Here is a 72,089-nt window from a genome sequence, read left to right as displayed (position 1 = left end):
AGACAGAAGTCATAATCGTTTGTAACTTAATCATGGTTAGAACACCCCATCACCTTGGCCATGTTGTATTGATTAGAACCAAGTTACTTGTCCAGAGTACACTCAGGGAAAGGTATTATACAGAGCTTGAATAGCAGGATGCTAGGATCAACCGTACCTATATAGATGCTTCCTGTCCCAACTAGAAAACAACTTTGCCAGTAAGACCTTTCAATATAACTATTATTCTGTGAGAACGGTAGACTTGTAACAACCACCTAATATTCACAACCTAAAAAGCTGCTTACTGGGAAATTTCCATGTAGAAACAATGATGTAACAGAAAGTAAACGAAGATTTTAAAGATAATTTTACTGTATTTAAAACATATGATAAACTTACTTTGGCAATAAAAATTACCAGAAATTATTTATAACCCACAATATTTTATTTCTCCAACCAAAAAGATAATCGGAGACACCCAAGTGGTTCAGTAACATAAGCATCTGACTTCCGTTCAGGTCACGATCTCAGGGTCCTGTGATTGAACCCCACTCAGCAGTGGGCCTGCTTGTCCCTCTCCTTCTACCCTTCCCCCTGCTCGCACTCATGTGTACTCTCTCTCTCTGTCTTTCAAATAAATAAGTGAAATCTTAAAAAAAAAAAAAAAGGTAATCAAACATACTTATAAATGGGACTTGAATTGATTTATTTTTAAGACTATTTTTTTAGGAGTAGTATTAGGGTCACAGCAAAATTTCCTATATCCTCTATGTTCTGTCCATTGATACTAACTCCCCACAACCATGGGGCACTTACTGTCTCCATAGTTTTGCTTTTCTCAAATATCATATAGTTGAAATCATACAGTATATAACCTTTCCAGATTAGTTTCTTTCACTTAGTAATATGTTCATTGAAAGCACAGAGAAGTAAACTTATAAGTGGATCTTACTTTTAATAAAATGCTAATTGGAAAGGCTATGAAAAGAGAAAAGTAATTTTTGGTGGGGATTTTTACTATGTTATGCGATATTTTAGAGTATGTTACTCTGATAAAATATTAAGAAAGCTTGTTATATAGAATATTTATTCTTAATATGTTTCCATTAGTCTTGATAAAAACATCAGTTAAAATTTTTATTGACCTCATTTGGGTATTCATTAATTCAACAAACTTTAATTAAGCATCTTCTATATCCCACCACTATGCTATATATTATGAAAGAAATATAAATGCAAATCAGCTCTCACATGTCTTGCCAAAATAAAATACAAGCTTTGATGTTAAATTATGGCAACTCTGAAATATGTGCGAGGCAGATTTTCAACTTATAGCAGTAATTGTCATGATACATTTAGACTAAATTCTGTGTTTTCCCATAAATGGTTCTACTAGGTATACCTGTCAATCTGTTGGGTTTCACAGTCATACCCTTGAGTTTAATCACCTGATTCCATGCTATGAACGTGGCATTCTGGGTTTTATCTTTTCTCTGAAACCATGTCTTATTTTAAATACCTTTCATGAGAAAGAAAGTTGGCAAATAATTTTATTTTCAAATTAAACAAATCCTAGTTCTCATATTTTTTCTAAATTCTGTTCAGAACCTTAGAAATGCCTACTTTCAGTTCAAAGTGAAAAGAAATAGATCCCACTTCTTAATGAGAGAAGTGTCAAAGAATTTACAGCTATCTTTAATGTGCCTCAAATTGCAAAGTTTTCAGTTGAGAGATGTATCATGGTTTCTTTAAGCTAGTCCCTTAATATTAGACATTCAGGCCAGTATAAGATTTTACTTTATGTGTATCCCTGATTACATCCTTAGGATAAATTCCTTCAATTGCAATTGATAAATCAGGAGAATATACAAGTTTTATAATGTGTTTCAATGCCTACCTACCTGCTAAGGATCTTTAAATACAACATATACTATGTGAGAGTATGTGAGAGTCTCTATGTGAGAGTCCTGGTTGCCTTCATCTTTACTAAAATTAGATGTTTTCACTGAATTTAATCTATGTTAATTTGATAGGTCAAAATCATATCTAATTTTAATTTTAAATTATTAATCATTTTTATTCATTTCTTTGCTGTTCTTTCCTCTTTCATTTTAATTTCTCTGTCCTTTTATTCTGAATTAGAATATAATATCTTAAATGTGTTCTCTATGGCCCTGATTAAATTTTCTACACTATGGTTTATATTTTGTCATTTCCACTGAAGATTTAAATTATTAGCTTCCTTACTGATTTCCTAAATAATACAAGTCTCTTTTGGTGTCAAATTCCTGCTCTTATGTTTTGTTCTCATTCTTTGTCTTCTCATTTCATCTGCTCTGTGACTTTGAAGCCATGGGTGCTTATTGTGAGGAAAATTTATGTTAAAAAAAACCCATTGCATTACTCTATTTAGTGGGCATTAATAAACCACAATATGTTGCAGGCCTACAAAAGAGAAGGGATGAAAATGGACATCACTGGCAACCTCTCCAAGTCGTGGGCTCCCACTCTTTCCTCAGGAACTCATTAACACTGCAGATAAGACCTGGAAAACAGGAAGGCTACAGTAAAAATTTGTACACTCAATGCTGGCAAATCTTCATTTTTTTCTTCTTATTAGATATTGGTTTCTGTACTCCATTGGTCATAGTGACCACCTTCCACCATTTAGTGGAAGTTTTGTAGGACTTGAAAAGCTCTATCCCCCTAATATACATTGTCACTAAATAACTTATGTCTTTGACCACACCAACAGCAGCATAAAGGGGAGACAACAGTTTCCAAGATGCATCAAACCATAATTAGGAAGAACTTCCACACCCCCATCACACTGTGGCAACTCCCCTTCATATTTCCCAGCTCCAGCCCTCCTTGCCAGAAGTGGTCTTCTCTAAAAACATGTCAGCATAGGGGAAGATGGCAGGTTTTCTACTGGCATTTTATTAATTTTATTGAGCTTCTATTCATTCATTTGAGAGAGAGAAAAAGAGGGAAAGTAAGAAGCAGACTTCCTGCTGAGCAAGCAGCCTGATGCAAGACTCAATCCCAGGACCCTGAGACCACAATATAACCTGAAGGCCATTGCTCAACCATGAACCACCCAGGTGCCCCTCTACAGGCACTTAATTTTTTAATTTTTTAATTTATTATTTTTATTAACATATAATGTATTATTTGCCTGTAGGGTATAGGTCTGTGAATCCTCAGGCTTATACATCTCACAACATTCACAATATCAAACACCCTCCCCAATGTCCACAACTCAATAACCCTCTCCATAACCCCCCTTCCCCCAGCAACCCTCAGTTAGTTTTGTGAGATTAAGAGTGTTTTATGGTTTGTCTCCTTCCCAATCCCATCTCGTTTCATTTTTTTTCCTTCCCTACCCCCTAAACCCCCCAGCCCAACTCTCAGATTCCTCATATCAGGGAGATAATATGATAATTGTCTTCCTCTGACTGACTTATTTCACTCAGGATAATACCCTCTAGTTCCATCCATGTTGTCACAAATGGCAAGATTTCATTTCTTTTGATGGCTGCACAGTATTTCATTGTGTGTGTGTGTGTGTGTGTGTGTGTGTGTGTGTGTGTTTATATATACAACATCTTCTTTATCCATTCATCTGTTGATGGACATCTAGGTTCTTTCCATAGTTTGCTATTGTGGAAATTGTTGCTATAAACATTCAGGTGCATGTGCCCCTTCAGATCACTATGTTTGTATCTTTAGGGTAAATACCCAGTAGTGCAATTGCTGGGTCATAAGGTAGCTCTATTTTCAACTTTTTGAGGAGCCTCCATGCTGTTTTCCAGAGTGGCTACACCAACTTGCATTGCCACCAACAGTGTCGGAGGGTTCCCCTTTCTCCACATCCTTGCTAGCATCTGTAATTTCCTGACTTGTTAATTTTAGCCATCCTGCTTGGTGTGAGGGGGTCTCTCATTGTGGTTTTGATTTGCATTTCCCTGATGCCTAGTGATGTTGAGCACTTTTTCACGTGTCTGTTGGCCATCTGGATAACTTCTTTGCAGAAGTATCTGTTCATGTTTTCTGCCCATTTCTTGATTGGATTATTTGTTCTTTGGGTATTGAGTTTGATAAGTTCTTTATAGATTTTGGATACTAGCCCTTTATCTGATATGTCATTTGAGAATATCTTCTCCCATTCTGTCAGTTGTCTTTTGGTTTTGTTAACTGTTTCCTTTGCTGTGCAGAAGCTTTTGATCTTGATGAAGTCCCAATAGTTCATTTTTTCCCTTGCTTCCCTTGCCTTTGGTGATGTTCCTGGGAAGAACTTGTTGCGGCTGAGGTTGAAGAGGTTGTTGCCTGTGTTCTCCTCAAGGATTTTGATGGATTCCTGCTCACATTGAGGTCCTTCATCCATTTTGAGTCTATTTTTGTGTGTGGTGTAAGGAAATGGTCCAGCTTCATTTTTCTGCATGTGGCTGTCCAATTTCCCCAACACAATTTGTTGAAGAGACCGTCTTTTTTCCATTGGTTATTCTTTACTGCTTTGTCAAAGATTAGTTGACTATAGAGTTGAGGGTCTATTTCTGGGCTCTGTATTCTGTTCCATTGATCTATGTGTCTGTTTTTGTGCCAGTACCTTACTGTCTTGATGATGACAGCATTGTAAGAGAGCTTGAAGTTTGGAATTTTGATATTACCAGCTTTGATTTTCTTTTTCCACGTTCCACTGGTTATTCAGGGTCTTTTCTGGTTCCATACAAATTTTAGGATTATTTGTTCCATTCCTTTGAAAAAATTGATGGTATTTTGATAGGGATTGCATTAAACATATAGATTGCTTTAGGTAGCATAGACATTTTCACAATATTTTTTCTTCTAATCCATGAGCATGGAATATTTTTCCATTTATTTATGTCTTCCTCAATGTCTTTCATGAGTACTTTATAGTTTTCTGAGTACGGATTCTTTGCCTCTTTGGTTAGGCTTATTCCTAGGTATCTTATGGTTTTGGATGCAATTGTAAATGGGATTGACTTCCTAATTTCTCTTTCTTCTGTCTTGCTGTTGGTGTATAGAAATGTAACTGATTTCTGTGTTTTGATTTTATATCCTGACACTTTACTGAATTCCTGTATGAGATTTAGCAGATTTGGAGTGGAGTCTCTTGGGTTTTCCACGTAAAGTATCATATCATCTGCAGAGAATGAGTTTGACTTCTTCTTTTCCAATTCAAATGACTTTTATTTCTTTTTGTTGTCTGATAGCTGAGGCTAGGACTTCTAGTAGTATTTTGAATAGTAGTGGTGATAGTGGACATCCCTGCCATGTTTCTGACCTTAGGGGAAAGCTCTCAGTTTTCCCCCATTGAAAATGATAATCACTGTGGGTTTTCCTAGATGGCTTTAATGATATTGAGGTATGTACCCTCTATCCCTACACTTTGAAGAGTTTTGATCAAGAAAGGATGCTGCACTTTGTCAAATGTTTTTTCTTCAACTGTTGAGAGGATCATAGGGTTCTTGCTCTTTCTGTTATTTATGTATTTTATCACACTGATTGATTTGCAGATGGTGAACTAACCTTGCAGCCAGGAACAAATCCCACTTAGTCATGGTGAATAATCCTTTTAATGTACTGTTGGATCCTACTGGCTAGTATTTTGGTGAGAATTTTTGTATCTGTGTTCATCAAGGATATTGGTCTGTAATTCTCCTTTTTGATGGGGTCTTTGTCTGGTTTTGGGATCAAGATAATGCTGGCCTCATAAAATGAGTTAGGAAGTTTTCCTTCCATTTTTATTTTTTGGAACAGTTTCAGGAGAATAGGTATTAATTCTTCATTAAATGTTTGGTAGAATTCCCCTTGGAAGCTGTCTGGCCCTGCGCTTTCGTTTTTTGGGAGATTTTTGATGACTGCTTCAATCTCCTTACTGTTTATGGGTCTGTTCAGGTTTTCTATTTCTTCCTGGTTCAGTTTTGACAGTTTATATGTCTCTAGGAATGCGCCCATTTCTTCCAGATTGTCAAATTTGCTGGCATATAAGTTGCTCATAATATGTTCTTATAATTGTATTTCTTTGGTGTAGGTTGTGATCTCTCCTCTTTCATTCATGATTTTATGTATTTGGGTACTTTCTCTTTCCTTTTTGATAAGTCTGCCCAGGGATTTATCAATCTTATTAATCCTTTCAAAGAACCAGCTCCTAGTTTCATTGATTTGCTCAACTATTCTTTTGGTTTCTATTTCATTGATTTCAGCTCTTATCTTTATTATTTTTCTTCTCCTCTGGATTTAGGCTTTCTTTGCTGTTCTTTTCCAGCTCCTTTAGGTATGGAGTTAGGTTGTGTACTTGAGACCTTTCTTGTCTCTTGAGAAAGGATTGTACCACTATATACCCTCCTCTCAGGACTGCCTTTGCTGCGTCCCACAGATTTTGAAGAGTCTTGTTTTCATTTTCATTTGTTTCCATGAATTTTTTCAATTCTTCTTTAATTTCCTGGTTGACCCATTCATTCTTTAGTAGGATGCTCTTTAGCCTCCATGTATTTGAGTTCTTTCCAACTTTCCTCTTGTGATTGAGTTCTAGCTTTAGAGCATTGTGGTTTGAAAATATGTAGGGAACGATCCCAATCTTTTGGTACCATTTGAGACGTGATTTGTGACCTAGGATGTGATCTATTCTGGAGAATATTCCATGTACACTAGAGAAGAATGTGTATTCTGTTGCTTTGGGATGGAATGCTCTGAATATATCTGTGATATCTATCTGGTCCAGTGTGTCATTTAAAGCCTTTATTTCCTTTTTGATCTTTTGCTTGGATGATCTGTCCATTTCAGTGAGGGGGTGTTAAAATCCCCTACTATTATTGTATTATTGTTGATGTGTTTCTTGATTTTGTTATTATTTGGTTTATATAGTTGGCTGCTCCCATGTTAGGGGCATAGATATTTTAAATTGTTAAATCTTCTTTTTGGACAGATCCTTTAAGTATGGTATAATGTCCTTCCATATTTCTTACTATAGTCTTTGGCTTAAAATCTAATTTATCTGATATAAGGATTTCTACCTCAGCTTTGTTTTGTCCATTAGAATGGTAAATTGTTTTCCACCCCCTCACTTTAAATCTGGAGGTGTCTTTGGGTCTAAAATGAGTTTCTTATAGACAGCATATTGATGGGTCTTGTTTTTTTAATCCATTCTGATATACTGTGACATTTTTTTAATTTTCAATTTTTTAATAACATATAATGTATTATTAGCCTCAGGGGTACAGGTCTGTGAATTGCCAGGTTTACACACTTCACAGCACACACCATAGCACATACCCTTCCCAATATCCATAACCCAACCACCCCCCACTCCCCTCCCCCAAGCAATCCTCAGTTTGTTTTATGCAATTAAGAGTCTCTTATGGTTATCTCCCTCCTGATCCCACCTTGTTTCATTTTTTTCTTCCCTAGTCCCCAAACCCCCCACATTGCCTCTCAAATTCCTCACATCACCCTGTATCTTTGATTGGGGCATTTACCCCATTTACATTCGGGGTAACTTTTGAAAGTTGTGAATTTAGTGCCATTGTATTGCCTGTAAGGTGACTGTTACTGTGTATTGTCTCTGTTCTTTTCTGGTGTACTACTTTTAGGCTCTCTCTTTTAGATGACCCCTTTCAATATTTCCTGTAGGGCTGGTTTGGTGTTTGTAAATTCGTTTAATTTTTGTTTGTCCTGGAAACTTTTTATCCCTCTCTCTATTTTCAATGATAGCCTATCTGAATATAGTATTCTTTGCTGAATATTTTTTTTATTTAGTGCTCTGAATATATCATGCCAGTTATTTCTGGCTTGCCAGATCTCTGTGGATAAGTCTGTTGCCAATTTAATTTTTCTACCATTGTATGTTTTAGACTTCTTATCCTGAGCTGCTTTCAGGATTTTCTCTTTGTCACTAAGAATTGTAAGTTTTCCTATTAGATGATGGGGTGTGGACCTATATTTATTGATTTTGAAGGGGGTTCTCTGTGCCTCCTGGATTTTTGATACTTGTTCCTTTTGCCATATTAGGGAAATTCTCTACTATAATTGGCTCCAATATACCTTCTGACCCTCTCTCTCTTTCTTCTTTTTCTGGAGTCCCAATTATTCTAATATTGTTTCATCTTATGGTATCACTTATCTCTTGAATTCTCCCCTCATGGTCCAGTAGTTGTTTGTCTCTATTTTGCTCAGCTTCTTTATTCTCAGTCATTTGGTTTTCTATATCACCAATTCTCTCTTCTGCCTCATTTATCCTAGCAGTAAGAGCCTCCATTATTTATTGCACCTCATTAATAGCTTTTTTATTTCAACTTGGTTAGATTTTAGTTCTTTTATTTCTCCAGAAAGGGATTTTGTTTCTCAAGAAAGGGATTCTCTAATATCTTCCATATCTTTTTCAAGCCCTTGAGAATCATCATTCTGAACTCTAGTTCTGACATATTACCAATGTCCATATTGATTAGGTCCCTAGTCATTGGTACTGCCTCTTGTTCTTTTTTTTTCTTTTTTTGTGGTGAGTTTTTCCATCTTGTCATTTTATCCAGATAAAAATATATGAATGAGAGAATAAAATACTAGTTGGCAAAGACCACAGAAAAAATGTATGCTAACCAAATCAGAAAAGACCCAAAACTGGGGGGAGAAAAAAGGAGTAAAAAAGATATTAAAATAAAAAATAAAAATAAAAATAAATAAATAAATAAACAAAAATATTTATTTGTTTGTGTGTGTATATATATATATATATATATATATATATATACATATACATATATATATACATACACACACTATACTGGTGAATAGAACAGAGCCACCCACTTGATTTGGGGTGTATTCTGGTCTCTTAGAAGAAACTACCTCCCAAAATTTTAAAGAAAGAAAAACTTACATATATACAAAAATAAGGGTAAACATGATGAAGGAATGGAATATGACTATAAAGATGAAACTTAAAAAAAATCTAGAAAAGGAATTGATAAAATAAGTTGGTTGGAAGAAGAAAAAAGAAGAGGAGAGAATGTGTTCAGGTTGGATACTAGAAAAAAGCCATGTGCTAGATTTAGGGTATAATTTGATCTATTAAAAGAAATTAAATCCCAAAATTTTAAAGAACAACAAAAAATCTATATGTATACAAAAAATAAGGTTAAATATAATGAAGGGATAAAATATGACTGTAACAATGAAAGTTTAAAAAAGTTTCTTTTTTTAAAGAAAGGTATTGTTAAGATAAATTGGTTTTAAAATGTTAAAAGAAGAAAGAGGAAAAGTTAAAAAAAAAGAAAAAATTAAAAAAATTTAACTTTTTAAAAAAGATTTTTAAAAAATTTTTATTTTTTTTTAAAGATTTTATTTATTTATTTGACAGATAGCTATCTTTAGAAGAAGGAGAGGGAGGGGGGGGGGGGGGAGATACAGGCTCCCTGCTGAGCAGAGAGCCTGATGTGGGGCTCAATCCCAGGACCCTGGGATCATGACCAGAGATGAAGGCAGAGGCTTAACCCACTGAGCCACCCAGGCACCCCTAACTTTGCAAGACGAAAGGATCATGGGGAGACTGCCATGAATTCTGTGTTGCTTTCCCCTAGCTCTGGAGTTCTGCAGTTTTGATTGATTAATGAACTTGGTCTTAGCAGGATGTTCTTGCTGATCATCTGGGGGAGGGGCCTGTTGTAGTGAGTATCAAATGTCTTTTCCAAAGGCAGAATTGTAGTGCCCTTGCCAGGGGCCAAGCTAAGTAATCTGCTCAGGTTTGCTCTTGGTAGCTTTTGTTTCCTGAACGCTTTCCATAGATCTCTGGAGGATGGAATGAAAATGGTGGCCTCCCAATCTCCAGCCTGGAGGAGTCAAGAGCTTGGGGCCCCACTCCTCAGTGTACCCCAGAGAAAAGCAGTCAATCACTCTTCTCTCCCTTTTCTCCAGCTGCACTCTGTGCTCACCTGGCCTGTGACCGAGCATTTCTATCTCTGGTCCACAGCCCCATTTGGAGTCTCCAAAGCCAGCAGATTCCTGCCATGTGTTCCTGCACTGCTCCTCCTAGAAGAGGAAGGAGGGGGTCTCTCCAGATCTGCCACTTGTGATGTCCCTACTTAAAGAGCAGTGGCCCCATTATGCCTTGGATCACAGTTTAAGGTAACCCTGATTTGAAACACTCCTCGGCTCTGTCTCTGAAGTTGGCTTCCCTGTTCTGATACCTGGGAGCTCTGACACACTCAGACACCCCCAGCCTTTCTGTTATCCCACAGGACCTGAGACCACATTGTCTCTGTGAGGGCTCCACCCCCACTTACCCTCTGGAGCAATGTCCTTCAGTGGAGCAGACTTCCAAAAGTTCTGATTTTGTGCCCTGTTGCTCCACTGCTTGCTGGGAGCCAGCCCCCACCGGTCTATCTTCCCATCATTTTGGATTCACTTCTCCACACATTCTATGGTTCAGAAAATGGTCAATTTTCTATTTCTAGAATTGCTGCTCTTCTTCTCTTCGATCTCCTGTTGAGTTTGTAGGTGTTCAGAATCGTTTGATAACTATCTAGCTGAAGTACTGGGACCTGAGGTCATCTCAGTCTGCTACTCCTCCGCCATCTTGGCCCCAGCCTCTATGGGCACTTTAAAAAGCTTCATACTTACAGTAACGGCACAGCTCCTTTTCCCTTTTATTTAGTTATAAAACCTAAGACTGCAAGGATCTCAGGAACCTACCTATTTCTTTTTGTATCAATGACTGTTCTTCGGTATGAAAGAAGGAATGTGATAGTCAAAAGTCATTTTTCTCACTGCAGACTCTTTAACTTTATCATAGAAATTCTGCCTAGATTCTGGCAGTAATCTGATTCCAAACATCAGTTTTTGAAATTGTGGAGTATTTCTCTTTTCCTAAACACCTGTGAGTATCCATCTGGGAATCGTGAGGCAACTTTCTAGCCTAGTGCCATTTTAAACCAGAGATCCAAAACATCTTATAAACAGAAATGAGATTGTATTCAAAATATTGATTTGTTACTCTGTACACTACACTCCTACTTCATCTTTGTGAATAAAAATATAAATTCTTCATTGTGAAAAAGATGCCTCTATGTCAAGGCAATATTTGAATAAATGTCTGTTAAGTTAAAATTTTAAGCTGTAAGTAGTGAAGTCCTAGTGCCAAAAGGTGGAGATACTGTTTTCTGAAATAAAAGTTCTATGTTAACAATTACATTTAAATATATATATATATATATAATATCCAATCACTTTTTTTCCAAACTGCTGCAACTACTTTTACCTGCTCAATATAATAAAATATTCAAATTAAACTTGGAATATATTGAAAAATCCAATGCTATAATTGCAAAGGTTTAATTATAGTAGAACATGGGAAAGATTTTGTCTTTCATTGCTGAAAGAAATATAAACAACATATGTTTACATCATTTCTGCTTGGCATCTAAGAGAGTTTAATCAAAATAATGAGTGGTATACTTATAAGAAAGTCCATTCTTAGCCTTTCCATATTTAAAATTTTTATTTTTTAAAAAATAAGAGATAAATGTTGAAGTAATGTTTTATGTCTAATCACTATGTATACATAACAGATACCCATCACCTTCTTTTGGTGAAATGGATTTGTTCATGTAGATTTATGTAATAGCAATATAGACTTCACTAAGAAATATTTATGTGGTGAGTGACTATAAATAGTGGACACAGAGTGAATGGAGACACCTGCTATTCTCCAAATTTATTTCCACCTGGAAGCATAATCATAACAGATAACATTTACTGAGAATATACTATTTGCTCTGTACTGTGTTAATTATTCCTGTTTTAAAAACCTGTTTAATCCTCCTATTTTACACACAAATTTACTTATACTTATATATTTACTTAAATTATTTATTAATTAATAATTTAGATATATTATAAAACATGGAAAAATTGGGAAAAACATGGAAAAAAATTAAATTGATGACCTAAATGTAAAATAAATAGTCCCTAAAAGGTAGGTATACATTTTCTTCTTATTCTACAGATGAGAGAACTGAGGATCCATGTGGTTACAGAACTTATGGAGCGATTTATGTAATTCTTAGGAAAGATTTCCTATAAAAATTCTGTTAGTCTACTAAATGTATATAACTTGGACTTCGGTATTACATTTTCTAAAATGATTTTATAATAGTATGGTTACTAAGGATGTATAACTCAGCTACTACTCATATCAACTTTCATAATTTCAGATGCAAATTGTTTTTGCTAATGTTATTACCAAACCAAAAACTTCATGTGTTCCATAATAGTTCTGTTAGGTTCCATTTTTTCTCAGACAAAAGTGGAAGCTAACAAGAATTAGCTAAATTGGAACTCAATGATAAATTATGACAACATTAATGAGGGAAAACCCTGTAATTCTTGCCATTGAACACATTAAGCTCCTTAAAATTCATGTATTGGAACATAATTTTATGTCCATTTTCATGTGACTATGAAATACTCAGGGCTGAGGTTCAAGACTTATAAAATGGAAGCAGCATGGTCTTTAAAGGGCAGATGGTCAGGAACAGATCTTGCACGATATTAACAAGAGAAGCATGTATATAATACTGACCAAAATGTGCTTTTTAAAAAAGTAATAGAGGGGTGCCTTCAGCTCAGGTCATGATCCCAGGGTCCTGGGATGGAGCCCCACATCGGGCTTACTGCTCATTGGGGAGCCTGCTTCCCTCTCTCTCTCTGCCTGCCTCTCTGCCTACTTGTGATATCTCTCTCTGTCAAATAAATAAATAAATAAAATCTTTAAAAAATGATAATAAAATTTAAAAAAGTAATAGAACACAGATTGTATTGTATTCTTTCTGCTGTAATAAGAGTAGCAATTTTTTCTATTTTTTAAAAAGGTTTATTTATTTGTTTGTTTGCTTATTTATTCAGAGACAGAGAGAAAGAGCACACAAGTAGGGGGAGCATCAGGCAAAGGGATAAGCAGGCTCCCCACTGAGCAGGGAGTCCCATGCAGGACTCTGTCCCATGCCTCTGTGGTCATGGCCTGAGCCAAAGGCAGCTGCTTAACCAACTGAGCCCATCAGGAGTCCCTTCAACACTATTTCTTGTGTAATGAACAACAGAGTATTGTATTGGGTAGTGTCGAGATTTTTACAAACCAGTTTGGATAAAATCAGTTATAGTTAGTAAGTTCAAAATGTCTGTGAAATATCAGATAGCCTGGAGCTGTGAAGAAAAGTGAATTCAGGAACTGTCTGTACATAGATGGTGTATAGAGCCAGGGGAATAGAGGAGGTCACCTAAGGAGAGAGTTTAGAGAGACAGAACAGAAGAAAGGGAGTGAAGGTGGGACATAGTACTCTTTGCATCAGGTGAGAATCCTTATTCATATCATCCAGTCCTTCTGATCATTCAGAACCCAGAAATAATTATTAAAGTAGTTGAACTAAAATAATCAATTGATGAAACTGTGACCTTTTATAATATTGATTTATATTGATTTAACTTTCTATATTGGAGGAGCATCGAGTGGTTAAGCCTATCTTCTTTCTTTCTATATTGGAGGAGCAGCCTTAGTTGGTTAAGCCTATCTTCACCTCAGGTCATGATCCTGTGGTCCTGGGACAGAGCCCCCACATCTGGCTCTGTGCTCTGCAGGGAGCCTGCTTCTCCCTCTCCCTCTGCCTGCTGCTCCACTTGCTTGTGTCTCCATGCTGTCTCTCTCTGTCAAATAAGTAACTAAAATCTTTTTAAAAAATAAAATAAGCTTTCTGTATTGGAGATAAATATATATAATATATATCTTCACTATGTACAAACACTATGGATATATTAGATGATTCATTAGTGGAAAAAATTTAAATGTATATTTTATTCACATACCATGTTACTTTTATAAAAGGAGCTTCAAAGAATTCTGATGTATGTATTAATGGTTTATTAATGCCCTTATCAATAGAATGAAGTCATTTGGTTTTCAATGTTTCATGGTTTATAGTTCCCTTGAGGCTTAGATTAATTTCATTTTTATATGCCATTTTCAATCCATGTATTTCTGCAGTTCATTTAATCAAGCTGGTTTTTCATGAAGGAAAATTAAGTTGAAAAGCACAAAATCACAAAATAAGTTTAAAATGTAAATGGACTAAAGTTGAACATATTATCTTTGGTAAACTTTTCAGCGCATTTGTATATCAGAAAAAAGTGCACTCTGAGTCTTTGCTTTTAGAGGAAGAAACTTAAGTCTCACACAAAGGAATCTGAAAGAAGGAGTAGAAAGGAAATTTAAATGTACTTTCCAATTTTAATTTAAATTTACGATCTAGGGGTGCCTGGGTGTTTCCTTCCTATTCAGTAGAAGTTGAATCCAATCAATATTTTTTTCCATGTATCTTTTTACCTGTTCAGTCCCGGCTCCATGGGACCTTACCCACTTAGAACAGCTTACCATCCTTTCCCAAGAATGAACTTCTTGCTTAGACAACTGCCCCAGTCTTGACCCCTCCAATTCAACCTTCCCTCAGCTGCTAAGCTCCTTCTACCAGTTCTCCCATTTCAACTGCTGTCTTCCTCTAAGCCACCTGTGTCTCGTGCCTGTGTACAGCTATGACATCCTACAAACCAATTGCTGCAAAAACTGGCCATATTGGCCCATTGCTCAAAATCCTGCAGAGGCATCTCATTTCAAGTATAATAAAATCTAGACTCCTTACCATGTCCTTTATGATGTGGCTTCTGCCTATGCCACTGATTTCCATCTCCTTCAACTTTTCCCTGATTCAAAATCACTACGGCATGATTTCTTTCTAAACCATAGCCTGCAAAATTCCTTGCCGTCTCAGAAAATTTGCTTTAAATCCTCTTTACATAGTCTTTCAAGTGGCTTCTTTCTCAAAAGTCAAGTCCCAAACCAAATGACCTTCTTTTTTCTTATAAATATTTTTTTAAAACTTTTATTTATTTGACAGACAGAGATCACAAGCAGGCAGAGAGAAAGGGGGAAGCAGGCTCCCTGCTGAGCAGAAAGCCTGATGTGGATCTCTATCCAGGACCCTGAGATGACCTGAGCCAAAGGCAGAGGCTTTAACCCAGTGAGCCACCCACACACTCCTCCAAATGACCTTCTTAAGAGATCTTCATTGAATACCTGATCTCCCTCCCCTTTGAGCTCTCCATTTAAATAGCATACGCTAACTTCTTGATAGATTTCAGTTGATTCCTGAAATTATCTGGGGTACTAATGTGGGCTCTGGACTTATCCTACCAGGTTTCAAACACTGGCTCTTCCACCTACTACTAGCTTCTACCTGGGAAAGTTTTTAAATTTCTATTTCTTTCCCTCTAAAATGGGGTAATAATACTTCATAAGGTTGTTGCAAAAGTTAAAGGATTTAAACCTAAACTTCATAGTACAATGCCTTGTTAGTCATTATCATTTGCTGTAGATATAGAAGAATCAATAGTAAAATATAGCTCTTTATAAGTTTGTCCACTTCTGTAACTATGACATCTAGAACACAATCTGGCACTCCATAATAGATCCTCAATAAAAGCATAAGCCACTGTCACCTGACTGGTGACCTGGTGAAGGACAGCTCTGATCAGAGAAATACTGATGTGTTTTAAAGTAATGTGGGAAAGTTTATGTAATTTACCATTCTTGTCTTTGGCTCTAGTTGAAAATTTCTAACAGCCAAATATATTCACCCTTCAACAGCAAATTTCAGTTAATGAAGATCTGGATACATGGGAAATCACCATCTTACAAAGTTATCTGCATGAAGCAGATCACAAAGAAAATTGACTTTCAGCTATGAGGCTGATATTAGAAACAAACCCACCAGGTCTGGATGGGACTGGGGAGTATTAGCCAGTTTCCCTGGATCAGAACTAGGGAGAAGACACCTGGAAATGACCCACAGATATAGAGGGAACGAACTTAGTGGGGCAAATAGGTCTTACGCTTCCAATGGTCAGGACTGGCTCAAAAATGGAACAGAACATGCCCTATAAATAAGCTCTATTAGATCACATTAGCATGTCCATCTTGGGCTCTTCTGGAGAAGTAAGAAAGGAAAAGAAACCAGATACAGATTATAGGTAACTTTTCTAAATGTTGTTTATGTAAGTTGGTTCACATTTGGATAAAATTGACAACACCCTATTTTCAGACTGTTGATAAAATCGTTATGTTAAGGTCGTGTATCATATATTGATTTTTACTGCGTATTATTAGGAAATCCTGTCTAGGTTGGATATATTCTTATAGGTTATGAAGCAAAAGGAATATTAAAGCCTCTTGCTTTCCTCAGATTGTCTCAGATGAATGATCTTAGTTTAATGGGACACACACACAGGAAAACTGAAATCTGCCGTTTCACCTTATCAAATTGTATATCTCTGGACCATTCACTGTGTTTGTAACTTTAACAGGTCCTATTAGATACTGGATATTCTGTTTGGCTTGCTTTTTTTTTTTTTTTTTTTTTTTTTTTTTTGGCTGTAGCATCTGTTCCGAGTGTCAGAGTACAAATTTAGAAACTTTTATGGAGAGCTAGCAGGTCATCATTTCACGAACCGATCTGTTATAAATTTCTCAAGTAAAGCTCCATTGCTTGGAAGATCTTTTGGCATAAAAAATACAAAGGTATGTATCTAATCCTTCTAATAAACTTGGCATTTAAACAAAACATGAAACTGAGTTATGTAAGGACTCTCTTACCCATAGTCGTGTTACATAAAGTATTGAATGTTATGAAACCTTACTGTATTATGTGACATTACTCTTCATGCTTTATAATAACATGTTTTCACGGACTGAGAAAGTTATGCTATTAAATTTTAAATTCTTTAAATTATAACTTATTAAAAGACTTAACACTCTCCAGGTCTTGATTTTAGTTTACATGATTCATCATAATTCATAGCTACTTTCACACATATTACTAATGAAAAATCCTGATTTATGAAGTCAAATAAATGAACTGCTGCATCTAATTTTAGAAAAGCTTTCTGTATTTCCACAGAACTGTAGAAATATGAAGTATTTGACAGTTGCTCAAATATTTCTGATTAATGAAGCTCTTAGAGCTAAGGCTGTTTATGCAATTTCATTTGAAACTTATTATCAGTATTCCATAAATTATTAGATTATGTGGATTGCTCCTCATCATTTTTAAATTCACTCCTTTGAAATAGAATCCTTTTTAAAAAAAATAAAGATTAACATGTTGAGTTGAATAACCATATTTCTGCACTTGAAAAGATTCTCCATTCTGTAATTTTCATCCAAAAAGCCACTATACCTTTACTTTCTTCCCCACATTTTTCTCCTCTCAAGTCCTTTTTCCTTCTTCTGGTATTTCTGGGCACTAGGTGTAAATCCAGATCACACACTCTTCTTTGCTCCCTGAGTGAGTACAAACTAGGTAGAGAGTGTGTATAGAAAGATAAGGCTCCCTTAGCAGAACTGAGCCTTCCTCCCTCTGACTCAGCCAGAAACCTAGGAGTAGCCGGCAAGGTATGAGAAAAAGGAAGATGTTCCAAATACATTTAAGGAATTGGAAAGTAAAACTAGGAAATTGATTTGTAGGATTTTTTTGTTTTGTTTTGTTTTGTTTGTTTGTTTTGTGGAGGCATGGGGGAGGCTGTTAGCACATGTTAAAGCTCTAGGAAAAATGAAACTCAAATAGAATTATCATCAACCATTTGTCTTCTGGCTTGCAACATGTGTGCACACATTTAAAGTGAGGAATTAACATTGTTTAAGCGAAAACTTTCTAGATGTATACTAATTTAAAAATCTTTTTTTCTTAAAATGCTGGGAATAAGGAATTTGGTGAAAAATATTAGTTCTTTCTTGTCAGTTAATTTAGTCAAAGTCAAAGTGCTCATGAATAAAAATTTCAGAAAAGTTTGTTGAAGAAACGCATTTTATAAATGACTTTCTAAATTCATTTCCATACCTTTTCCTAATACTTAATTGAACCCATCCAAAGAGTACCTTGTTCTCTAACAGGAATCCATCCATAATCACATTATCAGTTAATCCTTGTAAATATCTCAAGTTCTATTGACTCATTAAGTTCACAGTAAAAAACATTCTTATTTTTCAGGATGTCAAACTTGGGACAATTTGACTACGATTTTTACCAATCTAATTATACTATTGATAATCAGGAGCAGAGTTCTGAAGATTCTAATACGTATGCATATGTTTATGGATCTAGAAAGTAAGTATTTTATATTGAAAAAATATGCTTTTGTTTTAAGAAGGTGTGATATTTTAGTAAGGGATTTCCACACTGGGAGGGCTTCCTTGGGGAAAGCAAAAGTTCTCTCCAGCATATCTTGGTAAAATACCCAAGAAGAAATGCCAGGAAAGGTCAGAGAAATTAATTCAGTTCACCTCAGGCCCATTTATAGGTGGGTGGCTGGGCTCTTCTTTTCAAAATACCACTTAACAGGGAGCCTGAATATAGGCCCTGGACAGAACAGAAAACATTTTCATTTCACATGATATTTTTTGAGACACTGCTCAAAAAACAGATTTTATTTGACTAGTAAACATTTATCAAGTGCCTGCTGTCTGTTAGGAATCCCAATGATAAAAAAGAAGTCTATAATCTTTCCTTCATAAAATTTAAGAATTTATGTTGACAGTGGCAATTAAATATGTAATTATAATACAGTGTGAAAACTCTTAAATGGAATTGAAATAAACATATTTTAGAATGTGTTAGTTTTTTTTTAAATTTTTTTTAATTAACATATAATGTATAATTAGCCCTAGGGGTACAGGTCTGTGAATCACCAGGTTTACACACTTCACAGCACTCACCATAGCACATACCTTCCCCAATGTCCATAACACAACCACCATCTCCCTCCCCCCTCCCCCCAGCAACCCTCAGTGTGTTCTGTGAGATTAAGAGTCTCTTATGGTTTCTCTCCCTCCCAATCCCATCTCGTTTCATTTATTCTTTTCCTACCTCCCAAAACCCCATGTTGCCTCTCAACTTCTTCATATCAGGGTATATCATATGATAATTGTCTTTCTGATTGACTTATTTCGCTAAGCATAATACCCTCTAGTTCCATCCACATCATTGCAAATGACAAGATTTCATTTCTTTTGATGGCTGCATAGTATTCTGTTGTATATATATATACACCACATCTTCCTTATCTGTTCATGTTGATGGACATCTAGGTTCTTTCCATAGTTTGGCTATTGTGGACATTGCTGCTATAAACATTCGGGGACACGTGCCCCTTCGGATCACTACATTTGTATCTTTAGGGTAAATACTCAGTAGTGCAATTGCTGAGTCATAGGGTAGCTCTATTTTCAACTTTTTGAGGAACCTCCATGCTGTTTTCCAGAGTGGCTGCACCAGCTTGCATTCCCACCAACAGTATAGGAGGGTTCCCCTTTCTCCGCATCTTTGCCAGCACCTGTCATTTCCTGACTTGTTAATTTTTGCCATTCTGACTGGTGTGATGTGGTATCTCATTGTGGTTTTGATTTGTATCTTCTTGATACCGAGTGATGTGGAGCACTGTGTTAGTTATTTTGAGTTGACAATTCAACTTGAGTTGAAAATAAAAATGATGAAGATTTTAGTAATTTAGCCTTTACTAGGGTAAATAGGGCATTTATGGTAGGAAGAATCGGTTCAAGTTCTGGCTCTAGCCTTTGTAATATTGGGAAAGATTTTTAACTTCACTTCCTGAGTACATTACACTGAGAAATAAGGACATTAATAGTACCTACTTCCTGAAATTATCATGAAAAACAGTTGTGCTAACGTGTAGGATTAGCGCACTTAAGACTAGTGAACCGTGAGAAGAGTCTTCCTATGAATTAGGTACTATTGTGAACTGCATGTAAGTTAACTCATTGGATCCTCAGACAATCCTGAGATGAGAGCTAGTATTTTTCCCCGTTTTACTTATGAGAAAACAGGAACCAAGAGAAATTAAGGAACTTTTTCAAGGACACACAACTAAAAAGAAATGGGGTTTGGATTTTAGTTCGAGGTTGTTTGATTAGACCCAATACTAGGGTAGGCATATAATTTATTATAAAATCAAGACATCTGAAAGAGTAAAATGTATGCTAGGAATAATGATGTTGGTAAAACAGGACTACAACTAAGTCATCTTAGGTAAAGATGGGATGTGTAGTCACTGCTTCATTTCAACAAGTTTAAGCCAAATAACCGCATAATAAATATTTCAAATTTATTAATTCTTGAAGTTTCATTTTCTAAACACAGATAAGTGCCTTGAAAGCTCCAGATAAAGGAGGAAAAGATAAAATAAATACATCAAGCAATGGGAACTCTTCAGTTCCAACTATGAACAGGACAGTTCGGAAATTGTTTCCACTAGCTGATCACTCCTGAAGACACAAGAGATAGGTGCTGTTTTCTAGCTACTCCTGCTGAACTATTACTCTACGGTGATAGGGAAAGGATTGGTATAGAATGTTTTTAAAACTATCAAAGTTAAACCTCTGGAGTTTTATCCCATCAATGAACCTAGTCTATGTTGTCCAGTTTCAGTCAGGTACCATAAAAATTTCCTAAAATGAAAAACAATTTATACTGCCTCCTTCCTCCTTCACTCTCTTTCTATGAATATTATCATTATTTTTATCATTAGATTTTTTAAAAATTTATTTTTTAAATTAAAAAATATATTAAAAATATATTTATAAGAAAAATAGGATAGAAGAGTAAGGCTGTAGAGATTTGACTCAATCATTGCAGAATCTAACTACAGAAAAAGAACTTGATTGTATTTCATTTATTATTTATACTTTGAAGATCAAGAAAAAGTGGTGCCAGAAAAGTGTTAATCAGCTTGGACAATAAAGTGTTACAGGATGGTAACTCAAAATATATAATCCAAAATCTAATAGGATTTTTCTGCTCTCTTCTCCTATTTTAGTGAAAGAAACTAGTCACCTTCTGTTTCTTTTCTTCAGATGGAGAAACACATGGGTAGCATCTATGATCTACATTTTCAAACTAAACGAAACTAAAAAATCTAATAAGAGAGAAACAAAGCTTTCTCTTTATGCAGGGACTCATGGACCACAGCTTTCTTCCCCCACGCCCCAGCACCAAACCACCACCCAATTTTATTTCTCTATTTGATTATACATATCAACATTGCCCAGAAACCAAGATGAAAATGAGATGGAAATGAACATAACCAAACGGGGAAAACTCAAGATTATATTATTTTACATTGATGGCCTAACCTGCTTCAGTTCCTTAGCATTTAAATCCAAGTTGTGATTTGAAGACAGTAACATTTAAATTCCAATCCACACTGCAAGTCTCAGGAATTAGAAAAGGGCATATTAGCTGTGGTAGTTTTATGAGGTACATAAAATATGGAGTCAAGCCAGTGACTTACTAGGGTACATCAAACTCCAGAGATTCGATCTTTTATTCATACAGTGAATAGTCCAATTAAAATACACCCCCAAACAGAAAAAGATGCTAACCATCCTGGCAAAAGACACAGGAATCCAGAGGATAGTTTTAATCAGTCTGTCCATCCCCACTCTCATATATGGGAGTGAGCTTTAAAGATTTTATGCACGTATGTATATGTAAGTACATATTTATTTGAGTGAACTAGTGAGCACGCATGCGTACACATACCCACACTTGCCTGAAGGACCAGGGGAGGGGGGAGGGGAAGAGAGACAGAGGAAGAGAATCTTAAGCAGTCTCCCCTAGGTGTCCCTGTTGGAGATTGCTTAAAAAACTTGCTCAGTGGCATACTGATCTGAAAGCTGGTTGACTGTAATTACTAAGACCATAAAAATATTTATATTAAAAACCAAGTTTTCTTATTTTAGGGTAAACAAGAAGGAGTTTCCTTATTTTAAGCAACTATTCAGTCATTCAGATAGACACTATTTCCAACACCTGTAACCTGTCACCTGGGCTATATTTTCCCATACTTTAAAATGGGAAATCTATTCCAATTATTTAGAGAAAGAATAAGATATTTCCACAGAAAAGGAGACAACAACTGGAAAACTCTCTTTGAATGTCTTCATAGGACTTTAACAGACTGATACTGAATCCCCAGCTTTTCTGAATCCCCTGAGCTGATCTTCCTCTAGTGTGTCAAGCATAGTTTTGACTCTGCCAATGGTATGTTGTCACCGTGCACCTGCTGGCTCGGCCAGAATCTGGGAATGATGTAAATGTCAGGTCGCCTGCTACCATTCCCTAAAACACACCACCCTTCAACTGATCCTGTACGTTTTGTTCCTACTGGGGATATTTAAAATACCAGATTTTACTGGCTCACCTGGATGGAGACTGACATAGACAAACTGTTTCTGGGAGTACCGACTGTATTTTTTTAATCAACAGGGTATTTTGAGGGGTACCTGGGTGGCTCAGTGGGTTGAGCCTCTGCCTTTGGCTCACGTCATGATCTCTGGGTCCTGGGATGGAGTCCCGCATCGGGCTCTCTGCTCAGCAGGGAACCTGCCTCCCCTTCTCTCTGCTTGCCTGTCTGTCTGCTTGTGATCTTTCTCTCTGTCAAATAAATAAAACCTTAAAAAAAAAAAAAGACCAAACCAGGGTATTTTTGTTGTTGATCAGTCATATTGTTGTCTCAGGCTGTTTCAGGGGATGATGCTTCAAATTCTGAAACCCTTCCTAGTCTCAGGTTCCAGGAGGCATGCTATGTCATCTGACTATATGAAATACACCCATACTTTAATATTAGTTAAAATGTGCAGCTAGACTTTCCATGACTTGTACTTATCTGCTGGTGCATTTTTTACAACCTGATTTACACTCTAGCCCTCCATGTGACACTGGGACAGCTCATCACCCCATGCCTTCTGGATCAGCTTGACAAAGGAAAGCAGCATCAGGTGACCATCATGAAGGAAGTCCAAACAGATAGTTTTAGAACAACAAAACTTCCAATAAAATACATACCTAGTGACTGTGTGATAAGACACAGAAAGCACATTTCTGTAATCATAAAAATTGCTACTGAGTCTGTTAACAATGATCTTTTCTTTAATTATTATTTTTTACTATGTCATGTTAGTTGCCTTACAATACATCCTTAGTTTTCGATGTACTGTTCTGAGATTAATTACAATGATCTCCTATATTTGCTTTGGGCAATGAATGTTAAGTCCTACTGCCTCAGAGCAAGGGAAAATCTTTTCCCCAGCTGGAGACTATGTCTTATCTTAACACAACATCATCCATCTGAAGACTTGTTGGAACTTTATAAACCCAGGTATGGATAGTGAAAAGGGAAATACTGAAGAATTGGGTGAATGTGCAGAGAGTTTTTATATAGAGCAGGTGTGTGGCCATTGTTTTATTGCTTAGAGACAGAAGTCCTGGCATGTGTATAGGGAAGATTCTCCCGGTAGGAAAACACAAGACTGGTGGGATGTTGTCAAAGTCAGTTTGGGTGTTCCAAGGAGACCAAAATGATGAAAAGTGAAAGATGACCAGCACAGAAGGCGTATAAACTCCTGGCCTCCTATTTATGTTGTTTTCTTTGAGGAAAAGACAACTATTTACAAATACAGAAGATGCTGTTCAGACTTTGCAGAAGATGTCTAGAATGCTTTGTGTAAGTCTCAGGGAGAAAAAAGCATACTAAGACATAGCTCATGCTTATTGATCATTTTTTGCATGCCCAACGCTGCTCTGAGCGCTTTACTTATTTCAGCTAATTTAATTTACAAAAACCTTATGAGATCATCATCATCATCATCATCATCATTATTGTTATTATATAGCAGACTTTTTAGGGGCTTGGGTACATTGGTAGAAGAACTGCAAGACCTGTTCAAATTTAATATCAACAAATACTTTTTTTTTTTTATTTGACAGAGAGAAATCACAAGTAGATGGAGAGGCAGGCAGAGAGAGAGAGAGAGAGAAGCAGGCTCCCTGCCGAGCAGAGAGCCCGATGCGGGACTCGATTCCAGGACCCTGAGATCATGACCTGAGCCGAAGGCAGCGGCTTAACCCACCTTAACCCACTGAGCCACCCAGGCGCCCCAACAAATACTTTTTTTTATTTGGTTCTTACTCATTCATATTTTTTTAATGACTTTATTTATTTATTTGACACACAGAGATCACAAGCAGGCAGAGAGGCAGGCAGAGAGAGAGAGAGAGGAAGAAGCAGGCTCCCCGCGGAGCAGAGGCTTGATGTGGTTGGGACTGGATCCCAGGACCCTGAGACCATGACCTAAGCCAAAGGCAGAGGCTTTAACCCACTGAGCCACCCAGGTCCCCCTCATTCATATTTTTTGCGGTATAGTTGATACACAATATTATATTAGTTTCAGGTGTACAACATATTGATTAGACAGTTCTATGCATTAATTAATGTTTATCACGATAAACGTAGTTTCCATCTATCAGCATGCATTATTACAGGGTTATTGACTATATTTCCTATGCTGTACTTGTCGTCCTCATGACTTTCATATTTTATAACCAGAAGTTTGTACTTTTTAACGTCTTTCACCTATTTTGCCCATCCCCCAAACTTCCTTGCCTCTAGTAACCACTAGTTTCCTTTGTGAGTTCTTTTTTTAAATTTTTTCAATTTATTTATTTTCAGAAAAACAGTATTCATTATTTTTTCACCACACCCAGTGCTCCATGCAATCCGTGCCCTCTATAATGTGAGTTCTATTATTATCCTCATTTTACAGATGAGAAAATCAATGCACCGATGTAAGATAATTTGCCTGAGAGTATAAAAGTGGGATTTGAACACAGACAGTATAATTCCAGAAGCAGCACGTTTGCTAACCACGGCACTCGACTTAGGATACATTTTCTCATTAAACTGGTTTTTTTTTTTTTTTTTTTAGATTTTATTTATTTATTTGACAGACAGAGATCACAAGTAGGCAGAGAGGCAGGCAGAGAGAGAGGAAGAAGCAGGCTCCCTGCTGCTGAGCAGAGAGCCTGATGCGGGGCTTGATTCCAGGACCCTGAGATCATGACCTGAGCCGAAGGCAGAGGCTTTAACCCACTGAGCCACCCAGGCACCCCTCATTGAACTGTTTTTATAAGCAGAAGTGTAACCCCCACAGAATCAGGAAGCGAAAGAAGAGTAGTATGACCAAGAATGTTGCCAGTTGTCCTAAAGGAATCTTTTGCAGTCATCACATAGTTGTTTTAAATAATATTTATAGGAAGAGGAGATGCCCACTAACAAGGTTAATGTTTAAACTCTACCAGCCAGAGTTCCGTGTTTATTTTGGTCAAATTCAGTTGACATTTGTTTTATCTGGAATAATGTGTTAAGTTAAATATCATCAAAATTTCAATATGCCTCTTCTCATAAAGTTAAGATGTTGCATAAACTAGAAGAAGAGGAATATTTTGTTGATATACTCTGCAAAACTCCCATTACTATATGAAATATAGATATGATATAACCTTACCATCTTAAGTATTGGGTACACTAATCTAACTCATGCAATTGCCTTTAGTAAGTTAATAATTCAGGGCTATGTGGTTAACAAAGCAATTAGTAAAGTGTCCAAGATATATGGCTAAGAGCACATATCATACTGAGGACTGAGTAATGCACAGGATTAGTGCATCACTATATGGTACACCTGAAATTAATATAATCCTGTATGTTAACTATAATGGAATTAAAATTAAACACCTAATAAAAAAAGAAATACATGGTTAAATAAAATTATGGTTATTCATTGCAATTTCCAGAAAAAAGCCTAAAACTTGAGAATTGGGTTATTTACAGAGTTTGTTGAGTGGACATGTGGACTAATCATATGACTATATTGGTATTGCTTTGATTTCATTTATTGAGATGTAATGTCAATTGTTAAGGTCAACACGTACAAAGTTAAAAGATAAAAGGAAAGAATTTTAATTCAGACAGTGGTAGTGGGTGACCATGGTAATTTATGGGGTGCCTGGGTGGCTCAGTGGGTTAAAGCCTCTGCCTTCGGCTCAAGGCATGATCTTAGGGTTCTGGGATCGAGCCCCGCAGCTGGCTCTTTGCTCAGCAGGGAGCCTGCTGAGCAACCACCCCGCCTGCTTCTTTGCCTGCTTGTAATCTCTGTCTGCCAAATAAACAAATAAAATCGTTTTTTTTTTTTTTTTTAAGATTTTATTTATTTATTTGACAGAGAGGGATCACAAACAGGCAGAGAGGCAAGCAGAGAGCCCAATGCGGGGCTCCATCCCAGGACCCTGAGATCATGACCTGAGCCAAAGGCAACAGCTTAACCCACTGAGCCACCCAGGCGCCCCAACAATTAAAATCTTAAAAAGAAAAAAAAAAAAAGCTTTTGAGGTTTCCTTTGTTGGATGGAGTGTGAAATTATACTTTCTTAAATAAATGGTGGGAGAATTTTAATATTATGCCTCTATTATAATAGGACAACAGAGACCAAGCTCCTGATAAAGAAGTTTTGCTGGATGAAGGAGCAGAGAGGAAGGAAAGAAAGAGAAAGGGGTGGGATCTAGCTGGTAATGGACACTTTTTTTTTTTTTTTAATGTGTTTTTCTCTTTGCTGGGGTTGGGTCAGTCACCTCTGCTAAATTCCCTCCTTCACGGAAATTGCTTTTCAGGGAATAATTGTAAAAGTTACCTTTCCTCAAGCCTGGTTAGTCACACCTAGGCCTGAGTTATGGTGATGCTAGGACAGTTTGTCAGTGAAATAGTCCTGGTTAGATGCTGGCCCATTGAGTCAAATTTATTTCCCCCTTCTATTCTTCTAGAAATGCTTCCATTAAAAAAAAGTATAGATCAAGGGGGGCTTTTCATCAACCAACAAACCATTCAGGTTCTTATTTATAATTCATTTCTACCAATACTTTTGATAGTGGCTCTATTTTGCTGACAAAAAGAAAAAAAAAAGGTTAGGAATATGCCTCATGGCTAAGGGAACAATAACAGTAATCAACATATGCTGTGGGGGATTCAAGAAGTATTACACCAGGTCCTTGCCCTTAATGAGCTTACCGTTGAGTTGGTGAATGATTAAACGCATATATCTCTAGTTTGGTAGCTCTGTTTTCCAGAGAAGTTTATTTTCTGTCAGGCTTACTCATATAACGGAAGTTGAACATGTTATTCTTAGACTTCATATTAAGCGTAATGTGGGAAGGAAAGTATGAAAAGCCATTTCGTAAATATTTTAATGCAGAGAGATCACAGGGAGCTGCAAAGTTCAGAATCCTGAGCTGTATTTTTAGCTTAGCCCTTAGTGGCTCTGATGAAAGAAACTTAAACACGTTCATAAGGACAACTCCTTATGTGTCTCCCCCTTCCTTCAGGTAAAAACAATTTAAAACGATCAAATAACCTCATATACTTCTTTTTTCCCCTTCCTTCTTTTCTCTAGCTCTAAAAAATTATGTACTGAGTGTTGTTTTCCAACTTTCTAACACAAATGGTGAAATAAAATCCAATAATAACGTGGTTAAGGAAGTATCAAAATATCATGCTTCCCATGATATTCCCAACAAAACTAAATTGCGTATTTCAAAAGAGGGTCTTTAAGCCAGCCATAGAATCCTTTTAGGTACTCAAAGATGATTCAGTTTTCAGTAATTATCTGGGAATGGCCCGAGCTAGAAGGTCAGTTTATGTATTTGTTTTTTTTCTTATGAGTTGACTCCTATTAAAACTGTGATTTTTTACTTACTTTTGTTTCCACAGATTTATAGGGAATGTCTTTGGTGATTGCCCCTCAAAAAAATCAGTAAAAAAGCAACATTGTATCATCTGAGCAGTGATCAGGCAGCTTCATTTAGGAGTCCAATCCCTGAGGAATTATTTTGCTACATTGGCCAAGTCTTTCAGTCTCCATGAAACTCTGCTTCTTTACCTGTAAAATGGGATTAAAACTACAGTTTTTACCTTACAGAGTATTCATTATGTGAGAAAATGTGAGGCAAAGTGGCCAGCACATTGTCCATAATAGGTATTAGTTAGTATAGATCTTTCTTCTAGAAACTTCTCATGACCAGTGCCTCATTTTTTAAATTAAAGGTAAATTTTAAGCAAGTTATTTCTTTCATGGGTAAATACTCACAAAAACTAGGAGAACTCATAGAAGGAACATTGTACTTTCCTTCCACCATTTGTCATGATATCCCATTCTGAGATGTATAAAATTCAATATTTTCCTTTCTCTAGACCACCAGCCAGCGAGCAGCCTCCGCCTGCCTTTGTCCCAGCAGAGATGCTCACGTCATCAGGTTACGAGGGACAATATTTTCAGCCAGCATCCAACCCGGATTATTATTCACAATCATCTTACACTGACAGTTTTGAGGAAGAGCCTCCTTTGCTAGAAGATAAGTTAAGGAAGTGCTATTAACGTGTGTACAGCTGGAAGAATCAGAGCAATAATCAGCACGTCATGTGCGGTCAGCATGCTGTGTGTTTTATGTGTGATTGTCCCACGTATAAACAAGTCTGCCAGACGGAGGTGCAGAAACCTTTGGACATTTGATTCATGCTTGCGTGGGGAAAACTCAAAGCAGATGTGTTGCCATTGCTGTGCTATTAACTGCAGTTATTAAGTGTTTCTTCGATTTGTTGAAGTGTGGACTCCCTGATGGAGGCTACACAAAAGTGAACACATCTTTGAGCAGAGCGGTTGCATCAAAGTAATGGCCCTTCCCACCCCAGTGAATGAAGCTGCTTCATAATAGCACATTGTATCTTCTGCTAGGATGCCTGGGGCCAGGGGGGTAGTTTCTCAATATTTCTTAATTGTCATAGAGACAAGCCAGTCTTTTTTTTTTTTCTTCCCTGGCTCAGAGGAGCCCCCTCATCCCAGCTGGGTATGGCTAAGTGGGGAGGAATATACGATTCCAGGGAATAGCACTCCTGGTGGTGAGGAAACCAGTGGACTTTTAGGATTGTCCTTTAGGAATTTCAGGGGGGGTTCCATGCACTGATTTTTGTCTTCTTTTTAAAATCTGACCATGCTACACCTGCTGCTTTTGCCCTTATAGCAAATCAACATTGATGCCAGAAGTATAGGGGCTGGAAAACCCAAACTCAAGTAGATTTAAATTTAAGAGCCAAGGTTGGGGCACCTGGGTGGCTCAGTGGGTTAAAGCCTCTGCCTTCGGCTCAGATCGTGATCCCAGGGTCCTGGGATTGAGCCCCGCATCGGGCTCTCTGCTCAGCAGGGAGCCTGCTTCCTCCTCTCTCTCTGCCTCCTCCCTGCCTACCTTGTGATCTCTCTGTCAAATAAACAAACAAAATCTTTGAAAAAAAATTAAGAGCCAAGGAGAAGTATGAATATATGAATAGTCAACAATTATGCTCTCACCCCTTTATATGTGATCAGTGAAAAGGGCGAGATTAAAATTCCCAATATTTTACATCAAAAGGTCAGTGATTGCCTCATATGAACAGAGGTAACCACCTGGCATTAAGACATTCTTTCTTTGAGATCAAAATTTAAAAAAAGGTGAACGATTTTAACTACTCAGAAAAGCACAGGAAATGATATCATAGGTTTGTTGGCTGTCCAAAAGCCAGTTAGATTTGGGGGATCAGTTATGTTTAACCAATTCATTCCAGTTTGCCTCTGCAATAATAATCAGAACCTGAAAATTGTAAGTTATCCTTATTAAATATTCTCTTTGATTCCACCAACATCTCTACTTAAAAAAAATCAGTTGTTATAAAATAACCTATGTTCAATATAGAAATTTGGCAAATAGAGAAACATATGAGTAAAAATATCAAGACCACCTAAAATTTTGTCTCTGTGACATGACTTCCATTAATGACTGATGTATTTTCTTCCAACTTTATGCTATTTTTATGAGTGTGTATGTGTGAAATACATATATGTAAATATTTTTCATAAGAATATATGAATTTAAGTATATATGCTTAAAAGTGAAATGCCATATTTTTGAATCCATGTGTATTTATGAATACTTAAAAATGAAAGTTGGATCATACAATGGCTATGAAGTTCTATAGCTTTTAAAGTTACCTAATATCAAAATTATTTCTATGCATGCATTCTTTAAAGTCATTAAATATTATTAGAAAGTATGCAGAATGGCTTCATAATATTTTTCATATAAAAGTACCATAATTTAAACTCACCTTAAAGGTTAATCCTTATAATAAGTAATGCTTTGGTGAAGTAAGTAACTTTCATCTCTACAGAGTCTGTCTTTAGGTTGGATCCATAACACTGGGATTACTGGGTCAAAAGATACTTACACTGTCGAACTGATCTAGAAAAGGATGACCCCTACACCATCATAGTAGAATATGAGATATTTTTGTTAATTGATGGGTAAAAAGCAATACTTTGTAGTTCTTGATTACTAGAAAAGTTACATATTTTTTTCACATTTATTGACTATTCTTTTGTTTTCATATCCTTTGTCAGATTTCTTATTTGAACCTCAAAATTTTTCCTTTTCTTTTTTGATTTTTGAAGATATTTATTTGGTAAGGATATTTAACGATTACCTGGAATATGTATTGCAAACATTTTTTTCCCCAGGTGGTGTTTGCCATCTAATTCGTTAATAGGATGCTAAATCATATAGAAATTTTAATATTTATTTTTTTAACTCCACAATATTTTTCTTGGTAAATTTTATTCAGAATATATTTCTCCAGCTCTAGGTACTGTTTATATCCTCTTGTATATTCTTTTTTTTTTTTTTTAAAGATTTTATTTATTTATTTGACAGAGAGAGATCACAAGTAGGCAGAGAGAGAGAGGAGGAAGCAGGCTCCCTGCTGAGCAGAGAGCCCCATGTGGGACTCGATCCCAGGACCCCGAGATCATGACCTGAGCCGAAGGCAGCGGCTTAACCCACTGAGCCACCCAGGTGCCCTCCTCTTATATATTCTTAAATTTTTAAATTATCTTTTTGTTTTGCACTTAAATTTTTGATTCATTAAAAATTACTTTAAGTTAGTATGTAAAGTAGGATTTAACATTTTTTTCTTTATGAGTATCAAAGTTTTCCTGTAACATTTATTGAAAATAATATTTTATTTTCTGCTTGTATAAATGTCTCTATTGTGATATTCTAAACTTGAAGGCATCCTCCCTAATATCTTATTAATTTCAAATAGAAAATATACTTGATTTCTTCTCCTACTTTATGTAACTTAGAGAAAATTCTTGGATTTTATTTTCTCTTTGTGATTGTCCCTACCAAAGTGCTAATGCATTAGAGATGAAAGCAATTGCACCTAATATAATTTTGCATCTTGAATCTATGACATTTCTAGATGCTGATTCAATACATTCCTGAGGCTGGGTGACTTTGTGAAAGTCTGGAGCCTCATCTGTTTCAAAGATATGAAAAAGCCACAGGCAGGATTTCTAGGATAAGGTGATAAATGTCATTTGCTAGTTTTTATTGAGTATACACCAAACAGGGTATCACATTATGAAGCTATAATAATTAACATCCCTTATACAAAAATATGTTATTTGAAAGTGTGCTTCTTTATTCCTTAAATACTTTGTTGTCTAAAAGACTTGTTTGGTGATTTTATGTAAGAATGATAACTTTTACTATTTGATTATGTACAATCAATATGTTAACAAATGTATCTTGAAGAATAATAGCCAATTCAAGTCTGTCAAACCAGAAAAATTACTGTGCTATTCAGTACTTATATTTGTAGCACAGCCCGATGTTTATATTTAAAAGGCCAGTGCCACTATTTGCATAGAAAACAAAGATATTAATTCATTTTTATAGCATATATATCATATACTTTACTACCACTAGATGACAGCAAAACAATAAATTTTACATTCAAATTTCACAGCAGTTTCATCTTTTATCTTGTATAATAAGGTATTATATTAGGATATCTACAATTAATAAATACTTATAATCTCATTTGCATACCCTGTAATAAATTTGAAAGCAAAATATTATGGAGATATATTTTGGTAGACAGAAATTCTTTTTTGGTGTGACAATATTTAGTAAGTCTTATGTTCACTCACCGTTTCATGACTTGATGTTGAAACATGTGCAGAAGTTAATGATGCCATTAAATAAACGTCTGAAATCAGTAATAATGCCTCACAAGGCATTTTACATCTGAGTTTCTTCAGGAATAATTATTATGCATTTTGAGGAAAAAAGGTATTTTGAACTTAAGGCCACTGTGTTGTGGCAAATGCTGAAAACATATTACTAACATAAATATCTTAATCGCAAAAAAAGTTTGAAACAACATAAGGCTTAGGTGAAATTAATTTAAATTTAAATCTGCTTTTTAAAAATCACATGAGACATTCTTTTTTTTTTTTTTTTTCAAAGATTTCATTTATTTACCCGACAGAGAGAAATCACAAGTAGACGGAGAGGCAGGCAGAAAGAGAAAGGAAGGGAAGCAGGCTCCCTGCTGAGCAGAGAGCCCAATGCGGGACTCGATCCCAGGACCCTGAGACCATAACCCGAGCCGAAGGCAGCGGCCCAACCCAATGAGCCACCCAGGCGGCCCACATGAGACATTCTAACTTCATTTTAAGCTCGGTGAATTTCTCATCTCCTCCAAAGTGTATGTTTGTTAAGAAATATATAACTATATGGGGCGCCTGGGTGGCTCAGTGGGTTAAAGCCTCTGCGTTCGGCTCAGGTCCTGATCCCAGGGTCCTGGGATCAAGCCCCGCATCATACCGGGCTCTCTGCTCAGCAGGGAGCCGGCTTCCTCCTCTCTCTCTGTCTACTTGTGATCTCTGTATGTCAAATAAATAAATAAAATGTTAAAAAAAAAAAGAAATATATAACTACATGGTGATAATAGAAAGGATGCAGCACAAAAGTTGAAATGGACATGATTTATTCACTATTAACCAGTCAAATTCTTTCTTTTTAAGCTAAGGATAGCAATGGTCAGCCTGGATATGAAATAAGTGAAAAAAAAAAAAAAAAAAAAGATCCTTACTACTGCAGTGTAGACCAATGTCTATCCAACCTTTTGAAAATGTCTAGGTCCCTGTGAGAGTAAGACCCCTCTTTGTCATGGCAGGCATTAAAGTCCATCTGGTATTTTGTGTATAGAAAGTCAGATATGCAAATGTCAGGTGATATGTGCAGGTATAAAAGCAGTTGAACTATATACTCTGTATCTGACCAAAGACTGTCACTATTCTGGGAAGGGAAGTTGAATGCCTTGTACAAATGATTTAGGGAAAAAAATCCTTCATATTAGAAAACTGAGCTTAATTAAAAAAAAAAAAAAAACGTGAGATTAGATACACATTGACATCCATAGCTATATGACTAAAAGCAAGATTTTTGGTTTTTGCTATTTTGTTTTGTGTGTGGGGGATGTGTGTGTACCTTTATACTCACCCGTTCCTGTGTCTCCCACCCTCAGCTAACCAATTTTCTACTCCGTTTCTATGAAGTTGACTCTTTTTTCTCCTTGATTTTAGATTCCACAAATGACACTACACAGTATTTGTCTTTCTCTATTTTTTTAAATTAACATAATGTCCTCAAGGTCCATCCATGTCGTTGCAAACGGCAGGATTTCCTTCTTTCTCACGAATGAATATTCCATCGTATGTATATCCCACATCTTTTTTATCTGTTCACCCACTGACAGACATTTAGGTTGTTCCCATGTCTTGACTATTGTGAAAAATGCTACCTTGAACATGGGAGACCATATATCTTTTTGATGTCCTGTTTCCATTGCCTTTGGATATATATCCAGAAGTGGGATTGCTGGATTATATAGAAGTTCTTTATTTTTTTTTTTCCCCTTTTTTCTTTTTTTAAATTGGCCAGGTTCAGTGCTCAGGTCAAATGGTTGGCTGCCAACCATTGCTGCCCTGGAGACTGACCCGCAGTGTTCTCTGCTAGAGCCACCATCTCTAAATGCCCATGTCCTCTAGCCGTAAGTGGACATGTTGTCAGCCTGGCCTGGGCAGAGGCCACAGTGGGGTAATGGGAACGCTTATTATTATTATTTTTTTAATTTTTGAGGAATGTCTGTACTATTTTCCACAGTGACTGCATGAATTTACATTCCCACCTATAGTGCACAAGCGTTCCCCTTTCTCCACATCCTAACCAGTACTTCTCATCTTTTTGATAATAGCATTCTAACGAGGTGTGTGAGACCATACCTCATTGTGGTTTTGACTGCCTTGCCCTGAGAATTAGTGATCTGGAGAACTTTTTCACGTACCTGTTGGACATTTGCATGTCCTCTTTGGGAAAATGTCTATTCAGGTACTCTGCCGCTTTTGTAATTGTATTGTTTGTCTTGGGGAGGAAAGACATTGTTTGTCTTGGGGAGCATGGGTTCTTGAATGAGATTCTCCAGCATTGAAACTTGTATTTTCTGTTACTAGTTCAGTGACTTTGGACAAATTATTCATATCTCAAAACCTCAGCCATCTGATGCACAAAATAGGAATAAAACAACAGTTCTAGCTTCATTACATGTCTGTAAAACCAATGCATCCAAATCTTGTAGAGCTCATAGCAGAATTCAGTGAAAACAGTAATAACAATAACAACAACAAACAAACAAAAAAACCATTCAGTTCTTTTTAGCTGAAATGCATTGTTCTTTACAGTAGTTTATCTCTGATTATTCTGGGTCTCTGGCTTACTCTTATTCAAATTTTAAATGATAGCAGTAGTCAGCATGATTATTGGGTCCTAAATAGTAAAGTCCTTTTCTTCTCCTTTTTGAATGTTCTTTTTTCCTACTCAAGATACATTTTAACGTTTATCTTTATAGAACTCATGAAAAAAGAAACCGATGTGGTGTTACTATTTATTTCTGTATTCAGTGGATGTCAGGTAGCTGGGTTTTTTAAAAAAAAAAAATTAAATAAAAATGTAAGAGGGGCAGGATCTAGCAGAAGGGTCTGTGATGTGGCAGTCAGAATTACTTAAAAACAAGGTATTGGGGAAAAAAGATATTTCTAAATGAATTTGGACTCATGGACAATAAGCTCCATTGATTTTGAATATTTTATTCTACCACCACCACTCACAAAAGGAAAAGCTTAACTTGTCTCAAAAATTTCACTTTGGGTACATAGATTGAACCACACTAGCACAGACCTTTTTAAAATATGGGTATAAGAAAGAGACATCCTCTTTTCTCCTCTGTGGAGATTAAGGCAATTAGCATACAACTACTTTTCTCATCAGGCAAGGTGGAAATAAAATCCCAGATCTGGACTAAATATCTTTACTTTAGGTAACACTTCTAATTGAGCAATTATACCATGTTTGATATAAGTATGATATGATTTCAGAAGATTGCTCCAAGATTTTCTGCCTTTTGGGCCCACAGTTCTTGGTCACGGTGGTTTGAAGAATGAAGAGGTAGGCCAGGTGAAGAGTGGAGGGCAGACAAAGCAGAGTTTATTGAGTGGTAGTATAAAGCTCCTAGAGAGGGTGGGGGCCCAAGAGGGCTTGCCCTTGGAGTTTCTAAGAGGGGTTTTTATGAGCTCTTTTGCGAAACTATCTTAAGCAATCAGAGTGTGCTGAGTCATGCCAATCAGGGCTTTGGTCACTTATCTGTCTTCCTATTAGGTGCATGTCAGCGTACTGATGGTCTTTTTTGCTGACAACTGGTACTTATGTCTTAACTGCCCATTGCCAATGATAGTGACATATGCTTTGTGGTTAATTGTCTTATTTTAGGATGTGTTGCTGAAGTCATCTCTGCAAAGGCTGCAAGCAGAATGCTAGTGTAGTCTTGTCTAAGCTGCAAAACAGGTTGTCAGTGCTGTTTTATTGTAGCTATCCTGATTCCATATATTGTTGTTGGGGACACTGGCCCTGACTCCCTAACTATCTAACTCCTAACAGTGTTATCAAGGGAAAATGGGGGGACGGGGAGGAAATATCTATTATCTAATATTTATTAAGCAATAGGATGGGACTTTGGGTCTTTTAGTTACCATTTTATTTTTTATTGTAGAACATCTATTTCCTAATTTTCAGCTAGATTTTAAGCTTATATTTGCTGCATAAGGCATGGAAATTTTCCCTTGATGTAATTATTTCTCTAAAATTTTTTTAGTTCCTTGTTTGGGAACAACAAATCTTTTGTTGTTGTTGTTGCTGTTAAATCACTGTTTATTGCATAGAACTTTAGATTTTGGAGGTGTAGCAATATGATGAAAGTGCTAAGTAAATTAATGAGATATGTTAAATTTAAGTAAACATTATCCATGATTATTTTTTATATTTATATTATTCCTTTTTGTTTGTTTGTTTTTGCAGAACTTGGAATTAATTTTGATCACATATGGCAAAAAACCTTGACCGTGTTAAACCCGCTGAAGCCAGCAGATGGCAGCATTATGAACGAAACGGACCTCACTGGGCCTATCCTGTTTTGTATCGCTCTGGGAGCCACCTTGCTTCTGGTAACAGAATGCAGCAAGCACCAGATTTTAATGTGTGTCAAGTGTTATGTTTGAAGAAGTCTTTGTTAATACAGAAGAATATATGTTACTTGATAAAGTGTAGATTATTTAATTTATAACTACCTTTTTTTTTTTTTTTTTTTTGTGAGGCATAGTTAATTGAACCACAGTGATAAAGAGAAACAACCCTCAAGTATTAGGACAGAAAAAATATAAATTTAAACAGAATATCAAAAATCAAATCACCAAGCAAGTTTTTAACAAAGTGGGCAATCCCTTATGTCTTTCTTATTATTCAGAAAAGATTGTCAATTTGAAAAAGTTGAAGGAACACATGGATTTGGGAAATACTGGCCCAAATTTTCTTTCTTGTTTTCTGTGACACTTCAGTTGTGACACCAGAGAAATCCTTTCTCTTTGCTCGTCATTTTCTCTGCTGGGGTGTGCCTATAGAATATTTCAAATACTATGTGAGGTATGAGTATGAGATGAGTCTCCTTGTTTCCGGCTAGGTTATTATGAGTACATTAATTTGCAATGTGTAATCAGTGATTTGTATATTTAACCTATATATTTCTCTATTATTTGAGTTTTCTGCTTTTTATATAGACATTTTCCCCCTTGACTTTGCCATTCGTCTTGTGTGTGGGCCTCTTTCATTCTTTAAATCTGGACTAATGTGGTGAGTCTCCAAAGAAGTAAAGAAAAACACATTTCCACCCACGTTAAGTTTAGAAGACATTTAGCTCATACTTTAGAAAAATGTTTCATTTAAAGGAAAAGGGAGAAAAAGAGAAAATGTCTATGATTTTAAACCAAGGAAGTAATGACCATATGTGAAAAACAGAGGATGAAAAAGATGGTCAGGCCAGTCTGAGAAGTATAGTTTCATTAAGGGACAAAGAGATAAGCTTGACAGGAGAAAGAATACAGGAAATTAAAAATTCTAGGAAAAGCCCTTAAAATCACTCTTGAGTCCACCTCTCTGTCTCTTGGCTATCCACTTTCCATAAATTTTTTTTTTCTCCACTATAGTTACAGTTTTCAAAAGTAGATGTAAAATGTATTTGCAACTAAATAAATTTTCACTTTTTATTTATTAATTTATTTTATACCAGTCAAAATATTTAGAGCAATCAAGTTTCTGCATGGTGATATGATTAATAATCACATCATATTTATCTAATACAATAGTATTTAGTGATAGCATCTTATCTTTTCCTTTGAACTACTGTAATGAAAATACTCTGTAAATCAAACACTGTCTCAACTAGAGTTTTAGTCTTTAACTTCCCTTCTTTCTTTGTCACAGTAATATGATAATCTTAGCTACACTAAGACCATGTCATTTAATCAAATAGAAATAATCAATTTAATATATTAAACCATATTTCTTTTTCAAGTGATTTCTAATATAACAGCTGTTTGTTTTATTATAGAAAATGTTATTATCATCCCTTAAAGGAAAGCATTAATCCCATTAAGCTCTCTTTGGGGTGTATAATGTTAGTTGGAATTATTTAAATATCCTCTTTTTTGTTTGAAGTACAAAACAATATAGGCTAAGAACTCATGGAAGTGAGAAATTGAACATACCCCTAATTTTGCCTCTAGGTATGATCTTGAGATTTTTGTTTCTTATTTCTTCATTTTGAAGACAAAAAAAAAACATTTATGTAAGTGGTTCTTGAGGTTCCTTTCAGCTCTAAAATTTGGAGGAATATGTGAAAGTGCGTATTTTCTGAAATATTTTATAAGCAGACATTATCAGTTTTATTTTCCCACTAGATGTCATTACTTCAGAATTGATTCTAACACATGTAGAGCAATAAAGACCAAAAACAACAAAAAATCACCTAGGTATATACTAATGAAGTCAGATTTCACTCAGAGCCCATTTGAAACTAAACTAACCATGCCCTGGGTATCTAGAATTGAAATGTAAAAGAAAAGTTTATGGGCTGATATAAGCATTGTACTAGAGAAAGCAAAATTGAATCCAAAACAACAATCGATTTATTCATTTTCTCCAGAGGCATAAAACTCATGATCACATTCTTATCATTTTTATAATTTATGTTGACATAAGGCATGACATAGTATCTTTTAGTGACTTTCTTCATGTTGAAGGAGGCAAACCTAAGAGGACAGCTTCAAACAGTTAGCATAAATTTAGTGTTATTTTTGCTGTCAACATTATGTCATCCCCAAAACAAGGAAGATAAGTGGTTTAAAAGTATGGCTCCCTTTCGTTTTTCTGGTAGCTCTAAGAGTGTGATCTGGAAAAGAAACATGCATGACCAATGTCAAAGCATAATCAGAATAATAGTGAGTATTTCAAATTCAGATTTAGTAAGGAGAGTGGTACAAGGTGGACACGTAAGGTTTTCAGGTTAAGAAGAAATGTGTCGCCCTCGGCCCGCAAGAACGACAATCAGCCTGGTATGGTGTTAATGCTTCATCCCGTTTATTTCGTCAACTTCCTTAGCTTAGATGCAGCAGGGTGACCAATAAGGGGCCAAGCAATGGGGAGAGCCAATGAGAGTCTTGTTACTGTGCTGATTAAATTTGAAACAGCCAATGACTATGTCCTCCTTTAGGCGGGCTTCACCAGAACGCTCCTTGTTTACTTGCAGCATGTTTTGCTGGCAGTGAGCCAAGCGCCATCTTGTAATGGCGGGGACTTTCCCGGCTGGAGGCGGTCCCCGACAGAAATGGAACATTGGTTTTCCATTTTAGTTACAAGCCCTTTTTTAGAATTTGAAACAAATTAAAAATGGCGATGGCCTCTGCCAAACAAAATCACCACTTAGAATGGGTAAACCGACCAGAGAAGCGATGAGGGGGCCAGTCACTAACTGATACCCCAAAGGGACAGTTTTACGCTCAAATTCATTTTGTCCACCCTCTATATACCCCGCCCTTTTTATAAAAGCTCTTGGGATCAGAAAGTTCTAGCTCTGTGTGTTTTGCTTGTGGGGAAGTGGCCCTTCACCGTTACAGCTTTCGCTACCTCAGAATTATCCCGTCCAATTAAAACATGGAGTAGGAGGTTTCTCTAATATAAGTGATTTTAAATGGTCACTATTTTCCAAGTGGAAAAAACTCACCCAATAGAGCAATAACTAAGAGGGTTCTTAAGCATGTCCATTAGCATTATTAGTATTATTTCACAGGATAGCCATGAGAATACAGAAGTTACTCAGTAAGAACTCATTATGGCTACTGCAGGAGAGAATTCTGCAAGCACAGCTCAGGGACATTTTGTGAAAGGACTTGGTAGTGACCAATGTTCCCATCTCTACAGGGGAAGAAGAACTCAAAATAGCTAGACAATTTTGAACATTAAAATGGTCATAATATTCTCCATTAATTAATTGCAAAGTAAATATCTCTTTACTCTGTAAGACATAAAGACTGAATAGATAACAGCCATGGAGAAGAGAACATGACAGCTAAAAAGCTCACTCTCTGCATTTACCAGATCCTTCCTTGTTTTGCATGATTCCCATGAAAAACAAAGTCAGCCTATTCAATATTTACCCAGAATTTCTAATCAGCTTAATGTAAATAGAAAAACTAAGTGCGTTCTTTACTGGAGCTTTGGCATCCTCAGGTAGCAAACATTAAAATATCCCCTGTTGAATCAATAGTAGTTTGTGACTTTCTCTGGGTGAGTTTAATGGGACTATTTCAGCTCCCAATCCCTAGTGCCTGTGGGAGATGGCTATTTTTATGAATCCTCAGAAAATCAGTGTTGTATCCTGAACACTACTGATTTCCCTTTAACAGTACTTCTTTTATGATTCAGTACCAGTTGGTTTATATAAACCAGATTTTCATAAAGTATGTTCAGTTAAACTGGTAATAGGAATTAGGAAAACAAAGGATTCTGTGGTCAAATAAGTTTAGGATATGCTAAAAGGTCAAGTTAAAAAAGGTTTAAAAAGGTCAAGTAAGTCCCGTTATTTTAAGACTTGGGAGAGTTCCTATAGGTATCCAACATCTAATTTTAGAACCAGACTGGCTAGGTTCCACGTCAAGTTGCACTGCTTAACATTTTATTTTCAGCAAGTTGTATATTCTCTTCACCTTAGTTTCCTCATGGGTAAAATGAGTATAATAATGGTACCTACCTCATAAAGTTGTGTGGATTAAATAATTTAATACATGTGAAATGCTTAGGATAGGATCTAACAGTAAATCCTGTAGGTATTGGTTAACATTACTCATTTGCCTTGTAAAATCTGCAAGATGAAATTAGATTATTTTTCATCCATTAATTCATTCATTTAATTATTTAACAAATAGGGAGAGTAAGTATATTCTTACTTATGTCTTGTACTTCTAATAGGTGATACATGATTTAAAAAAAAAAAAAAACTTGAAATTTTTTTCATCTTTTCAGTGGCATGCACGGGCCACCCTGAATATAACCAGGAGGATTTGTTTTCAGGACCTGAAGTCATAGGATAGTCAGTGTTTTCTCCAGAACTCCCAGTTTCCTGATGACTGTGCCCAAAAGACATGAGACAGTGTTGAGCTGATTGATTCTAAAATGCTCTCTGCTCTGTTGACATTCCAGTTTCCTCTTGATCTTTGTTGTGTGTTCACCTGTGTCCTTCCCATTGTTTCAGGCAGGAAAAGTTCAGTTCGGTTATGTGTATGGCATGAGTGCCATAGGTTGCCTGGGGATTCACACCTTACTAAACTTGATGAGCTCTTCCGGGGCGTCCTACGGCTGCGTGGCCAGCGTCCTGGGCTACTGCCTGCTCCCCATGGTCATCCTGTCCAGCTGCGCCATCTTCTTTTCACTGCAGTAAGTGCCTGCGTGCCTTAATGGACCCCACGTGCACAGTCCTCTCTCAGGCTTGCCACACCGGGGTGACAGTTAACCTCTTTTCTGATCTTTTTGGGAATGGAATCGGGGAAACTTTGGCTATTAAGACTGACACACAGATTCAGGTAAGTGGGTCAGTTTGGGCTCAGGTACTCTTCCTATTTAGATGATGTAAACAATAAATTCAACCAAGTTATCTGTGAAAGTGGCACTTTGGAGGTGGTTGCAGTCTTCAGTACAACCATTGTCTGGGGTAATAGAACAACTGCATGAATTCACTTGTTTGATTTTGGAAGAGGAGCTGCCTGGTGAACACTGACGAATTGCTTCAGCTCCCAGGCATTCTGCCTTTGAGGCGACAAGCAACTGCGATTTCTCAGCTGGGCTCCTTGCAGTGAAGAATTCCCAGGAACCCTGATGAGGATATTAATACTGGAGAACTTTATAGCGTACATGCTCAGCCAATAGATTTTTTTTTCTTTTTTACTTCCTGGGAAGTTAGGATTTGCAATTCAAAACTATTAATGAGGATCCAGTAGATATATTTCTGTTGGGCAATTTCCGAGGGGATGTGAACGAACATCACTACCACAGTTTGGGGAGAGCAAGTAATTACATAGTCTTTTGTCCCCTACGTGCTCGGAACTCAATAAACATTTGCCATCAGTGCCCGTTCTTCCACATCCAAAGAAGACACAATTTGAAATTTTTTGGATGATCCACATTTTGGGTTATTAACACTACACTGGATAGTGTATTATATAAAAAACTTACCAATGCCAAAGGTAGACATTGTAGGAGAGCCTTTACAAATTTTGTTTAGATGTCTCATTTAGTTTTTTAATAACATTGTTGAGAGTGACTTAGTTGGAAATGCTTCTCTGTTTTAACATGGTCTCACATATATAAATATATTTATTTACTTATTTAGCTCGAATGGGAGGGGCAGAAGGAGAGGGAGAGAATCCCAAGTGGGTTCTTTAGCAAGCTTTTCCATTTACTGTGTTGTTTGGGACAGACATTTGACATGTTAATACAGAGTTTAGTTCTATTTAGTTGAAAGCTTTTGCCAAAGAATGCTGTAATCATTTACGATTTAAGAATTTAAAATTTAAAACATTATATCCAGCAAAGTTAAGATGCTCTATTTGAGCATCTCAAATGACTTCAGATTATTAGGGGAAGAAAATAACAACTAAAATGAGATTTTGAGAATCATCAGAAGTTTGGACCCTGTTTCATTAGAGATTCATTCTGAAATGATAAAGGATGATTTAGAAATCTTTTAAATTGTATTAAAGGAGAGTAAATTATCCAACCCCCTAAGACTATTACACTGAAATTTCCTTTTTGGGCATAATACTATATCACTCAAATCAATCACATATAATTTTACATTTTCGTTCATAAAAACATATATTAGGTTGACCTATAAATTTTTCCTAATATATATTTATTAAACCAATGCGTATCATATTTATTAGAGGACACTCTAAATATTTTTGGTTTATTTATAATCCACAGCATCAGAAGCCATATATTGTATAGTTTTTCTCTGGTTCAGTTATTAAAAGTAAATATCTTTGTCATTCTCACAAATAATAAACATAATTCTCAACTTCAGACAGTGTACTTTGATGGTGAAAGGATCAATGTGGCATTGGGAATTAGGAGATCTTGACCTCATGCCATTCCACTGTGTAATTTTCATCATGTCACTTCATCGATCTAAAGCTGGGGACTAGCTATCTCGTGATCTTTTGTAGATCTTACAGCTTATTTTTCTAAATAACACATTCTGTTATGCACATAAAACATGAAATTCACTCTTTCCTCCCATACCTCCTCTTTTATCCCCATGATGGCTAGACTTAACTACCTTATTTACCCATTCATTCTTTTTTTTTAAAATATATTTTTAAAATTTATTTATTTGACAGAGATCACAAGCAGGAAGAGAGGCAGGCAGAGAGAGAGAGAGAGAGAGGAGGAAGCAGACTCCCTGCTGAGCAGAGAGCTTGTTGAGGGGCTCGATCCCAGAACCCTAGAATCATGACCTGAGCTGAAAGCAGAGGCTTTACCCCACGGAGCCACCCAGGCATCCCTACCCATTCATTCTTTCAGAACCTATTGCCTCCAAAGTTATTTTTGAAGATAACAATTTGAACAAATCCATCCCAATATTCTAAAAAATCCACAATACACCTACAAAAGGAATCCTCAGCAATGAGGTGGGAAGCCACACACAAAATTGTGTTCCCTACTTGAAGTGTGTCAGGCTTTGCTATTTCAGATAGAAACCTGAAAAGCAGACGTGAGAGCAGTGGGGATGAGGCCCCCTGCTGCATTACAAGTCCAGTTTTCTTTCTGTTCATACCATGCATCAATTTGGAAAGAGAGTGTGGGAAAAAGAATGTGTAATTATAAAAGAAAGCCCTAAGCATAGTTTTTTTTTTTTAACATTTTTTCAAAAAATATTTTATTTATTTATTTGAGAGAGAGAGAAAGCATGAGAGGAGAGGTTCAGAGAGAGAAGCAGAGCCCCTGCTGAGCAGGGAGCCTGATGCTGGATTCAATCTCAGGACTCTGACATCATGACCTGAGCTGAAGGCAGTTCCTTCACCAACTGCGCCACCCAGGCTCCCCTAAGCATAGTTTTTATAAAAGATTTTCAGGAATAGGGATTTGAATATTGACAGATGACGGTAACTGTAGGTGAGTTTTTGTACTCCTATGAGTTCAAGTTTTACTGAAGTATAAAATGTTTACCTCTGATGGCGAGTTTGACTCACAAATTTTCAAGCTGGCCAAGGCCTTTGACTTCATACAGTTCCTCACCCTTATTTTGCAAATGGAGAAAGTAGTTATAAATATTGTACCAAGGACGTATCAGAGGCAGCTTTGACTCAATAATCTCCTTTTCTCATGATATAGGGTAATCATCTCTTTTGTCTTTGCTATAGGGGCACCTTCGGAACTGTGTTGGCACTGGTCATTATCAGCTGGTGTAGTCTCTCGGCTTCCAAAATCTTCAGTTCAGCCTTAGGGATGGAGGGACAACAGCTTCTCATTGCCTACCCTTGTGGCTTACTTTACGGACTTTTTGCCCTCCTAACAGTTTTCTGAAGAGTATTTGAGATGGCGTTTCAAGATTCTATTTGTTTCCTGTTCATATTATTCTGGAAATGTGTTAGCATTCAAATTCGGTAATATGATTTCTGCTTTATTGCTGTTGAGAGAATAATAAGCAAAGAGACAAAACAGCACTTAAGGCTGGTACTTTAATAACTTGTTTGGTTTGAATGATGTTTTGCTTTTTGGTTTGGTGCATTAAAACATTTTAAAATGCTTTAAAATCAAAGGGGATATAGTCGTTGTACTGATGCTGTACCCTGCTTTTCTCAATGGATCTATTTTTAAGAAATTGTAAGTAAATAAAATCATATGATGACTGTGTAAAGTAAAGCAATGTAGAGCCTTTTGAGAAATCTTCATGACAATTCAAACTACGTTACTGGTTAAGGTCACCCTGTCTAGCACCTTTGAAGAATTGCAGGGGAGGGTTATATAGGGTTTAATTTACCTGAGAGCTCAAAGAACCTCCTGTTTTTCAGTTCATTTACTATAACATCTGTTCTTTTGTCCTGTTTGAACAATGCATTAACTCATCACTTTTCAAGGCTTCTTTCTAGGTTTAGATGCCATGGTTCATTATTAAAATTTCTTTCTTTCCTATGTCCTCAGTAACCTTACCGTTTGCTTTCTAAACAATCACATGTGATGAGAGGGAAGCCCACTTGTTTCATTTTAATATTACTATATCTTAAATGGCTCCACAGTTCTGCCTTTTGAATCCTACGACATTATCCTACTGAACTTGTTTTCACAACTTGCGAGATGATTATATCACACCACTCCTTCACTGCTCAAGTCTCTAATACTCTTCCCATATTTCTCACTGTTGGTTGATGATCTCTCTTTAAATTTTATTGAAAAGAAGAAAAGTACTGCATCTTCCCACCAACAGAATATATATATGCATGTATGTGTGTGCGTGCACACACACACACACTCACACACGCGTGCGCGAGTATTCTGCATTCCCTCCTGACACTGTCTCTTCTCTTCACAGCCGGACTGTCCACCTATATAAATAATATTTTCCTCTTGATCTGTGTAAATTCTGATTCCAGTTCCAAAGTGTAGGGTTTTTTCCCCCACACCACCAAGCAATGCTCCAATACCAGCTGGACACCTTCCAATTTGATTCAGTTCTGATACTGTCTACCTGGTTATAGTTCAGACCTCACCGGTTAAGGACTGAGTCCACAAGGCTGCTCCTGGCCCCCATTTCAGATGCCAGTTGCAAGTCCAGGCTGTTACCTGTACTTTTGACCAACCAGTTATAGACTGAAAGTTCCTACGACCTCTTCCTTGGCTTTAGTTAATTTGTTAGGAAAGCTCATAGAACCCAGAGAAACATTTTACCCAACTAGATTGCCAGTTTATTATAAAAGGATATAACTGAAGGACAGCCAGAAAGAAGATATACAAATTATGGGAAAAGGACACACAGTTCCCTTGCCCTTTCTAGGTACGTCTTTCTCCTGGTAACTCCCTATGCTCACCAATCCAGAAGCTTCCTGGTCCTTTTGAGTTTTTATGGAGGGTTACATAAGCATTATTGATTAAATCATTGGCCACTGCTGCCTGAATTCAACCCCCAGCCTCTCTTTCCTTCCAGGAAGTTGGGGAGTGGGACTGGAAGTTCAACTTTTGGTTCCCTTGGCATCCAGCCCCCAGCCTTAAGGGTTTTCCCAAAGTCACCTCATTAACATCATACAAAAGAAAACGTCAGGAAATGTCAAGGGTTTTAGGAGTTTTGAACCAGAAACAGGAGTGAAGACCGAATGAATGTATATTTCATCTTATAAATCAGAGTATCACACCTGTCACTCATAATCAAATCATAAACATATTTCATTATCTCTTATCTTAAAATAAAAATCCTTTGATTCATCGTCACTCTCCAGTGAGGGCCCATTTCTGTCCCAAAAATCTTTGAAATAGGTGTATCTTGTCTCTGCCTCCACTTTATCACTACTTATTCTCTTTCTGTTACTGTCCAGCCAAGATTCATTACCCTGTAATGAATTGAGGCCTCCTTTGTCAAATCAGCAATAACCCACATCTGGCTAAGTCCAACGGTCAAGTCTCAACCATGCATTTTATTTGAACATTTTGTTTGAATTATTGATCACCCTCCTCACCAACCCCTGTGCTGAAGCCCTTCACTAGACTTCTGGGACATCACCCTTTTTTTTTCTTTCCAGTTTCACTGAAAGTCTCAATTCTTTGAGTGGGCTTTCTTCCTTTTCTCAATCTTAAATCTCTTCTGTATATACCCACTTACTCGGTGAGCTCATTTAATTGCATAGCTTTAAAATCTAATGGCTCCTAAATTTCCATCCATCCAGCAATCTCCCCTAAGCTCTGAACATGAGCCACAAGCCATCCAAGTGCTCAGTCTAAAAACTAGTAGTCTGTTTTCATCACTGTTACTTCCAACGTCTAATTCATCAGAACATCCTGTTGACTCTGTAATCAAAATGTATCTGAAATTTGACTATGTCTCATGAGCTCATTCCCTGCCAAAGTTACTTCAAGCCATTATCATCTGATATCTAACTGAAGCAATCTTCTTACTGGTTTCCAGCTTCCACTTTCTCCCCAGTACGCTTTTCTACACACAGAATCTTCATGATCCTTTAAAAGTGTAAATCAGTTGTGTTATCTCGAGTCCAGGGCCCTTCAATGGCTTTTATTCATAGTTACAATAGAATTCGACTATCTCTTCATAGTTCAGAAGCTTATTATTTAAAGACTGGTCCTCAGAACAACAGCAATAAAATCCTCTGGAAGATTGTTAGAAATTCAGAATCCCAGCCCTGCCCCAGACCAACTGAGCCAGAGTCTGTGTTTTAACAAGATCCTAGATGATTTGTATGCGTAACAAATCTCGAAAAGCACTAGTGGAGAGAAGAAGGCCTTGACTCAATGATCTGACCATGATTTGCCTTCCTGACCTCATCCATCGCCTGCCACTCTCTCCCCTGTTCCCTAGTTTTATTGCTACTTCTTAGACCACCAAGTTTATCCACCTCAAGATCTTTATAACCGTTCAGTCTACCCACAATATTCTCCCTTCACATCTTTCATATAGTTCAGGTCTCTCTTCATATTTTACCTCCTTAAAGAGACCTTTACTGGTTATTCTTTCTGAAACCGTACCCAGTACCCCTCCTTGCTTTGCTCAGTCTATCGTCTTACCTTCCCAGAGGTCTTATAATTACCTGAATTTATGTTATTTGTTTCTTTGTTTTCTTTCTTTAAAGACTTCAAGGCCAGAGGCCTTGTCTATCCACAACAGTTCCTGACAAAAAATAGCAGATTAATACATATTTATTGAATGAATGCATGAATAAGACTGTGATTTGAGACTGATTATTGTAGTAAACAAGACAACCAAGGTGACAGCCTAATAGAAATGGCTGTAGCAGTGGCGGGGCAGTAGACAATAAACAAGTAAACAGTAAATAAACTAGACAATCACAAATGAATGAGAAGAACTCTAAGGTAGGAATGTTAGAAAAGAAGGCAGGACTTGAGTAAATGCTGGACTTCTGTAGTTTATAACCCATTAATGGGGCTCTTAGTGAAGCATGGAATTCTCTTAAAATCTTATTCTATTTGGACTGAGATAGTCCTACTGACTCTTTGTTTAAGAGACATGAAGCACCAATGTTGTTTGTTTAAGTGATTTATTTATAAAATCATCCTATTGCTTAGCTATGCATTTACATGATAGACTTAAAATTTTTACCTTTCGAAAGTGCTTTTACTGAAATAAATTATAGGTAAAAATTGCTCTAAATTCAGGATGTAAGTTGACATTTTCTATGCATAGAAATAGTCATAACAGAAAAGGTTTGATGTTTTTACTATGAAAAATTATAACCTCCATATAAATATCCACATAAACAAAGTACTAAATATTTCATAAGAGCAACACATAAGAATAAATTCCATTTAATAGTTCCTAATGGCAAAATCATGAAATACATAAGAATTAATGTAAAAATAAATATAGATGATCTCTATGAAAATAATTACAAAATACTAGATTCACTTTTTAGGAAGGCTAGAATATGCAGATGGGTATACTATACCCCAGGATAAGAAATTGAATTTTATAGAAGGATATACCCAACATAAATGTATAGGTTTAATATAATTCCAATTAAAATTCCAAAAGTATTTTTCTTGGAAGTTGATGAAGTGATTTTAAGGTTAATCTGAAAAGAATAAGCAAATACATAGCCATGAAAAATCAGAAGTAATCTAAAATTTTGTTACAATAGGCAGTGAGTCAATTATTTTTCATCTCTATGGTCAAATGTTCGGTAATGATAGAAAAATAATTTTGAAGAATCATGAAAAAATACATGTATTAAATTCTCATAAGTTTGATATTTAGGGAGGACTTACTATGGGTTGACCTGGATGGTTTATATTATTAACTCACTTAATTTCCACAGTAACTTTATGAGGTATTCTTATCATTACCTCCATTTTACAGATGAGGCTACTGGGTTACTAAAAGGCAAAATTACTTGCTCAAGGTTATTTAATCCACAACCAGGATTTGAATCAGGGAAGCCTGACTCCAAAGTCCATAACCACAACCATAAGCACAATATAACACTGTCTTTTACTGAGCAAAACCCCTCATTACATCTTCAGGGCCACCAACATGTCTAGTATTTATTCTACTCAGATTTATCCTTTCCCCTCAACCTTGGCCATTGTTGGATAGAACTGAAAAGCCTTACCTGAGAGAGAATAACAATATAGAAGAAGAAATCTAGAATGTCTAAAAGGACTAAAATGTTACGTTCATGACTCCTGGGCCCATTTCTTAACTCTAGTAGGAAGAAGCTATGCATATTCAGATCTAGTTAGCATTTAGATAGGAAAATCTCACAAAATATAGGCCTCTTCTCAACTCCAAGTTATAATGAGTGTATTATATGGAATTGTATGGAATGGAGATACTTTTCTTTTTTAATAAGTGGTGAAATTTATTTATGTTCAGTAAAGTATATTATAGAAGAAGTGATAAAGTGAAAGGAACCATAATCAGGGTACTCAACAAGAAATACATGTTTTTGGTTTAATAGGCTCAGACAACACTTTTCCCTTTCCTCAAATGTTTTCAGCTTTTTTTTTTTTTTTTAAATTCTGAGAATGTGACATTTTTCCACTTTTCTGTCTTTACTGGTTGGATAAAAGTTACAGATTGTGTACTAAGGGTAAATGGCACATTTGAAGTCAAGAAATGGCCTTCATTTCTGCAGGAATGATTGGGGACATGTGCTGAAAATAAAAGTCCTGAATTACTTAGATTCAAGTGCCCCAGTTCACAACAGTTTAACTAGGGCAGTGGCCTTTGCAACATTCGAGGACAGATGTTTTGCCACTCTGCTCTGGTTCCCAGTGAAGAATGCCAACTGTGAGACCACATTGATGAGCTCCTGCTCCTCTTCCTCTCAGAGCGCTGTAGGTTCCGTACCATGTCTCAATGATACAGTCAAGGATCCATAGCTTTTCAAATCCATTTTCATTTCTAAATGGAAGTTTGGAATGATTTTTTTTTTTTAAGTTTAAAAACAAATCAGTCTACGTCAGAGAATCTATGATGATGGTGACTAAGTACATATTTTCAGAAAAAAAAGTAGATTTCTTCATGAAATTTCTTCATGGGCTTTTACACTACTAATTAGCCATGCGAAGTGGTGAGGAAATAATTTTATGTATAAGGACTTTGCTGTCAAAGAAAGAAGAAGAAAGGAAGAAGGAAAGAAGGAAGGAAGGAAGGGGGTTAGGAAATCCCAGATTCGGGTCCTGGGTTCGGCATGTAGACAGTTTGGGGACTTTTTTCACACAGAAAATGAAGTCATTGATGTAGAGTTTGCAAGGTCCTTGTGAGATCTAAATAAGATACAGCTTATAAATTACATAGCCAAGAGTCAGCCAGGAACATAGTAATTACTCAGTAAATGAAAACTTGCCCCAGCTCTAATAGGTCCTCTAGGATGAGCTTTTAAGAAAGACTATTTGCTTTTCCATTAAATCATGAATAAAATTATGAGTAAAGGATAATGACTTTAACTGATATACATACTTAGCAGAAAACAATTGTTTTGACATGGTAACGCCGTTGGTGAAGGATCATAAGGCTAGCTAAACTTGTTTTTAAGTGTTACTAGAAATATTAACACAATTTTATGAATTTGAAATAAAAGTCTTCACTGAAGTTTAATTATGTGTCTACTAAACATATAAACCTCTTTCTTATTTTCAGGGTATCCCCCCCCCCACCACGTCCCCAGGCTGCCGGAGCAGAAACCAAAGCAGGCAATTCTAGCTTCTCTCTCTGACTCCTTCCTGGCAGTCAGGGGCAAGTGAACTAGGATCAGCCAGTTAGATCCTGATGGTTAGCGCCTGGAATCCTGATAAACTGGTAACAAAGAGAGAGGGACAATTAAAAGGGCGCCTGGGTGGCTCAGTGGGTTAAGCCGCTGCCTTCGGCTCAGGTCATGATCTCAGGGTCCTGGGATCGAGTCCTGCATCGGGCTCTCTGCTCAGCAGGGAGCCTGCTTCCCGCTCTCTCTCTCTCTCTCTCTCTCTCTGCCTGCCTCTCCGTCTACTTGTGATCTCGCTTTGTCAAATAAATAATAAATAAAATCTTAAAAAAAAAAAAAAAAAAGTGCTCTTGAGAACAGATAGCAGATTCAGGCCAGGGCAGAAGGAGTGCTGAAGAACAGCAGGCAAGGGCAAGAAGGCCTAGGGCCTTCCCAGGACCTAGTGAAAAGCATGCACAACCTTGGTCGCTGCCTATACCCAGCAGCAGTGAGCTTACCCCCCAAATAGGCACCGCAGTCGGTGTTGCTTTTTAAAATGTGGAAACTATGGAATTTATCCTTATTTAATAAAAAGTGTGGGCCGTGTAGATAAGCAGCCATCTGGAACTTCCCTCTGAGGGTCACTTGTTGGACAGGCAGGCGGGGATGGGAGAGAAGCCAGCACAACCACAAGCAAGACTGTGCTTGTGTCAAAAGCGTATGAGCGGAACTTTTACAGAATCTTTCCCTATTTCTTGGATTCTCTCAGAATGATTATTTGCAGCGGCCCCAAAATGCTGTTTAGTGTTTTTATGTTTGATGTTCTTCATTTTCCCAGAGAGACTGCTGGAGAGAGTCCAAAAATATATATAGAATGTGCAAAGATATTTTTATTCCTAGCATTATTTCTGGAAACACTGACCACAAAAGCATTTATTTTATAGCTATTTGGGTACGACCCTTGGTCTGTCTCTCTGCAAGGAACCATAGAGCCGGGTGGAGTATTTCGCACACCTATAACTTTAACTTGCCTTATTTTCTGCCCTGAGTCATGAGTGCTATTAAAAAACAATGCTTAATTAAAATGATAAATCAGAAATATAAATAACTCCTCCCTGATACGCATTAATGCTTCCTCATCCTATTAGAAATACCACTTCCAGGAAGATTTCCCATGTGAAATTCCCTTTATCATCAACTATTCAATAAACCCTGTATCATGTATAAGCTTTGATAATACAATAACGTCCTTAAACAGCCATTAGTATTTGCTGAAACATATTTTCATAGATTATTATTTTAGAATAATGAAAAATTCTATTTGCTGATCTTTGCTCTCAATTGTAGTTTCATCTTGAGAAGATTCTTCTTGAGCAGAATGAATTAATCCAGAATATTTTAAAATAATCACCAGAAATGTCTCAGATCATGTGCACGACTTCACAGAGCTCCAGAACCAGCAGCCACTGGTGGTGAGAGGTTTCTCTCTTAAAGGACCTAGAGCAGCCAATGCCAGGCCTACCCCCTCCCCCAGCCCCATGTGTGCAGCCTAAAGGAATAGGCTGGTGGAGTTGTTTGGGTTTGTTGTTGCTGTTGTTGTTTCTGATCCTTCCACTCTGGTTTTCTACTTTTATTTCCCTTCCCTGGGGTAGAAAAAGAAAAATAAAAAAATTATGTACGTATACAATTGGCTGGAAGGGAGTACCTAAAGAACTAATACATGGTGGGCATCTACTGTATTTCAGTGTTTTATATAGAATGTCTCAGAGAAAGCAATGAAGGGGCACCTGGGTGGCTCATTTGGTTAAGGGTTTGCCTTTGGCTCTGGTCAGGATCTCAGGGACCTGGGATTTAAGGCCTGAGTTGGGTTCCTCACTCAGCAGGGAGTCTGCTTGCCCTTCTCCCGACGCTCCTCCTCCCAACTGGTATGCTGTCTCACTCACAAACAAATAAATAAAATCTTTACAAAAAAGAAAAAGCAATGAAAATTTATGCCAGTGAAACATACAAAGAAAGAGAATACATTGCCTTTTTTATGTATTCCCCTGGCATCCTGTGTCCACTCCTGTGGTGGGTATTAGAAATGTCTCATTTATGAGTAATGGTGAAAAGCCAGAGATTGTAGTGGTTCATGGGGACCAAACAGCTACTGTGTTGTTACTAAACGAAGATTTACCACATTTATTTCCTTTAAAACATTTGTCTTTGGGTGCCTGGATGGCTCAGTGGGTTAAGCCTCTGCCTTTGGCTCAAGTCATGATCTCAGGGTCTTGGGATTGAGCCTGCCTGGGGCTCTCTGCTCAGCAAGGAGCCTGCTTCTCCCAATCTCTCTGCTGCTCTGCTTACTTGTGATCTCTCTCTGTGTCAGATAAATAAATAAAATCTTTAAAAAATATATTTAAAAAAATGCCTCTTTATTTGTCTACATCTCCACTGGAGCTAAGTGTCTTGAAGATGCTGATTGCGTTGCTCTGTTAGGATTGTTATCACAAAGTGCCACAGACTGGGTATCTTAAGTCCAAGATCACGGTGATTGCAAGTTCAGTTTCTTCTGGGACCTCTCTAATGAGTTTGCAAGTGGCTGCCTCCTCCTGTGTCCTCATGTATTTTTTCCTTAGTCAGTTTTTTAAGTCTTAATATCCACTCTTCTAAGGACACCCATCTTACTGGATTAGGGCCCACCCAAATGACCTCATTTTACCTTACTTATCCATTTAAAGGTGCTATCCACAACTACAGTCATATCCTTAAGTACTAGAGCTTAGCACTACAATATCTAAACTGGGGGGAGCAGGCGCACAATTCAGTCTACAACACTCTCCATGTCTCATCATTTTCACATCTTTTGTCATTTTATACACCATGAGATTAGTGCTTATTTCTATCATACCATCCGTTTATCCAAGTAATTTTCTAATCTCTTCCTCAACCTGCTAAGAACAACAATTTTCCATACTCATTATGGCACACCCCCTCCTCCTACATCCCTCCACACCATGTAGGCTCTAACAAGAAATATGGCCGCTGCCAAAAATTCCTTCCTTCTCTGTGCACATGTGCTACTGACCTTCTTGAATCTGGGCTGCTTGCGACTTACAGTGGAAACGGCCATCGTGGTTTTGAGCCCAAGCTTTAGGAGCGCTGGCTGCTTCTGCTTCCTGGCTCTGAAAGCCTTGCACCACCGTTCAAGAAGTTCAGGCTTCTTTGTTGTGATAAGACACTACACAGAGGAGTTCTGAAGTCCAGAAATCTTAGTGATGAAGAGGTCTTGGACATAGAGCTCCCACCTTGAGAATATGTTGATGAGAGCTCAAAGGAAAAGGACTGTCTTTCCCTGACCACTGTCCTTTGAGGCCACAACCACCTCTGGGTTCATTTGCCTTTATGAAACCCCCACCCCCATTTTACCACTTTCAGAATGGGTGGATTACCATCACAATAGAGAATTACTTTGGACCAGCTCAGTACATGGAGGAAGCAATGAAGGCACTCTTGGCTCTGTCCAGAGGGAACTCCAAAGCTCTAAACAATCTAATAAAATTAATGTATTTTTAGGACAAACTCTTGCACTTTTCACATAAAACCAATTTCACATAATTTGAAATCTATTCACTGGAGCAACCATCCACAGAATAGTTCTCAAATATTCTTGAACCTGAAATGCCTGTTAAGGTACAATTGGTACTGTCAACATTCCTTGCACAATTTTAATGAGAAAAAAAATTAAAAGCACACTCTTCTGTATGGGCAGTCATTAATCATTGTAATGATAGCTGGGAAGTAAATTAACTGATACTATAACCTCTTCCCCTTCAGAAGCTAAGTAATCACAAAGGTACCCTAGGAAAATTGGTTACATCTGAACAAATTTTTAAAAGAGGGATGATAATTAAAAATGTTAAAAATCAAAGTGTTGGGTTTTTGTATTTGTTCTGGTTTTTAAAATTTTATTTATTTTTTATTTTTTTAGTTAAAAATGGAATTCTGAGAACTCCAAACATGGAAGCAGTACTGCAGTTTTCATCTTTTTCCCACTGTCACTTCCTATATGCCTCTCAGGCCATGCCTTTACCTTCTGTCTTGTGACACCTCCTCCCCCTCCTCTAGGGGATCCTGTTATAACCACTGAGGATTTGGGATCCTTATTGTGTCTTGCTCTTATCTCAAGGGACCTGCATATCCTGCAGATGGACTGTCCTGTACACCATCTGCTGAGGTCCTTGATCACTGTCCTCGCTTTTATTTTTCCTCTGTCAACTGTCTCCTTAGTACTACAGTCACACTCCAGACTTTGCCCTTAACTTGAATTGTTTCATCGCCAAAGAAAAATTTCCTTAGCATCATCTGCTCTTCAATTCTTTCCTTTTTATATTCCAGTATTCCTTTCCCATCCCCAAACACTTCACTTTTGTTTCTAGCCAGGCCAGATATCATGGTGTCTCACACTCAACTCCCACCAGCCCTCTGCCACTTCTGCCAACTTGCTTTGCTTGGCTTCAAACAACAACCTTGGATTATTATAAACTTCTGGTTTCCTAATTTCCTACTTGGTCTTGTGGGAGTGGCTTGAAAACTGGAGAAGCACACATACTACATTGATTAGTTTGATTTCAAGTTTATGAACTCAAATATCGAATGGGTTCTCAAAGCAACTCAATTTTTATAAAAGTAAAATGTGTTTATTATACAACTCATAAAAACAAGCAACAAACTTTGAAGAGAAAAAAAGACCTATAATATCACATAGAAAAACTGCCATGAAGATTTTGGTGCTTTTCTTCATTGCTATGTATGCAAAAGGCAAAAGGTACACATTATTTTTACAAAATAATATTTATTTTATAAAATGTTTTATAATTTGTATAAATATATGAATATATTTATAAATATTTATAAATAGAAATATTTTATAAGATAGAAATGCCCCTTAACATTAAAAAATGTACTCAGTTCATAATCCATGAAATTTATTTCCAATATCTAATTTTTAATGATTTCATAACATTCTCCTTTTGAGATATGTTACAATTTATGTTTAACTTTCCCTTACTGGTGGATATTTAGGTTGTTGGTGACGAGCAACTCAAACTTTTTTCTCTAAAATGAATTCCTAAAAATAGTACCTAGGAGCTAAAGAAAAAAGAAAATCAACAAAAAAATACAAAACAGTTCTGAAGTTCTTAATGTACTTTATACTTTTTACTTTGACAAACTATCTTGGAGAAAATTGAGACCAGTAGATACCAGTAACAGTGAAAGTAACAACTGTTTTGTCCTACATTTGGAACACTGAGTAACATGTATAGAAGTCACACTGAGAGTATCTAAAACGTTTTATTAATTTAAGCCAACAAAATTCACGTGTATTTCTTTGATCACTAGTAAAACTCAAATTTTTCACTTTATGAAATTCTTGATATCTACGAATTAGCTCTTTACATTTTCTAGGTCATCACTGGGACAGTTCCTGACCATCCCACTGTCCCATTTCTTTTAGTCTCTCTCAGTGGTCATTGTTGTGGCCATTGTTGTGGTTCAGTCATTGTTGTAGTCACCCATTCCAATTCCACACGTTTCTAATTTTGCTTCTGATATTTTAAATTACACTGAGTCTGTCTGGCAAGAATATTCTCTCCCCTACCATCCCCATACTCTCTGGCTAGTGTACTGTGTAGGTTTGTTGATTGACAACTCAGGATCATTATTCCCTTTGCATATGTTACTGAGAATCACATGGGTTAGAAACCTTGGGATTAGATTTACCCAATTTCCGTCAAGAATATTCCAGGTAAGATTGTAGTAACTCTTTTATGCAAGATGTAGCTGGCTAAAAAGAAGCAGAAATCATCATTTATCCTAGGTGTGGTGGGCAAACAAGAGCTTTGGTAGAAGGCAAATACAGTTGGTTCCCCAGTTAGGATGGTTCAACTTACAGTCCTTCCACTTTAGGAGAGTGTGAGAGTGATACTCATTTAGTAGGAACTGTCCTTCACATTTTGAATTTTTATCTTCCCAGGGAAGCAATACTCGCGCAATCTGGTACACTCTGAGGACGGGCGATGGCATCAGGATGCAGCCCCCAGTCAGCCGTGTGATTACGAGAGTAAACAACTATATGCTACAATCATCTGTACCCGTATCACCATTCTGGTTTTCTCTTTCAGAGAAAAGACTTATGTGAGATATAGAGCACTGTTGCATGAATTTGCCCAGCTGAAGGCTGATACAAGTGTTCTGAGCACATGTAAGGTATGCTAGTCTAAACTATGATGTCAGATGGGTTAGGTATATTAAGTATATTTTCAACTGACAATATTTTCATTTTACAAAGGGTTTATCGGGACGTAACTCCATCTTAAATTGAAGAAGATCTGTATGAGGTTTTTCCCACCTCAAGGATATTCTCTAATTGGTCATCCAATTTGCTTCTACAGGCCGTGGTGGTTGTCACTGGCATTTTCCCACAGTTCCCATATAAATTGAACTCTTGAATTCTAGACTGCCAGACCAAAATCCTACATGACTGCTCAGCCCAGACCACAGGCAATAACATAAGGCTTTGCCAAGAAGACTTCTAAGGGGGAAGCTGCCCTCATCTTAGCAGACTTGTTGCATAACCAGGGCACTGAAGTTCTCTGGTGGGAGGGATAGTCGAGGAGTTAGGCTCTCTAGGCCAACCATGTTCATGTGCATATTGGAGACTACTTCATCAGGAGGCCTAGGGGGTCTCTGTACTTCCCAGACATTTCCACTGCTAGCTCTTCCCTGAGTCCTGCCTGCCAACTAATGGATCCATAAAGAGGCAGAGCCTTTTGGTCAGGACTTCTCAGTCCTGGATCTGTGATTTCTGCCATCCTGACCACACATCCACCTGATCCCTGGCTAGTGCCACTCTATGGGGAGAAATAGAACACTGGGAAGTCAATGTCTCCTTTTTTTTTGTCCCTTGCTTGCACTGTGGCAGCAAGTAAATAAAAACTTGTTACCCTAATTGATCACATCATACTTCACCAGATTCCCTAATCTTTGCTCTCCTGGTTATAATACCATCTGTCATAATCCCTTCCAACATCAAATACCTGGAGTTGTTTCTTTTGTTGACAGAACCCTTACTGATAAATGCAACTAGGTTTCTTCTTTCCCTCCCATTTCCCAGGAAGAAATGTTACATTTCCTGTTCGGGGTTAATAATTCATTTTCTCAGTCATTTATTCACCTATTCATTTTTTTTTAAGATTTTATTTATTTATATGACAGAGAACACAAGTAGGCAGAGAGGAAGGCAGAGAGAGAGAGAGAGAAGCAGGCTCTGCACTGAGCAGAGAGCCCGATGAGGGGCTCGATCCCAGGACCCTGGGATCATGACCTGAGGCGAAGGCAGGGGCTTTAACCCACTGAGCCACCCAGGCACCCCGTATTCACCTATTCATTTAAACAGATTTGTTAAAGACCTTTACTCTGTTATTATCACTGGCACTGTGTTAGTTCCTAAGAAGATAAAATGAAGATGGTCTACATCTTCGAGGAGTTCATTGTCTGGACTCTAAGACACAAATGGGCAGATGATTACAATTCAGAAATAATTGGGTGCTACAGGGAAACAGAGAGAGTCACTCAATAGAGTCAGTAGGTATGTATTTACAAAGGAAGTGATATCTTGGTCCAGAAAAATCACACAATAAAAATTTGTTGAATAATGCTGAATAGAAATGGGCATTTGTCAGAGCGTGTGAAGCTGAGGAAACTATGAAGGGGATAATCAGGGAAAGATACCATGGCCAGAGAACAAGGGAGATCTTTAGACAAGAAATGGAAAGGAGAAGTACTGTGCGTGTAGAAAACTATAGGCAGCCCTGTTGCTTGATCATGAAGTGTGAAGGAGAGAGGGGGAGAGATTACCCTGGAAATCGGGTAGTGGCCAGCAAATATAATGATTTATACGTTATAAGGAGTTGTGCTTAATCTTGAAGGTAATCAAGAGTTATTAAAAAATTCTATGCAGAGAAGTTTTTAACTAAAATTGAACAATTTTATACAACCATCACAGTAAGATCTTTCTGTTACACGGTGCTGAAAACTTAGGAATTCTTGGAGGTTTCTAGGCAACATCCTATGAAGAATCAGGGGCACGTGGAGGTGTGTAAGAAAAGATATGTGTAGAGTAGACAGCCAAGGATCTTGCCTTCAGATTCATTGGTAACCAAATAAATTAAATTTAATAAACTAAAATTGCAACTCTATACCACATTCACCACTAAAAGTAGTTAGTATAAAAATAAATGTTAACACTTATGTTAAAAATATAAAAATGAATGGCGTGGTAATGTGGACACTCAGCTGTAGTCGTCTAAATTATTACAGATTTTTCTGGAACTCAGTTGAACAACATTTGCCAAAAGCCTAAAAATGTTTATTATATTTTGACCCAGTAATTTTACTCTTGTGTAAAATAAATGCAGGCATGGAGTATCATTACCACTAGAAAGTAAAATAGCATCAACTTATGAATATGAAGAATAAATGAAATAATGCTTGTGAAACATCTGTAACACTGCCAGGACACAGAGGAGTTCAGTAAATGTTAGGAGTCATTCTTCTTTTGCATCTTGATGTAAAATATGCTTATGCAATAAATAAATGAGTGAATGAACGATAGGATGTGTTGACTGGCTTTATGCTTATTGCTGAACGTATGGTTGTGGATATTGTGACCCTGTATCTTATCTTCAGGCTATTATCTGTATCATGATGGTGAAAATAGGCTCTAAATAAATAAACAGTATAAAAATGAATAAAATAAATAAATAGTATACACATAGGAGGAAATGAACATGGTACAGTGATGAAAAAACAGAAGAGGTTAAATTTAGAGAGGATGGGTCAGGACAATACTTGTTGATCAAGTGAACTTTAACCAGGGACATTATATGGTCTGAACTGTGCTCCTTTAATGGGGACAGTATATGGTCTAACTTGTGCTCCTTCCCCACTCCCCCCTACTACACCATTTGTATGTTGAAGCCATAACCCCTAGTGTGATTGTATTTGAAGACAGGGCCTTTAAGGAGGTAATTAAAACTAAATGTGGTTATAAATGTGCGGCCCTAAGCCCATAGGACTTTTGCTCTTACAAAAAGAGGACGAGACAACGGAATTTTCCACATGCACACAGAGAAAAGGCTGTGGGGGACCCAGAAAGAAGAAGCCATCTTCAAGCTGAGGAGAGTGGCCTCCTCAGAAACTAACTGCTGTTACCTCAGTCTTGGACTTCAAGCCTGCAGAAATGGGGGTAAATTAATTTGTTTTTTAAGTCTTCCTGTCTATGGCCCTTTGTTATTGTGGCCTGAGCAGACTCACACAAATCTAAAGGATGGGAGGAGATGGCATGTGCACAGTAAGGACATGAGTGTTTCTGGCAAGAGGGGACAATAGACACAAAACCCAGGAGGCTTGGGTTTTGGACAACCGAAGGAAGAACAGCATGCATGGATTCCTATGGATCCCTCGTGACTATTTCTAAGATATCTTTGGGACATGAGGTGGAGATGGCATGAGGACTAGTTATGGAAATAACAAATGGATTTTGAATCTGGTAGACCCGAGTTTCAGTTCTAAGGAGTGAAATGTGACCGATGTGGGAGAAGACACCACAGTTCTATGTGCTGACAGTGCCTGAGGCACTGGTGACTGCCGGGTAAGTTCAGCCTTTACATGTTACAGATGTCGGAACCCAAACTCGGAGGATAAAGGGTATTAATAGAGATGAAATAGACATACAAGGGGCACCTGGGTGGCTCAGTTGGTTAAGCATCTGCTTTCGGCTCAGGTCACGATCTTGGGGTCCTGGGATTCAGCCCTGCATTGGGCTCCCTGCCTGCTTGTGGAAAGCCTGCTTTTCCCTCTGCCCCTCACCCCTTTCATGCTCTTTCAGTCTGCTGCTCTCTCAAATAAATAAATAAAGTCTTAAAAAAGAAAAAAAAAATAACCCAGACATTGGGGAGGGTATGTGCTATGGTGAGTTCGACGAATTGTTCAAGACTGATGAATGACAGACCTGTACCTCTGAAACAAATAATACATTATATGTTAATTAAAAAATTAAAAAACAATTTAAAAGATTCAAAAAAATAACAGACACACAAGATGCTAGCTAATGTCAGGCACATTTAAGAACGTCTAGGTCTCCTATATCCATTTCATATGTTTTAAAACAACCTCATTAAACTAAACTAGATTTCTCACCAAACTGATGTCTCATAAATGACAATGGCACCAAACCTAGATTTCTAGAAAAGCAGTCTCCATAATATCTGAATAATTTTTTTTTAAGATTTATTTATTTTTTCAGAAAGAGTAGGGGAAGGGGCAGAGGGAGAGGGAGAGAAAGAATCCTCAAGCAGACTCCCTGCTGAGCACAGTTTGCTGTGGGGCTTGACCTCAGGACCCCCAGACCATGACCTGAGCTGAAATCAAGAGTCAGCCACTTAACGCCACTGAGCCATCCAGGGCCCAGGTATTTGAATAATTTTAAGGAACACAGAAACTACCACCTAAATGCATTAACTATTAATGCTCCTGTCAAATGTATTTGCATCTGTATTTTTAATACTGACCAGGCTCTGTTGGAAGGTTTAGGGTTTGCAGGTCCTGGATCTGTTGCATATGTTACTTATTCACATGGCACTACAACCTCCAGAAGAATCACTTCCATGATTGTACCACTAATAATATAATGTATATTTATTGACTATGATATATCTAACGGGTGGCTAGATGTTCTATAAAACATATTTTGTCCACGAGGTAGTTACTTTTAGCTCCAGTGTAGGAAGAAAATAAGGGCATAGGTGGAAAAATTACCCAAGGTTATCCAGCTAAAAAAAGTCAAGGAGCTGAAAATGAAGTGGTTTGCTGATAAATGCTTAGCAATCAGCTCTCTGCTCAGAGAAGGAATCCTTGCTCTGTAGCATTTGAGAATATCTGTGGTGTTAATGCACTCACCACAGTGGATTTCATGCTACAATGTGACACCACTGAGCTGGGGAAAGACACACTGTAGCACACCATTATATAGCCATTGTTCCAACCATATCCATCCATTCTCAGGAGCCTGGGTGAGCCAGTCCCCGTACAGTGCCGTACAGCAGAAGTGTGACTCTAGACTTTGCACATGGAAAAATGATGCCCTGGTTGCTCTCTTTGACACCAGGCTTAAAAACTGGTCCAGTAGGTACAATTTGTCAGGTATATGTAAGAGACTGGTTTACGATTATTCTGCTTTTTTTGATGTTCCATCTCTTCCACTTTACAGCAGGGGGTCTGTTGGGGTTAATGTAGAGCAGGAAATCAGCCATAATACCTGGCTTGCTAAAATGTAACATGGAGGCCACTGGAGGCAGTGAGGGTTTCAGAGAAGGACAGAGGCATTTGGAATCCAGCTGGGTGACTGCTTTGCCAATGGAATGCCAATAGGAGTTGCCTTCCTGAAGCTTTCTTAACTCAAACAGCCGCCATCTGATCTAAGAGCTGCATGCATTGTCCCTTTGGCTATATTCAGCTGTGCTCGTGGAACACACAGATTAGCATATGTATCTTTCCTGTAAACAGATTCCCCTAGTTCCTGTAAGGCCCCTTGTCACTTACCACTGGCTTGAAAAAACAGTGATTTGTGATTATCCCCGAACGACCAATAAAAGCACTAGCAACAAGCAAAGGGTCTTCATCTCTGAGTGTGGACGCCCCCTTGCCTTCTCCTCTCGTTCACAGCAAAGTTTAGAGTAAGCTTTCATCCTCAGGACAGGGATTGCTGGCCATTACCGGCGGGGGTCTAAGTTTCTTTCTGCCGGGTTGGTCAAAAATTAGATCCATTTGGAAAAACACTGACTTTCTTTGAAATTTCCTTTGTCTTCAGAGAGTAGACTGGGCAGTGGACTGACAAATTCTAAGAATTGTATTTTTAGAAACGTATGAGGTATAGAACAGTACCTATTTAGAGAGGATGTAGGTAAAACTGATACTTGCTCACCCAACATTTATTGCCAATCTTTTCTCTGAGGGCAGAGCCTAAATTTCATTCTGGTTTTATGTCTTTCCCCACATACTACTTTGGTAAATCCTCATGGGTCTAAGCCAATTATCAAGTCCTGTAACTTTTGCCAGTGATGGATTTTGGGCTGGGCCCATCACCCATTTATGGCCTATGAGATATGAAGCGGTATCTGAGAGCTTCAGAGGAGAGTTTTTAAGTTCTTAAATACAAAGACAAAAGATAGTCCCCTTTTCTGCCTCCCTTCAGTGGTATAGAGTTATTTGATGCTGGGCGACATAGCTGTATTACAATGACTTGCTGATTACTATTGAGTAGGAAAATGGCAAAATCTGATTGTTGCTGCTAATGAATTAATAACCCTGGAGTTTTTCTTCTTCGGGGGTTCATATTCTATGACCTAAGAAATCCCCTTATTTGTCATTCGAATGGAGCTTCTGTTTCTTGGACCCTTACATCTAGCTCTGTACTATCTTTTCAACCCATTTCTTTTTTCAGTCTTTGGAATAGTTGTTATTTCCCATTTTAAATATTTGTAATGGTGTACCTGCCTGAAATCTGACTGAAGATTTGTAAAACTTTGAATAATAACTAAGAAAAAAACATAAGCCACAAATATTTTCCTTCTGAAGAGCTGGAAGCACCAAAAATCTTTTGAAATAAATTATCCTTAATTTTAAAAAGGTAAAGAATTGGTATGAGTATTTTATTTATATAAAAGTAGAGGCATAGCTACCTACTATACTTGTAAAAAGCTAAAGAAACAAGTCATTTCTATGTAGCTTTTTTAAACTGAAAATTCCTTCTGTAATGTAAATTGTTATTTTGGAGGAGTCAGTGCTGTGCCTAGCAGCTTTGTATGTTTGCTAGTTTTGGCTTAATTTGGAAGTGGGAGGATTTTCTCCTTATTTTGTTCCCTGTGTGGGTATTGGATGCACTTGCTTGTTCTTATGGAGACGTAGGGGTGTGTGTGTGTGTGTGTCTGAAAGAGAGAGAGAGAGAGAGAGAGAGAGAGAGAGAGAGAGTCATAACCAGGTACTTATGAAGAGATAAAAGTTCTGATACAGAGAAGCACTGGAGGACCATGTGAACCTGAACTTCACCTTATTCTGGAGGAAGGAGTATAAAAAAAAAAAATTGTCTGACAAGACAATTTCTGTGGAATATTCTCAAATGCCAATGTCCAGAAAGACACAAACACACAAAAAGGAGAGGACCTGTTTTATATTAATGGAGACAATGAGATATGACTATAAAATGCAATGTGGGATCACCAATCCAATTTCTAAAATTCATGAAGAACACTATTGAGACAGTTGGCAACATTGACTATGGACTGTCAGGCTTCCCAAATGCAGTAAGTGCATTGTGATTATGTCAGGAAATGCTTTTGTTCTTAGCAGGCATATGCCCAAATGTTTAGAGATGAAGTGTTGTTTCCTGCTTGCAATCAATTCTCAAATTATTTGAAGAATAAAAAGCATACAGAGATAAAGACAATGTGTCAAAATGTTAACAGTGTAAATCTAGGTACAGGGTCTATTGATCATCGTACTATTTTCCTTCAGCAATTTTTTGGTAAGTTTTGAAGTTTTTTTTTTTAAATAGAAAAGTTGGCTAAAATAAACATGTAATAAAGAAAATTGAGTTTGTGTTTCTTCAACCTGGATTAACTACAGATGTTTTACATATGGTGAATGACTCTGCGTTGGGAAAACAGAGGATCTTGAGCCACTGTGTCGTGAATTCATTATCTAGTTGTGCATAGAGAATAAGGACACCAAACTGATAGTTCTAGGGGTGGTATTTTCTCGGAATAGGGAAAATGGGTCCTCTGCAAGTTTTCCCAGAAAAAAAGTATAGGGTAGGAGAAGAAATGAGCACTTGGAAGATAGGTCTTCAAGTGGGAAGGATAAATGTGTGATGAAGAATCTGACATTTTATAAAAGGTGCTAATGTCTGCAGGTGTGTGGAGGGTGGCATTCCACTGGCTCCTGCCGCAGGGCATCGGCCTTTATTGCCATGCCAGGAGGTGCTGCAGGTGTCCTGAGTTTATGGCCTTGAGAATGTTTGCTTCTAGTATTACGAAAATACTAAAGTTTCCTTAAAGTTTCATGAAAAGTCCAACTGAGCTCTGCTATGGAAATAAACACACAGCTAGACCCTTCATACCTCTCCTAAGCTGGGTGGTCACAATAGAAGGTCCCAAGGAAGATCCTGTGCTCTCAGAACACTGGAGGCCATCAATAAAGGACTTAATGCTGGGTGCTTGGTTTCTGCAAGAACTGATAAAGAAGAGAAGAAGGGACCATCTCCACTGGAGATTCGCACAAGCTGATGGGGAAGGAAACTTTGAAAAGTCATGCTAAAGTCTACTATTCAGCCTAGTAGGGTTTTAGGACTTTTGTGATTTAGCCCATTAATAGCAATATGATTTTAATGGTAGTCTTAGTCTTGGTTCATGTCTAATGTTTATATTTAAGGAAATGTCGTATCTCCCTTACTTGACTACAAGACTCTTTAGGACAGCAATCACCACTTATTTTTCTTCTTATCTCTTACTGCTGTTTACTATATTCTAGCAGATAGGCATTGACAATGATCTCCATGACCAAACTCTACAGAATCTCTACCTATATCCTCTGAACCATCTTCTCAACTAGGGCCTCACCTTTGGGCTTCTTTGTTCCTCTTTGCATTGCCAAGTTTTAGCAGAAGTCCTGCTAAGTTAGTTTAGCCAGCTCCCACACTCCATATCCGATTGCCTTCAATATCTAATCAAATTCTTCATCGACCTCAACTCCTCAGGTCACATCTGGCCACCCTAGCCTGCCTTCAGCAAGAATCCTGTCAAGTCGGTTAGCCAGAATCCCTCTTAACCTGTGATTTTCATAGTAGTAATTTTCCATCCACTCATCACCACCCTGATCTTTGGCTGTAAATCCCTACTTGTTCTTGTGTTTGAAATTGACCCCAGTTCTATATTGAGGTCTCTTTTCCCCTATTGCAATAGTTCCTGAGTAAAATATATTACCACATCAATTACTGTCAGGCTCTGGTTTTTCTTGTTCGATGAGCACAGGGTGACTTATGGAAGTGTTGAATCACTATAATGTATACCTGAAACTAATATTACTCTGTATGTTAACTAACTGGATTTTAAATAAAAGCTTTATAAAATTATGAAATAAATATGTTTTCAGCGGAACTGCATCCACATTTATATCTCACAGTAATACTGCTGTGGTTATTGCAATTTTAAAGGAAGTTTGTTCCCAAAACTCTGACAAAATTGTAAAAATTAATAGAAAACACTTTTTAAAAACTTAACTGTTAACCTCCACTTTGCATTTATTACTACTTATAAACACTATTTTAAATACCGTAATATTCTAAGCTATCTTCCCTTCTCTGAAAACAATTCCTGGGCCCCACTGCCATGCAAACAATCATGTTATCTGATTTTTTAGTCTTTATTGATGTTTTATGCATAGCACACTATAAAGGTGTTTTTCTTTCATGCAGAATCTCTACCTATATCCCTGAGTTTGCAAACTGAATGTTGATGGAACCTTCTGAAGCCTGAATGAGAACTGAAATGTCTGCATCGATCAGCATGCCTTTTAGAGTGCATTTCCTGTGTCCTGATGACCCTGTTGGCAAGGTATTTCTGTTTTTGAATTATGAATAGTACTTATACGAGAAGCTGTTCCCTTTATTTGTGAGCTGTCTTTCAGTAAGGGTATTATGAATGTAGGATTTGGCTTGGTCACACATGGTGTTTCATTGACAGTGATGCAGACAGACATCTTTTTCCAAATTTGGGGTTGGTGTCAATACTGCTCCACCGCCAAAGGATTCTCTTATCTTATGCAGACTCTTGATACCAGATAATGCAAGTAAGAATTATACTTTCAATAAGCCACATATCTGTCAAAGTTTTAATTGTAGATGAAGCAGAGATAGTAGCAGAGCCTAATCCCAACACACAGTTGGACCTTATAACTACAAACCCTAAGACAGTTTCTTTCTGTTCAATACTTTCTAGTCTGTCTTAAGATGCACTGAGAGACCCTTAGCCCACAAATTTTAGGAAATGGGTCAATTGATATTAAACTCGTCAATATTCCCAAAAGCTCTAAGTATAGATTCTGCTCAAATTCCAGCGTGGAGACAATATTCAGTTTTATCTCATTCTATAATCTAGCTTTTGTTTTAATAGGATTTTATACTCTTTGCTAAGAGATTGTGTTTGTGTGAATTAATGGTGAAACTTAACAAAACCATGCTTATTTTCAGAAAAAGATAATCTGGATCAATCCCACCCTATAAACCTCAACAGTAAACCTCAACAACCAAGTGATTTTAATGCAGACAAGATTACACTAGGCATTTAACTTGTAATGCTTGGTAAACATACTTATAAACTTCCTTATAGTGATTCTGAAAGGAGCATTCATTCGACAGACACTGCAATCCTGATCTGCTTTTGTGTGAGGAGAGAGTTACAGCTTGGGTATGACTAGTTTTCAGTTTCCTTGTTTTTGTTAGGTGAACACTTCCTCCAGAAAGATTCTTTCAAATGGCTTCTGATTTAATTCATGGAGATGAGCTCAATTGTTTCAATACCAGGTAAACAAAGTATATGTGTGTGTATGCATCTCTGTCTATTTATCTATCTTCCATCATTTCCAAGATCATATACTGAATTCAAGTGTTATAAAGCATCATGATATGAAAGCTACATAATGTACTATGAATGACCAATAACAATTTGTACATGTAAAATATAAATGTGTATATTATAAACTTGTTTAAGAAAATCTGTGCACTAGAAAGTTTTCCAATTGTTTTTTATCGAGCAGAATGTCACTGTTATGATAGAACCAAGTTACTTTTTGATTGTGTCATTAAAAAGCATACTTCAAAAATGAGGTTATTGATTTGAAATAATGGTACTGTTAATTTAAGAAAAAAGTAAATATGCAAATCTTAAATCTCAATTTCATATGTGTGTTTCTGACTCCTGAGAAGCTAGGACAAGGGAGAATATGGAAAGATCACAGTAAATCCAGGGATATATACTATCAACCTCATAGTACTATGCACATGTTTGGGTGCTTAAAAGAAGAAAGACATAGCTCCACCCCATAAAAGGCTTACAAGCTATGTAATGGATCTTGCCTATAAATATAGAACAAGATTATTTAGCTTGTTGTATGAAATGTAACTATACAAATTATTTAGCTGGTTGTATGGAATCTAGCAGTATATCATGACCTTGTTGCTACCATCCCTAGGTAAAAATGAGGGTGACTCTACTGACTTTCAAGGCCAAATATATATATATTAGTTGATTCACAGAGATAGATGCATTAGACAGAACTCTATAGATGTTGTAGTTAGGATCTTTTAGTGGAAGGAAACAGAGATTCACTCAAGTTGTTTCATTTTTATTTTTTTTAAAGATGTTTATTTATTTATTTGACAGACAGAGATCACAAGTTAGCAGAGAGGAAGGCAGAGAGAGAGGGGGAAGCAGGTTCCCTGCTGAGCAGAGAGCCTGATGTGGGGCTCAATCCCAGGACCCTGGAATCATGACCTGAGCCGAAGGCAGAAGCTTTAATCCACTGAGCCACCCAGATGCCCCTCAAGTGGCTTTAATAATGAGAAATTTATAGTAAGGAAACATTTAGTGCAATTAGAGAGACAGAGATGAACTAAGATTCCAAGAATGGAAACCGTACCTCAGTTGGTCCCTTGTACAAATGGAACTTGATCCAAGGCAGCACGAATATGTTCAGCAGCAGAAGTTCATGAATTGCCAGGAGCTTGACAGCCGTGCTCTGTTCTTTGTACTGACTTGTGTATTCTTTCCACTACTCTGTGTTCTGCTTCATTAAAACTTTGGCTCACTATGACCCTTTATCACCCTAACGTTAAACAATGATTGGTCCTGTCTCATCCTCATGGTTTCACCTTATTTTTCTCAACAGCTATAATTCTCAGGGTTAATTACTTGACTTTCTTTATTTTTAACAGATGAAATTCTTGTGATATAAAATTTTTATATGGCTTTTCTATTAGGATGCTTGTTTTTCTTCTATTGATTTTAAAACATTGTAATATATTAGAGTTAACCCAGGTTTTTGGCTTAAAAAGTTTCCCCAAGACAAGTGCCATATGATTTCACTCAGATGTGGAATTTAATAAGCAAATGAGCAAGAGGGAGAGAGAGAGAGAGAGACCAACCTGAGACTCTTAGCTATAGGACTCTTAGCTATAAAGAACAAACTAATGGTAACCAAAGGAGAAGTGAGTGGGGGGAAGATGAAATATGTTGATGGGGATTAGGAGTACATTTATCAGGATGAGCACTGAGTAATGTATAGAATTGTGAGTCTATTTTGAACACCTGAAACTAATATAACATTGTATGTTACCTATGTTGGGATTAAAAAACTTAAATAAAGATTTTAAAAAAAATAAATAAAAATAGTTTTCCCAATTTATTATTTGTTTTTTTAACTTGGATCAGTGTTTTCTGACATACTCTAGTTTTAAATTTTTGTCATATACATCCGTCTCTTCTTCCTAGAACTCACTTTGCTATCAGGCTCAGAAAGGTCTCCCCCTAGAGTATAATGTAATTATTCTCCATCATCAGTGTGTTTCGAATTATGGTCTATAAACAATCTCACCAGAATCACCCAGATTTACTTACTTAAAATGGGAAATCCTGGTCTTCTCTCCCAAACTTATTAGATTTCTTTTTCTTTTAAAGATTTTATTCATTTATTTGAGAGAGAGAGAGCATGAGAGGGGGAGAAGGTCAGAGGGAGAAGCAGACTCCCCACTGAGCTGGGAGCCCCATGTGGGACTCGATCCCGGGACTCCAGGATCATGACCTGAGCTGAAGGCAGTTGCTTAACCAACTGAACCACCCAGGTGCCCTAGATTTTTTTTTAAGAATTTGTTCTTTTGCATATTAATTGAAATATTTTTATAGTATTTCATTAAGACTATAGATTACTTTTAACAAAAAAAATGATATTATTTGAAAAAGTTCTGCAAAACAGAAATATATGACAAAAATGTGAAAGTTATCTTCCAATTCCTTCTTTTAGGGGATAACAAGTTTGCTTTGAATATTTCAGGCACATTTTCTATCACAGTGAAATTTTGGTGATATCTTACAATTTGAGACTGTATGATCTTACAGATCAAGACTTTGTTTGTAAACTTGCATAAACCGGTTTTTATTTTGAAGAGAAATCTAACAAAAATGGAAATATAGATTCTCTAGTCCAATGTAAGTTTTCTTTCAGGAAAAATAGAGATTGTACATTATGCTATGTTCTAAAGCTAATAATAAGACTATTTAGATATACATATATCATTTAAAAGTTTTTATGTAGGTTACTTTATATTATTTAAAATTAATGTATTTCCAAAGAAAATGTTTTAAATTAATTATTATAACATGAGCTGAATGTAGTAGTAACGTTATTCATCTTGTATTTTCTGTCATGACAAGGTCTTTTGCAAGTTGTTGTAGGGTAAAATTACTTTTAAAAATTCTGGTCTTGTATAGTTTGATGTTGTTGATAAAATTTTCAATAGACTTTGAATGTCCTCAGAAGTGGCAGTTTTATGTCAAGTGTGAAAATACATGTTAATCTTGGATGACAGTTTTTCTTTTATCACGGCCTCCTATATATGACTGAACTTGATTTTGAAGACGAGTAGCCTGTCTTATTCTATTCGTTGACCAGGAAGGAATTTACAGTCATTAGGTACAGAACAATGAATTTTTTCTTTAAAATTGAAAGTAAGCTTCTATTTAATATATTTAGTGCTATTTTAATTATAGTATTTTAATTTCAATTAATTGAAATACTTTCTTCTGAAAATGTAGTATCTTGGGCCTAAACTCTGGATATGTTAGAATACATGTTTTTTGGGGTTTTTTTTTTTAAGATTTTATTTATTTATTTGACAGACAGAGATCACAAGTAGCAGAGAGAGAGAGAGGAAAGCAGGCTCCCTGCCGAGCAAAGAGCCTGATGTGGGGCTCGATCCTAGAACTCTGGGATCATGACCTGAGCCCAAGGCAGAGGCTTTAACCCACTGAGCCACCCAGGTGCCCCTAGAATACATGTTTTAAGTCACGGCCTTCGCACCATTCACTAAGAATGTGAAGTTTAAACAACTATTGTTCTATACCACATATTTATCTACAGCTCTTTCTCACCTCACCATGGGGTTATACCCCAATAAATTCACTCTAAATTGAAAATATCCAGTTGAAAATGCATGTAATATGCCTAATCTACCTAATATCATAATATCATACCTTAGCCTAGCTTACCTCAAAACACTTAACATTAGCCTACAGTTGGGAAAGTCATCTAACACAAAGCCCGTTTTATAAATAGTGTTAACTATCTTATGTAATTTATTGACTACTGCGTTAGAAGTGAGAACCGGAAGGGTCCTGTGGGGCCGCACCCTGGTGATCTCTGCTGACTGGAAGCTGTGGCTCCATGTCCCTGCCCAGTAGCTCCTCTTCCGGGCACATTGCTAGCCCCGAAAAGATCCAAATTCAAGATACCAAGTGCGGTTTCTACTGCATGAGTACGACTTTCCTACCCTCCTGAAGTTGAGAAATCCTAAGTCGACCATCTTAACTTTGGCGACCATCTGTACTAGCAAGTCTGGTTGTGTGACCTAGCGCTCACTCTGTAGATTTTCCTCCTCTGTATCTGTACTTACTCCCTAAGTAGTAATCTCACGGAGGCCCAGGGGGTTAGATTCAGATTCATGCCAATGGCTCCCAAGTTTCCCAGGCAATTAAGGCCTGAGAAATCAATGCTACATCCCCCCTGGGTAGAATGAAGGACTCCAGTGAGAATCCTTCGTGGCAGTATTGCTGAAGAGGCAGAAAACTTTCCACTGGAGTTGCTAAGTGAGAAGTAAGTGAAAAGCTTCTGGGATTTTCCCCCATCATCTTGTGGGGAGAACTGACTGAGAATGAAACCAGCACAGGGAAAAGCACTGCTGAGAGGTGGATAAAGATGGATTTTCATTAATTCAGTTGAGCACATAAGCCCAAACAAGCTTACTCCTGGCCTTTTCAGTAACCTTTTTATTCATAAAACCCCAAATTTACCTTTATTTGCTTAAGCCACTTTTAATTGGGTCTCAGTTCTTTGCAAACAAGTCAATGACACAGAAAAATACTTAAATGATGGTATCAAATAGTAAAAACCCACATAATTTAAAAATTTCTAGTATTATTTCAGA

The 72,089-nt window shown here is 37.1% G+C and overlaps 1 protein-coding gene across 2 annotated transcripts; it reads left to right on the top strand.

The window, feature by feature from the left end:
• Positions 1-16,509: 16,509 nt before the first annotated feature.
• On the top strand, positions 16,510-44,706 carry YIPF7 (Yip1 domain family member 7). Of its 2 annotated transcripts, XM_059396082.1 has the most exons (6): positions 16,510-16,621; positions 18,090-18,206; positions 28,195-28,353; positions 36,286-36,433; positions 41,071-41,252; positions 44,237-44,706. In XM_059396082.1, exons 2-6 carry the CDS (start codon positions 18,091-18,093, stop codon positions 44,397-44,399), a joined length of 768 nt encoding a protein of 255 aa, XP_059252065.1. In that variant the 5' UTR covers positions 16,510-16,621; position 18,090; the 3' UTR covers positions 44,400-44,706. The 2 variants fall into 2 exon arrangements, with proteins under 2 accessions (XP_059252065.1, XP_059252056.1); XM_059396073.1 differs by lacking the exons at positions 41,071-41,252; positions 44,237-44,706 and having other exon boundaries at positions 28,195-28,427; positions 36,288-36,365.
• Positions 44,707-72,089: the final 27,383 nt, after the last annotated feature.

The sequence above is a fragment of the Mustela nigripes genome, chromosome 1 (genome assembly GCF_022355385.1).
Source record: "Mustela nigripes isolate SB6536 chromosome 1, MUSNIG.SB6536, whole genome shotgun sequence".
In the NCBI taxonomy this organism is placed as follows: domain Eukaryota; kingdom Metazoa; phylum Chordata; class Mammalia; order Carnivora; family Mustelidae; genus Mustela; species Mustela nigripes.
Note: the sequence above shows the minus strand (reverse complement) of the source record. Positions and strands in the feature narration are given on the sequence as shown.

What these genes read in the sequence shown, in the direction of transcription:
- YIPF7 (XM_059396082.1), top strand. Translation starts at nt 18,091, where the DNA reads ATGTCAAACTTGGGACAATTTGACTACGATTTTTACCAATCTAATTAT. An exon ending in TGGGAGCCACCTTGCTTCTG is followed by an intron (nt 36,434 to 41,070) that starts GTAACAGAATGC and finishes CCATTGTTTCAG; the next exon opens with GCAGGAAAAGTTCAGTTCGG. An exon ending in GCCATCTTCTTTTCACTGCA is followed by an intron (nt 41,253 to 44,236) that starts GTAAGTGCCTGC and finishes TCTTTGCTATAG; the next exon opens with GGGCACCTTCGGAACTGTGT.